The sequence below is a fragment of the Adiantum capillus-veneris genome, chromosome 2, assembly GCF_014529385.1.
Source record: "Adiantum capillus-veneris isolate H3 chromosome 2, ASM1452938v2, whole genome shotgun sequence".
In the NCBI taxonomy this organism is placed as follows: Eukaryota; Viridiplantae; Streptophyta; class Polypodiopsida; order Polypodiales; family Pteridaceae; genus Adiantum; species Adiantum capillus-veneris.
In genome coordinates this window covers 3,741,715-3,813,803 of record NC_140932.1, presented here as the reverse complement: position 1 = coordinate 3,813,803, position 72,089 = coordinate 3,741,715, and the positions used below count along the sequence as shown (strand labels likewise).

Genomic DNA, 72,089 nt, shown 5'->3' with positions numbered 1-72,089 from the left:
GAATTTTCTTTGAGTCACAATCTAAGGTAATTTTCAATTATATGGTCCTTTCAACTCAAGAAGGTCTCTTTCACAGACCCAAAATGTTATTGAAATCTTCTCACACATTCGTTTTCCTCCCTTTTCCACCCCTCTTTATCTCACCATCTCCTTCTCCCTCTTCGTATTGTCCTCTCTTCACCTTCAACTGCTCTGCATCCTATTCTCCTCAACCAATGAAGTCCACCCGATCTAAATTCCCTAGCACATCCATTGAAACCATCACCACTTCTTGAGTATGGAGCCTGATTTACCCCTTGTAATTTTTGGTGTTAAAAACGCACATTTGTAAGTCCCCCATTATGAGGAGAATCCATCGTGCGTGAAGAAAAGAACTCACCGGAAAATAAAATCACTCGTCAGAAACCAAAATTTTCATGCCAAGTCTCGAGTCGGAATATTCCTTTTCGCCGAAATATTATGGCCGGATGGCGGTCGGAAAGTGGTCGGAAAATGATCGATCGGTTGGCCGGTTGGTCGGTGGCTGGTAGTCAATGGTCGGTGGCTGGTGGCCAAATTCAATGGCCGGTGTCGAGTGGCCGAATTCAAAAGTGGACTCGTCTTCTCACGGGTGGCCACACATGGACAGATTGGAGGGTCCGATTTGGACTTATTTACACAAGGGCGGCTACACATGGCTGCCTCTCATGAGAGAGGGTAGCCCTTTTGAACTATAAAAGGAGGCCATTTCTACACACATTTCATAGTGTGAAGTTGATGCAACAAGGTGGGTGTGAGGTGATGAGAGTGAAGCAATGTGGGAGCTCCAAAAGGGTATAATCCCTTTGTAACCTACTTCGTGTTTTTAAGTACTAAAGCCATTGAGTGGCTGCTTTCCCGTGGACGTAGCCCACATTGCGTGAACCACGTATATCGTGTGTACTCTCTCTCTCTCTCTCTCTCTCTCTCTCTCTCTACTCTATAATCTCGTGTGAGAAAATATGTCTCTCTTCATTAAGTAATCTACTCAATTATCTATTTAGCTACGCCTTATTTCCTAACAACTGATATCAGAGCAAGGTTTGCTCGTAGCTAAATTATCTCAAGGAAAGGATTCCTTGAATTGAGTGGGAGTAATGGCGGAGGAAGGGAAGCTCAAGATTGAGAAGTACAATGGCAAAAACTATCAACATTGGAAGATGCAGATTGAAGACTATCTCTACCAAAAGGACCTCTATTTGCCACTAGGCGGTCTTGCAAAGAATCCCGCAACGATGGCAAATGAAGCATGGATTGTCCTTGATTGAAAGGCACTGGGAACAATCCGATTAAGCTTGGTGTCGACGATGGCCTTCAACGTTTTGGAGATGAATACCACGGAGGACTTGATGAAGTCACTTGACGACTTCTATGAGAAACCATCGGCATCCAATAAGATATTTCTCATGAAGCGCTTGCTCAATCTAAAGATGGCAAAAAATGGTTCAATTTGCAGAACACCTAAATGACTTTAACACAAATATAAGTCAACTTTGATCAGTGAAAATCAATTTCGATGATGAAGTGCGAGCTCTTCTTATACTATCATCTCTACTAGATAGTTGGGATAGCCTTGTGATGGCTATAAGTAACTCTATCTCTGGCACAAATACTCTTAAGTTTGATAGTTGTATGTTGTTTTACAAGAGATTGACACCCTCTTATAGCCTCTATTCCCTAGTCGAGTTAGCTTTGTCCTACGGATTGACAATTATGTTCGTGGTTCTCGCTATGTCTGCAATAAGATGAGAGTGAGGTTAGGAAACCCATCCACAGCTTTGTCGCCTTTGGTCACTATCTCTGTATTTTTTGGTGTCACGGCCTCCTCGAGAGACCTCTTGTTAAGAGTCAAGGTGCTCAGGATTTTGGTCAGTTCCTTGTCCACTTGCATCTTACGCGCCTTCAACTCTTCCTTGATTTTTTCGTAAAAGCTAGAGGCATTTTCGCTACTGGTTGCAACCTCAAGACGAGAAGTGCTAGCTCCATATGCTTTATCATTGCTAGCCGACGGGCCCTTAGCCTGCCCGTTATTCTCAATAACAACCTCTCCATAAGAGGGTTTTGGGAAGGGGGGGGGGGGGATCTAGTCAAGCGGGAACAAGCCCCCATGAATTAGGATCGCCCAAAGAAACCCCTATTAAGGTTAACGCAATCTTGGTCGTGCGTGAATAAATCCCCAAGATGGATCGTGAACCTATGATAATACCTCACTGTGGAAGGCAAAAGATGGATTGCAATCCTTGGCTAACTCCTCACTGCAAATTGCATACTTTGTGAGCTCGTACACACTCCCTTGGCAGTGATTTACCATTTCAACCTCCATGCGGGACTAGTGGCTAGCTTGACGATCGATAGCTAAGAGTTGTAGGATCGCGATTGATAGCAGCTGAGAGTTGTAGGACAATTACAAGCCAAACAATTCTTTGTCAACTAAGCATCTTTTGACCTTAAAATTTGACCAAAATTTTGTTCCAGAGCATAGGATGGAGTACCACAACACTTACATTATAAACCTTGGTATTAGGTTGTGAAATTGCTCTTGAGCTACAAAGTTCTCTTTAATAAAACGTAGCATTTCAAAAGAAAAATGGATGTTGGTAATATAGGCAACATATTAAGATGAAAAAGCAACATCCTGGGATTTACCTCATATCATCAGCTCATTTCAAATCTCCCCCCCCCCCCCCCCCCCCCCCCCTTTCTCAAAACACACATATTGTGAGTGAATGATAACTCTTATATAGCAATGTCGCTTGACAATTATATTCATAATTGACTATAAAAGCCTAGACAAGAACGTGAAATATGAAGGCTATAATTATACTATCATGTCATATAACTGCCACATGTATATACATATACATGCGACTTAGTTTTTTGGCCCGCCCAAAGGGCAAAGGTTATAGAGATCACTTCTCTTTTTGCTGACTAAAATAGAAAAAAGGTTGAGTTGTATTTTTAAGCATTTTTGACACGTCAAAAATGTTGATTGGTTGAAATAAGATAGTGGGTACTCATTGAAATGAATTGTGTAAATCTAATGATGGGCATGTCTTCAGTTTTGAAATATGAAATGAACTTTCATATATCAAGAAAAAGATTTTGGGTTGCTCAATGCCTTTGGAAGCATGAAAAATTGACAACCTTACATGTTAAATGATCAAACCTTAGAGCCTCCACAAATCCCAAGAGTCACCTTTTCATTTTGAAATTTGTGTTACCCACCTTTTCATTTTGAGAATTTGGTTCACCCCTTGAAACTTGAGGTAATAGACTAAAGTTGTCATTTTTGTTAGTTAAAACTTTATAGAAGGAATTTATCATTTAGGGCTTTAAATTTTAAAGATTTTTTATTTTTATTTTTAAAGATTTTAAAGCTAAGTTAGAACTTAACGATGTAGAACTTTTAAAGTAAGGTCTCGGTTGATCCAATGAGGACCTAGAGTTTTTTTTTAATTAGAAGGTAAAACTTTGAATTAAAGAAAGTGAAAATGTTACATGGATCCACAAGTAGAGGGAGGATCACCCCGAGACGCTAGAGTTTTAGGACTTAGAACTTTAAAGCTTTTAAAGTGGGATTTACAACTTAGGGATCTACAGTTTTAAATTTGTAAAAAGGGTTCTAAAGCTTAAAAATGTAGAGTTTTTAAAGTGGGGTGTAGAACATAGGGATCTAATGCTTAGGGTGTAGAGCTTAAGGGTGCTTTTTTAATTCAATTCTATGTGCACGCTTATGTTTTATTTTTTAAAAGCTTAGAGATGTAGTGATTTTCAAGTGGGATCTACCCTCAGATAAAGGCCTAAAATTGATGCCTACTTTTTTTGTCAAGGGCTATTTTGCCTATAAAAACAATCTCAAAATTGCCTGTCATTTTTTGTATTTATATCTTTAAGTTAACGTTATATATGGCCAATTATATAATTTGATTGCATTACACAAAGCATATGAAAGGGGGCTTGAAAAATTGGATGTCAAAAAGAAATTTTTATCATGCCTGGCAGGCCTTGTGATTTTATCACTTGTTTTCCTTTGGGCAACACCAACACCAACTAGTACAAGATACCAACTGTATTTTATTGCTTAAATATTAAGAATCAAGAGAAGATGCTTGAGTAGATTTGGAAAAGTGGGAAGGGGGAGGCCCTGGCCCTGCTACTTCTTAAGTTTCCTTAATCTCTCTCCCTCTCCATTTTGTGGTTTTAGGCCAAGAGGCCACATCGATCTCTCCCTATCTCTCTGTCTCTCACAGTGAAGTGAGGGCTTCTTCTAGAAAGAGCGGCACCTCTCTTTCGTGAGACAAGACAAGGCAGGTCCGTTAGGAGTTTCTCTTTGCCGGACGAGAAAGGATACAGAGAGAAAGGTGGAAGGGAGATATGAATCACGATTAAGGGGGGAATTGCTTGCCAAGGCTGCTATAAATGGTGGGGGCAGGAGGATCTAGAGGGCAAAATGAACAGTATAAGAGCAAAAATTGAGGCCGGTCAACAAATGAAAATGAAGAGAGAAAACATTTTTGTGGCAATAAGCACGGCAATGGTTTGTCAACATTAGACGTTGTAATAGTCACGGATATATATCTGTGACTAATACCGCGTCTATGGCCGCGCCTATTACTGCGGATATTATCGCTATGCGGCTCTTTAAAAAATGAATGTGCTCAAATTGGGTGGCCCGGTAGGCATCCCCAATTTTCCAAAAGGGAGAATCTGGTGAGATCCTCTTGAGATGTTTGAGGAGAAAAGACGAAGGGAAGACACGTATGGAGAGAGACAGAGAGAGAGAGGATTATATTTTTGGCATGTCGACAGCGAATGCGAGGGAGCGGGGATTTTTTTGGGTCTTCCTCCGTCGTCTGCGCAGACAGGGGCGCACTGTGCAGGTTCCGCAGGGGACAGAGGTCTATGCATTGCGGGCCAGCGAGGGAAGACAAGCGACAGGATCATTGTGCAAACAATGTCGAGATGATGATGGAACGGAAGTAGTGAGGGCAGAGTGGATTGGAGAGGATGTGCAGAGCTGGAGAAGAAGCAGGCTAGGGTGGGGGGGGGGGGGGGGTCTGTCCACCTAGGGATGGAGCTGCGGAGCACGTGCGGGAAGAGAGAGAGGAGAGAGACGGGGTATTTTAGCTCTGGCGAGGGCAGGGGGGATCTGCCGAGATTTGGCTTAATCACAGTGCGTAGACCCAGTAGGTGTAGGAGAGTTGAAGCAAGCCTAAATGAGCACCTTTATGTTTTACTTGCATAAAACATATGAAACATCAAATGCATTTGGTAAAGTGTACAATGAAAAAATAAACACTAGACTTTAAAATTCCAAGTTACACCTTATCTTGATAATTTGAAGTACAAAAGAGGAATAATTTAAAAAAAATGTTAATAACATCGAAATTTAAATTGAGTTTTATACAAATGTGATCGTATAGTTTATTTTTTGCCACATTTGCACTTGTAAAAGAGACCTACAAAAAACTATCTATCTCTCCAAGTCCTCACTCTCCTCCTCGTCCCACAGGTACATACGCTTGATCACCATGACTCTACATTAACCAAAACCAAATTAAACAAATTAATAAATCAAAGTAATAAATATAATATGATTTTTCCACACTTACCACCTGTAGAGATACGACTGCTGAGTCAAATTGCTCGCGAGGGATGTGATGGTTCTCCAACAATCATCGTCAAGTATTGAATTCTATGTGATTCTCTTGATACTTGACCATCTCTCTGGTTGGGCGACTTAGAGTGATATTTTCCTAAGTTAGCAATAACAAAAGAAATTTATAAACTAAAACATTTTTTGAACCAATTTAGGCTCTAATTTTTAAAAAACTTACATATTTGTCCTTCCTAGTTGCTTTGCCTCTCGAACCATAGTGTGTGAGATTCTGTCTGGCCCGAGCATCACGCTGTTAACTATAGGATGAGCCCGTTGCAGCTTGCTCGTCCTTTTCTTGCAGTGCTCGCTTCCACTCCGCATCTCCCATATTGCTTCCACGATATCTCCTGTGTGGATCTGCGATCTGGTTGGCCGATGCGCGTCGTACACTTGATTACTTGTTTTTCAAAAAAACATTGATATAGCCCTCCAACCGTTGTGCTGAAAAATTCTCATTGGGGGCATTTAGAAATTGAGCATGCAATACTTCCTCCATGTAGCATGTATGATCGGAATGTTGGTCTTTGAATTTTACAAACAATTCTTATATGTCAACTGTATGAGAATCTGAAGACTCTCTCAAAAATTCATACCCTATGATGTATCAAAGTCCACCATGCCGCCATAATTTACTATGTAGTAGCATCCATTCATGTTTAACACGGGTGCATTAGTGTCATCGTTCTCTACGTCTAGAGCGGCACACTTTGAAATAGGAAACTATGTCTCCCCTCCACTACCAAAATAAGCAAAGCCACAGGATCCCCTTACATTACACCTCTCACGGTGCGCGCTGCCTTGAGACGAACGTCGGTGTGTGCTAGCAAAAGAAGCTCTTTGACCACCCATGGATTTTGGATGATGCTCGGGTGAAGCAAGAGTCGAATGGAATGGCGTGGGGCCATGTGATGGAAGGGGAGTGGGTCCATGCAATGAAAGGGGAGTAGATGGGTAAGAAGGGACCGTAGAAGGAGGTGTCATCGGTGAGAGGCTCTAGACGTAGAGAGTCCCTCCCTAGCTCCCCCATGGTGTGGTCTACTGAGAGAGACCGTAGACGGCAAATTGTTGTTGAGTGTAGCGGCCAGAAAATCCCTCCATCAAACGTAGGTACTCGTCTCACAAAGAGAGTGCACATTGGAGGTTTGGATCTACCACTGGTGGAGGAACTTTGGTAGATGGGTCGGCACCATGCTAGGTGTAAGAGGGCCATGCCTGCTAATAACAAAAATAAATCTATACTCATTCTTCTGAAAAATTAACAACAAATATGCTTAAATTCATTGTTGTGACTTACCACCTCAAGACTCGGGTCCACTAGAGTTGACGTCCACCTTGGGGGGGGGCATCTTGGACGTTGTTGGACAAAAGAAAAAGTGGGGGGGAGGGGGCATCTCGGACGTTGTTGGATAAAAGAAAAAGTGGGGCACCTATATAGACTTACAACCCAAGAGCATTAAAACTTCAACCTCAGCACAAAAAAGTTTACCAAAACCACTCTTAGTAAACCCCAACTAGAAGTCCTATGCTGCCTTGGGAATTGACAAGCACACGCCCACCCAAAGGACCATAGCACATAGGAGAAAAACCCTATCAAAGCACGGATTTATAGCACACGCCGACCAACTCATATGATGACAAGGGCCTCCCTTTCACAATTGAACATTACAAACCCACAATTTCAACATCAAGTTCACAAGTCATAGATACAGGCCCTCCCAATCTATTTGCACACAACTTTCCACTAAGCTGTCATAGCAATAACCCTGCAGAGAACTAGTTGTAACATGAAGAGCATAACTTCAATTGGGGAACTTTAAAGCTTGGAATAAATCTTGAAAAATTACTAGCAAGAAAGATTCACGTGATCAAAATTTATTCTACACGCTCCTATGTGAAAATTGACGTGATTAAAGAGTTGTCCCGGTAAAACTACACGTAGAGAAGGTAAGGCAAGGGCAAAAAACTGCATCCAAAAGCATCAAGAAAACACAACGTTCCCAAACCTGAAAATTTTTGAACTTTGGCTAAATTTTTTTACTTTTTTACATGATTTAAGCTATATACAAGTGACACTTCAAAAAACTCACTTACGAGCACCCAAGGAAACCCGACAGCTAGCGCCACACTAGTGACTTGCATTGCATGTACATGTCCAAATAATATAATAAAATTCTATCTCAAGCCCATATGTACAATTTTTATAAATAACAAGGATCTCAAAATGTGTGCAACATAGTTTGCCAAACCCCCAGTCTGCTAGAGCATTCACCCTCAGGAGTAGCATAAACATTTTGTTCACATGGATCAAAAGGCTATATCACATAAGCACAAAATGAAAGACAAAACACCATCCATATCAATGCTCCCAATACAAATATCAAAGCATAAACCATATGTAGACCAGGTTGCATGTTAGTCATTGCGGATTTTTGACAAGACTGCAGAACAATTTAGCTGTATGTGCAACTAAAGACACCGGGAGCTATAAACTCTTGCCAAGAGGAGTGAACTCTTGGGGTTAGGATATTGTAATGAAGAAGGGTTCTATATTGTTTTTCTTTTAGATATTATTTTTTTGTGCTTCTTTGATAATGTTTAAAAGGCTGTTTTAACAAACTTGTGATGGGAATCCTAATTGTGTATGAGCAATCATATGGTAGTAATTAGAAAACAAGGAAGAAAGTGTGAGTGTAGGGTGGAAAGTGGGGACTGGCTCAGGTTGCCAGTCAAGGATGGGTGGTCTCAATTAGTCGAGAAACTCTCTACTCCCTCTTATTTAGAGAAGCAAAATTAGACTCATTGTGCCAAGAGTTGAGAAGTCCCAAATATACGTGCCCCTCAAAGCTATGGGAAGAAAGGTATTTGGATTTTCTCTCTTTTGGAAGGTGAGTATTAGGGACGTATAAAATTCTTGTATTAGTTCATTCTTTCCCTACGAGACAAGGCTAGGAATCCTCTTCAATGGTTTGGACTCAAGTTTCTTTGGTGACAAGAGATCATCCATTGGAGATCAATTCCTTCTTGACTATGTTTTCTCAAGCGATTAGGGCCTAGCGATCTGTCAGGTACCCTCCTAGTTCCAAATGGATATGGTATTGGGGTAGGGACCTCACATGTGATATTAGAGCCTAGGTTAGGAAATTGAAAAAATTATTATTGTTTGAAAATTTGGAAAATGGATGTTTCAAAAAGATGCCGACGCTGAGTATTGCAAGTTTAAGACCTTTGAGATAACGCATTTTGAGGCTTTTCACTCTTCAAATTTTTCTTTTTGATTCAGCATGATGAAGATTTTTATAAATCTTTCTCTCCTCCATCAAACAAGAATCCAAAGCGAATTGGAACTTGCGTGGAGATGCGATGGTGGCATCTTCTGCATGAATGTGAATAAGTTCGAATGTCTCTCTTCTAATCTAAAGAAGCTTTGGTGGGTGGAAGAGCTGCGAGTTATCTAGCTTTAATATTTCCTTGGTACTACTAGAGATGACTATACAATTATCTTTGAACACACTTGTTGGACGGATACGCCGCGATGGACGTCAGCACAGCGAGAACTCACCTAACAAGATTTGTCAGCTAAGGACGAAGCTCGACCCGCAGGCACGTGGAAGCAAGCATAGGGTGTTAGCCTACACTCGACCGACTCCTAACTAATTCCTACAGAGGTCTCTACCCAATGTCTAAGTCACAACCTTCAAGAGTGCATAAGAGGAAACTTCCTACAATGCTTTCTAGAGCTGAACACCCATCAAACAATCTCGAAACACCATAGAACTTGAAGGAGACCCTACTAACACCAATAGGTCGCTCTCCCTAAGGTCTATGAACCAAAACCCCAACCCAAAACACCCGGTGCAAAATCACGTAGGATGTCTGGCCAAAATTTTCAAGTCTTCTTTTGTGAAATCTAAAGTGCCTAATGTGTAGCTCTACTCAATGTGAACACGTGGATATGCTGCAATGCAAAATCGGACAATGTATGCTCACCGAATCACCAGATGAAGCTCGTAGATGGAGCTCGCAAAACCGGACCGTACGCGCGCAATGTAGGTATCGGCACGTAGCTCTCGTCGAGGGCAACATGCTGCACTTCTCCGCACTCGATTCCGACCACCGATGCACACATAGCGTCAAGATGAAGCTCACACTCTCTCTCTCGTACACAGTACGCCCACTCACAAACTTCAAAACTTTTTTAAAAATGACAAAGGTTTTTCATTAAGGTCAAAAAGTGGTATAAATACCTTACAATTCTCAAACCCTAAAGTTCCAAATTAACCATCTACTCAATCTAAATGTCAAAATTGGGATACAATCTGGAAACTTCTGTAAGCCCCAATATTTACAAGGTGAAATGTCGGGTTTTCTCAATAAATGGATAATTACAAAAAATGATAATCTGCCGAGCAGTCAGTTTCCATAGGGTGTGTCCAACTTCTAACACTCCCCCCCTCCTTGCTTATGTCGTCCCCGACATGGCTGTTGAGTTGCTTCTTCATCTTATGTTTTCGCGCATCTTGAGCAGTGACTCGTATCTTGCGTGCAAATCCAATAGTGTTGGGCCGAATATTTCGGTGCTGATGGTGAAGAAGCCGGTGTATAAAGCTTCTTCAAAGGCCTGGAGGTGATAGGATGGCAGAAACATGATCCGTTGATACAATGCATGTATCACCTCCTTGGAAGGCTGACCAGACAAATCAGTAAGTATCTTGAAAGAAGAAGATACTATCTGTCACCTGGCCCGGTTTGAACGTCTCGAAGACTGCCAAAAGGGTTTTGCAGATCTTCCTCATCATTAAGCAAGAAAGGTCAGGCGAGCCAGTGAACAATTTGATGATGCCCGTTAGGGTTTTCACCATGTATTGAACACTTATTCTCTCGCCTGCCTTCAAGCCTGGCAGCTTCGGATAGTTTAGCCAAGTGGGTTGGCTTCTTTGTAGTATCTCATGGGCCTTTCACGCCCGCATCCTTAGTAGAGGGCAAAAGCTTAGGTTATCTCTGATGATTTTAGGTGCCTCTACCAAATGGATTAGGTACTGTGGATACTTCGTCAGCCATGCCTTTCTCCACCTAGGCTGGGAGTCGATTATTCCTTCAAGCTGGGAGATATCTGTTGTGTAGAGTGGCACTGTTGGCTCTTCTCTGATTCTCGGAGTATGTGCCGTGCATAAGTTGAAAAATTTGTGCTAATGCTTGGCCCTGTAATGTGGCCCTATTTTATGCATACTCGGTCAATGCATGGAAAAATTAATGCTGTGCAAGAGAAGGGTATAAGCAAGATGCTTATTGACATTCGCCATCGAGGTTTCTTATTTTCTTTGCAAGTAACAACTGTAACTCTACTGCTCTTTGTTTGATTGTCTTTCTTGCAAAAGTCGCTTGCTTTGCCGCTACTGTTGATATGGCCATAGTTATCTCTTTGGAGAGAATTGGCTTGGCGAAATTGGCTGTTGACCTTATCTCTTTTGCTTTCCATTGGTAACTTGTTTTTGCCGGTTTTTGTAGGTTTCTTGCTAATTCCTTGGTTGCCACTATTTTGTTGCTTATTGGCATCCACATAAGTCGATTTGTCGGTTGCAAATGCAGTTGTCTGCCTGCCGATGTTGCTTGTACTAAAGGGAGTTCCTTTTGCTTCGGTTTTGGGATCCAAATGCGAGTCGCATTTGAGTTATTGCTGAGCATTTTCTTTGGGATCCATATCTGTTTTATGCCCTTGGTGTTTGGTTGAATTATCTGCTTATGTTGACTTCCTCCATTGTCTTGTTTTTTGTCTGCCATGTCATTTCTATCCTTCCATATCGATACTTGTTTCTCTTGTTTTGGTAACCTCAATCTTTTTACTGTGGTTGGTGACTTCGTATGTATGTAGTGAGCATGGTTGGCAGTTTCTTGTTTGTTAGCCTTGGGTGTCATGTTGTTATTTGGTGGCACCCTTGTTGTTGGCTCTTTTTCCAGTGATTGCATTGCTGGCAGACAACTGATTATTGCGGGGTTGTTGAGCAAAGGCTATTACCTGTTGTTCTTGTGCATGCTGAATTTTGACTACATTCACATTCCAATCTATCTGCACATTGTACTCTTTTTGCCAAGGTTGTCCCAACAACATGGGGTGTTGTGTGCTTTCATCATAAAATTTGTGTGGGTAAATATATTGATGTAATTGTACATGCAATATAGTCCAACCCAATGTTTTCAACGAGTGTGATGTACTACTTTCCAGCACTTGTGGAGCAGGATAAAGTTGACTTGTGGGCTTGAGCTGTTTGTATAATTTGTAAGAAATTAAATTTGCTTGAGCTCCAGAATCAAGCAATGTCGTCGATTGAACTTGGTTTCTACCCACTTTGACTACAATTATTGGCTCCATTGTGTCTTCATCAAACTTCCGTAATCGAATGGCATTGATTCGCAATGGTGCCCTACATTGTTGTTGTTGTCGCAAAAGTCTTCTTTTTGCAATGTGTTCTTGTGCTTCTGCTTGAGCTTATTCTCGTATCCTCTGCTTCTCCTTCATTCGTTGTTTTCCTTGATGGATTTGTTGAAGCATAACCTGTGTTAGTGGTAAATGATATTTCTTTAATCGACACCCTCTAATCCAATTTGGTATTTCTTCACCTTCTAATGTAGCAAGCTTAACAGCTCCGCTTTGTGATAGATCACTAATCACAAAGGGTCCCATCCCTTGCTTTTTAAGTTTCTTGGCATGTTGCTTCAAAGTATAAACAAGTACATAATAACCTGTTTTGAACTCTTTCATGCGCACATGCTTGTCAAGAAACTCTTTTTGTCTTCTCTTTTTAGCATAGATCGAAGCTACAGCTCTCAAGCAGAGTTCATCTAGCTTTTCAAGGTCATCTATTCTTGAAGAGAGCTCATGACCTATCCATTCTAAGCGTTTCGCTACACGTAGAGTTGGAATTAAAAACTCTATAGGTAATATAGAATTTAGGCCAAACACCATGTTGTACGATGTTGTTCCTATCGATGTTTTGTAAGCTACCTTGTATGCCCATAGTGTTGAGTGTAGCTGTTGATCCAAATATGTTCTTGACTCTGATAAAATTTTAGTGAGAACCGTGCATAGTGTTTTATTTGTGGCCTCAGCTTGTCCATTTGCTTGTAGATGGTATGGAGCAGATTTCCTATGTATGACCATGAATTCCTCTAGCATATATTCAATGATTTCATTAAGAAAATGTGTTCCACCATCACTGACAATTTCTATTGGTAAACCGTATCGTACAAAAACATTCTCATACAAAAATTGTGTAGTGGTCTGCGCATCTGCTTTTTGTGTTGCTTTGGCTTCCACCCATTTTGTGAGATAGTCCGTAGCCACAATTATATATTGGGTTTGGGTGCGATATGCAGGGGGTGAAATAGGCCCCACAAAATCAATGCCCCATTTTGCAAATGCCCTTGCTCCCATCATCGGCCGTAGTGGCATCTCATCTCTCTTTATCGGCACCTTGGTGCGCTGACAAGCGTCACAACGCTTTACAAGCTCTTCAGCATCCATATGCAATGTAGGCCACCATATTCCTATGGTTAAGACAATTTTTTCCATCTTATCGCCTGAAAAATGACCACCACTTATACCTCCATGTGCGTGTTCTAGAATCAGCAGGTATTCAGTTTCACTTGCATAGATTCTAAGTTGATTGTCCTTTCCTCCCTTATAGAGTTGGTTCCCAATTAACTGAAAGTCACGAGCCTCCAACTCTATAGCCCTTTTCCGTGATCTTGTTATGTTTTCAGGAAACGTCCTTGTGGTTAAGAAATCAATGATATATTGACTCCATGCAGGTGCAATGTTTACCTGAAACAATGTCGCGTGATCCACTGGTCTTTTGGCACTACATATAGTACAACTGGTAACATAAGCATGTGTGTCTGCATATATGGTTGGCCAATAAACCCCTAACTATTTCAGTCTCTGGTGTGTTTTCACTGTTGAACAATGAAATGCACAATCCTGGACATGTGCTTCTTCAAGATAACACTCGAATTCTTCCGGATTTATACATAATCCTAGAATTTGGTCCGATCCTAGATGATACAGTCGTCCTGCAATCAACTGGAAGCTTTTTGTTTGTCGAATTGTTTGTTGTTTGGATCTGTCTTCGGTGTTATCAAGCCTACCTCGAAAGGAAAGAATGCTAACAATTTCCTGAGACCATTTGGGTATCATTTCAATATTGAAAAGATAAGCATCCGGTATGTCATCATCTACTCCTTCAGGAGCTTCCCCGTTGTGTATCCTTGAAAGATGATCCGCTCGTAGATGGGTTTTACCCTTTTTGACCACCACTGTGAAATCAAACTCTAGCAATATAATAAACCAGCGTACAATTTTCCCTGTATTGCATGGGTTATTCACCAAATACAAAAGAGCTTGATGATCTGTGAAGAACACAAATTTGTTTGCGAGCAACTAATGCCAAAATTTCTTTACAGCATAAATCATTCCTAACCCCTCTCTTTCGGTGGTTGTGTAGTTCTTTTCCGCACTGTTTAACTGTTGGTTGGCATAACAAACTAGAAAATCCATTGTTCCGTCTCCAGGTTGAGCCAGAATACTCCCGATTGCATATGCAGAAGCATCAATGTGAACATGGAATATCTTTTCCCAATCCGATGCTTTAAGTACAAATGCTGATACAAGGTTTTCCTTCATCTTTTGGAACGAAAATTCACACTCCTTGGTCTAGTCGAAATTGACCAGCAAACGATACAGAGGTTGTGCGATGACTGCATACATATATATGAGGAGAGGAATAAGCCCGTTTCCCGGCCACTCTCTCAAGTACATGTTCTGTGATTGGCAAGGGATAATTGTCCCTTATGGTGGCTGCATTTACTTTTTGAGTTTTACACACACTCGCAGTTTTCCGTTCTTTTTGGGGACTACCACAATAGGTGACAATCTGTATGTTCGATTTCATAAATGAATTCAGCTTCCATCAGCTTGTCAATCTCCTCTTTGATTCATTTAGCAAATGTGTCATTATATGTATAAGGACATTGTTTGCTAGGTTTTGCATCCGATTTCAAAGAATTTGTATGTTGGCATATCAATGGATCAACTCCTTTGAGGTCTTTATAGGACCACGCAAACACATCTTTATACTTCTTGAGAAGTTTTGTTAGTCGTTCTTCTTCTTCAGGCTCTAAATCAGTTGCTACATAGACCGGCTAAGGCTTCTCCCCTGGTTCCGTGAGGTCTATCCTTTTTGCATTTTCTGGTCCATCGTAAGATTCCTGGTTTGTTCTTTCCCTGACTGGTGGTGTCATTATGATTTTTCTGTCCTGGATGGTAAATTTCTGATAGTGTGATGGTACATTCATGTTTCCCTTTTCTGACTCCCCTTTACCATCACTATCTCCCTCAATAGTCCATACCTCTCGTAAAGACCGTTTCAATTCTTGGTATTTCTGTTTACGCTCCAGTTTGGTCCACTCTTGGTCTTTCGTTGTTTGTTGTTTTTTTAATTTTGAGATTTTTGTGATTTTGTTTCTGTTTTAGCTTTTCGTACTTGTCTTATTTCCTCTTGCGTTCTTTCCCTTCGAACTTTTGAGAATCCTCCTGATATTTGATCTTTTACACAATCCTCTGCTTTTACAAGCATTAGATAGTGAGTTTTACCTTTTATCATGGGCATGAGGTTCTCTCTTGCTTTGTTTTCTGTCGTTTTCTCCTATAGCGTTCTTGGTGTCTAGGGTGCTGATTAGCAAAATCATAAAACTTGATATTCTCTGTTTTCTCCCCACACTCACTTGAGTTGTCTAAACACTCATTATCTGCATCGTTGTTTACTTCTAGATGTTCAGAGGAGTTATAAAACTCTTCTTATTCTGGTGGTTCTATCATTTCATCTCCTCCTAGTATAATGCTTACCATGTAATAGGGTAGCACATCATAGACATCCTTGTCGCGAAATTTTGTTGTTGAACTATCTGTAATGGTACAAACATCCAATGTTTCCAGTATGTGTTCCCATTCTAGAGGTTCCAAGGCATCTTCAGGAAAAGGTTCCGGAATATACTCCTTGTCCTCAATCGCTCTTTCTAAGACGCATTCCTCTCTTTCTAAGCTCCCACAATGTGAAGCTCCGCACATCCATAGCTCTTTTTGTTGCCCTAACCATGCTGGGAGTTCTGATCCTTCGACTGTAGCTGAATCAAACTCTTCCACTGGTGTCTCGTTCACATCCTTGTAACTATGGTCTTTCAGGTGTATTTTGGTTGTTGTCTCGCCATGTCTGAGGTATATGTGGTCGTAACCCCAATCCTGGACCATCTTCAATTGTCACATGAACGGTCTTCCCAAGATGATCTCATAATTGTTCTTTTTGTCGAAATTGAGTATTGCAAATGTATGCTCATACTCGATTCCGCATGAAGTGACAATCACTTTTTCTAAGAGTCCTAGAGGCTTCTCCATGAATCCATCTTCCAATTGCAATTTCATTCTGGTAGCTCTCAAGACTGGTTTTCCCCATTTTTTTCAGATTTCCTTGGTGGCGATAGCAACTCCAGCTCCACTGTCAAGAATAGCTTTGGAAACTACTCCTTGGAATTCTACTGGTAGCGTGGTGTTTCCATCTTCTCCTTCACAATACTCTCCAACTTTGTTTAATGGTACTGGCCTAGTGTTTAGTTGAGGCTTGTCCAATTCTCTGATCCCTTCCTGAAGCTTCGAGGTGGGGTCTTTCACTCCAAATTTTTCTAGGCATTTTCCCACTGTGGTCCACATGTTTGGTCATAACCTTAGGAGTTAGGCTAATGTGATTGTGCATGTCACCGGGGTGGACAATAACTCAATCAACCCTTGTGAATCCATCACTTTGTTAGAAGAAAGTCTTTGAGATGGGATTGCTCTCACTTTAGACTTGGCTTCATACTCTCCTAGGTAAGAGGGTAGAGTTTTCATCGAGTCTGGTTGGCTGTGCCCCGAACTAATTGATCCCTGGTCCCCCCCTTGTGAATGTATATCAAAGCTCATTTGTGATCTTGCCTCAAATTCTTCAATAGGAGGTAAGATCTCATTTTTCTCTTTTCTCGTGTTGTTCATGTGGTTACTCACCCTGTTGGCTTTGTTGGCCTCACGGATTTGCTTCCACTGATCATCTAGACCGTTATAGTCCTTACCCATTTCTGCCAATGTTTTCGTTTTGAACCCGTCACTTGCCTCATCTGTTGTATTTGGCACTATGATAGGTTCTCCCCTAGACTCATAGGCATTTGTGATTCTTTCCTTTGTTTCTACTTGTTCCTTTAAAGCTGGTTGGATAGGGGTTGGAGCTGGTACTTCATGCCAATTTGCAGGTTTACCAAGCAGGTTTTCCATCAAAGATTGAGCTATTTCAATCATCTTTCTACACATTTATAACCTCTGTTTTTCTATTTCAGCATATGGATAAGTCATCCATCTTTGCTCTTGGGTTTGGTTCTTTTTTAGTCTGGCTTCATAAGCTTTTAGAAGTGCATCTAACTACTCATTTACCTCGTCTGCCAATATTGATCCTCCTGATCCTGCACTTTTGGGTTCTGTTATTTCCTTGGGTGCTATGGTTGCCGTGGTGTGTGAGATTAAGCTAGCTAGATCCTCTAATCGCTCTAATCTATCCTTTGTGTGTTTTAACTCTTCGGATAGAGCCATTTTCTCTCGTTCTTTCATGGCTTTCATCCGCGCCTTTCTAGCTTTCCAAGTGCTTCTCTGACTTTTCGTTTCTGAACTTGGGGCATCGGTTTTTGGCTCTTTGATTATGGGTTCGTTCGTCATTCTTTGAGCTTGGGCTCGTGTCACTGCCTGAATAGGTATGATTGTTTCATTTTCTGACCCTCCACTGGAAGGCACTGCTTCCAGCATGTTCAAGGTAGTTTTTGCTCCTTTGTTAGGGTTCTTAGGGCAATCAGGAATCAAATGAGTAACTCCACACTCGGTGCAATATGCGTTGACTCTAATGATTTCATCATGAGGACGGTCTCTTAGCCAATGGTCTCCACCACACTTGTAGCAGGGTCCCTTGGGTTGTTGAGGTGCTCCTTGAGCTCCTCTTTGTTGGTATGCATGTCTCTATCTGCCCATGCCTCCCTTGGCTATGAACAACAATGTTCATTCATCTAAGCTATATCTTCCTTCTTCTGTTGCCTGTGCAACTGTTGGTGGCGTTGCATTTCCTATCATGATCCATGGTTCTGGTGTCGAGGGTTCTTCCGGTGGATAATAGACAGGGTTTGCCGCATATCCATTGGGATCTTCATAATATGCATGCATAGGCACCAAAGACTTCTCTTTTGATTTGGTTACTGTTGGTGTGTATCTTATATCGACTGGTCGTAATCCTGGTAGGGGTGGTTGTTGCCCCAACACTGGTTGTGGTCTTTCTACACCTATAGGTCCTGGTAGGTTTCCTACTTGATACCTAGGCATCGGTGGAACTTGAGGAGAAGCTACCTGAGCTTGGGGAGCGTAAGGTCTGTCTCTCACATATCCCTTGTTATAATAACATTCCTCCGTCCCATGGTTTGTCCATTTTTGCTCAATTGCACACCACTTGGGTTTTTTAGCCTGGGGTTTGGCGTACAAGTTAATCTGCTTTAGCACTTCCTCTACAAGATGCTCCTGGTTTACAACTACTTCTCCTTTCGGTGTTGTCTTAGAAGACTTGCCTCCGCTTTGTTGTGAAGATGAATCGTTGTTAAGGTCCTTGAACTCACCCTCTTTGTAGACCGCACAATTGTCTACAAGCTAAAGAGCCTCCTTGGTTAACTCATTCAACGTCGTGCTCCTCTTCATATGTAAGTCCTTCTGGAGATCTGCATTCCTTAGTCCTTGGATGAATATAAGCATAAGTCTAGACTGAGTTGGCAGTTCTTCCATCGGGTAGAACTTAACATACCTTTTTAGTCGTAGGGCTGCCTTTCGCACAGATTCTCCATCTTTCTATTTGAATTTATGGATTTGTGAGACAATATTATGAGATATCCCTCTTTGTGAGAATTCCTCGATAAACTCGTCGAACACCTCCTCCATAGACTCAAAGTCTCTACACTCCACAGAGTCAAACCAAGTAGCAGCGTCATCCTCTAGGGTTAGTCCAAACCCTGCAAATTGGGTAGGGAAGTCTAACACCTCTTCCACTCTAATTACACGCACAAAGGCTGCTACATGATCTCTTGGATCTCTATTTCTTGTTTATCCATTTTTGCACTTGAGAAGGTCTAATTCTACGATGGTCTACAAACCTCATCATTGGGTCTCCACGTCCTAAGCGATATACCTCCTCTGGTCTTCTGTAGTAAGCTGGTTCCTCTCCCAATGGTGCTCCTAAGCCATAATTTCTAATAGTTATCATCTCTTCAAACTCGTTCTATGGGTGGTCTTCCAGGCTCTGTTGACCCTTGATTCTTTGGCTTACTCTCTCCTTGATACCTTGAATAGAGTGGTGGTTCTTGCAAATCCCTTAGCCCTCATGCGACTTGATAACCATCTCGATTTCGGTCTTACTCTAATGTTGCCACTCTGTCAAAGCCATGCCTGCAATGATGGCTGAGTTGCTGGTTGGTTCTGGTTGTTGAATGTCTGCGATCGGGTAGAATGTGAGGTAGCGTCATACTCTTCTAAAAAGGGATTTGTTGACTTGCTAGGGGTGTAAGTGGCTCTGGGCACTTCGTCGGGGGCATATGTTGATGCTCCTGGAACTGTTGCCTTTTATACCTTCTCTGGGAGAATACGTTGGTATTCCCGCCCGTACCTATCAACAAAAACTATATCCTTCCCCATAGTAGTTTCATAAGAGAACAAGTAAAGAACCTTGTCTTTGCTTAACTCGGTTAAGTATGGTTCTTTGCAGCGAAAGTAAGAGACTATTCCCTCGCTCTCATTCTTGTAGATTCCCACATTCTCATTATAAGTTGAAACCCTGGTTGTTTTCTTATCATACATAAAAATTGCTCCAGGTCGATCAATGTTTGGTGGCGGTTCTTGAGTTTCTGAAACCATTTTTCCTTTTGCCACATTATCTCCATATCTGTTGTAATCTTCAGGGTTACTAGCTATCAGATAGTGGTTCCCCTTTTCTTCGGAATCTATATCCATCATCATAGACTCGAATTAACTCCAATATCTGAGCCGGTCTTTCTTCAATACAAATGCACTTGCGTCCTCAATAGTCAGAATAGACTAGGACTCCCCTCGAGTTTGTTCCTTCTAAGAAGATCACAGTGAACTTGGAATCATTCAAAGGATTTAGGGAGGTGCTTCCTCCTGGCATTGTTCCGTTATAGGTGAAACCTCCTGGCTGTTGACTACCCATCATGAAGAAGGATTTGTCTGATGAAGTGTCACTATCACTACCTTCCTCAATAATCGGTGCTAGTGGATCTAGCCTTGCCTGAGTTACACTCTCCTCGGTGGACACTAAGCTACCTTGGTCACCTTCCACCTTCTGGTCTTTAAAAATGTATCTTCATAATCTTAAATTCATCAAACTTATCAATGCAATTTATCACAAATCCAACCACTCACCTGGCAAAGGATCAGTCTCCGCACAACTTCTTGCTTTGCTGTTGAATATACCTGTACAGAAGCGTTTAATTTCGGCAATCGAATCAAAGCATTTAACCACTAGAGGTTATCTTAGTAATGATTGGTATAACTGGAGAGTTAATCTCAACCACTACTGTATTTTATACACTGTTGATGTTGTGGATTAGGTCTGCTAATCTGGAACTGTACTTCCCTCGGATGTTGGTCAATTTACGTGAAAAAGTCTGAATTCAGTCTTTGCTCCGTCAAATGAACAAACAAGGTCCAAATTCACTTCTGAAAGAAGTTCTGAAACCCTTAAGCCAAATGGAACCTCACTGTCTAAGCCTAGTCAAATTTTCTCTTCACTAAGCCCTAGTAGACATCCTATGCGTAGGATGTCTCTTGCTCTGTTTTGCTTGGATTCTTGCACTATGAATTCCCCTTGATGTGCTAAGTCCACAGCTGTTTTTACTTTTTGATTTGGACACCTTTAAGCTGGTCAATGGATCTAAAATCTATTCAGACAGCCTACTGTTGGTCTTGATTAGCAGCAGTCTAATCAACTCCAATTTGGACCAAAATTGACTAGGAGGCTTGCCTCAGGCTATAAAACACCATGCTATGCCCACAGTCATTATTTGGCTTTAATTTCTTGCTTTAGACATCCTACGCGTAGGATGTCTTTTTGCCCAGAATGGTTCAAATGCAAAGCACAGGCTTCCCCTTGATGTGTTGATCACTTTGGTATGCTCAAAATTAGGTTTGGAGTGCAAAATCACACAGATGACATCCTACGCATCGGATGTCTTTTTGGTCTGTTTGACCCCAGACTTGACCCACAGCTTCCCCTTGATGTCAGCAACCCAGTGGTATGCTTAGATTTTGGTTTGGATTTCAAAAGTCCCCAATTTTAGCTGTTCTTGCCTTTTTTAGTCAAAAGTGCTAAAGTCTGCTTAGAACCCAATTTTCTCACCCAAATGAGATGAAACCTCTCTCAGTCACTCAATATATCATGCAGATCATGCTCATGCAGCCATCCTATGGTTTTGCTCTTAAATAATGCTTTGGCACAACGTGGGTAGGATGTCTGACAATTTCAGTCTATCTGGACTTATCCTGTCAAGATATGGTCAAATTTCCACTTTCCAAGAGAAAATAGGGTAAACCCCACCTTCTAAACTCAAAATTCCAAAATTCCAAAATTCCAAAATTCCCACCAGATTAGCCTGTAGATATCCTACGCGTAGGATGTCTCCTGGCTTAAAATTATTTTTTTTCATGACAGAAATGTTCCTGATGCTCTGCAGCTCTATCAAAAACACTCACAGTAACTTTTGGACTTCACTTCAGCTTTCAAACACACTTTTGCATCTTTTTCACTACAACACTACATGGAGATATCAACGCACGTATATTGACGAAATTCGCAGGCGTCGATATACGCGTCGCAATGTGCGTCGATATACACGTGGAAAAGCTTTATTTCCCACACGAATATCGACGCGTATAGCGACGCAAAAAAATTGGGGAAAAAAAGCAAAACCCGCGAGCAACAGGGGCCATTTTCGCCTGCGCTCTGCTCAAATCTTGGCCTACACATGCTGCGCAGGTATTATGCCCCCTTCAAACCCCTCTCTCTCTCTCTCTACATCATGTGTGTGTGTGTAGGAAAGAGAGAGAGAGAGAGAGAGAGAGAGAGAGAGAGAGAGAGAGAGAGAGAGAGAGAGAGAGAGAGAGAGAGAGAGAGAGAGAGAGAGAGAAGTGCGTGTGTGTGTGTGTAGGAAAGAGAGAGAGAGAGAGAAATGTGTATGTGTAGGTAATCAGAGAGAGAGAGAGAGAGAGAGAGAGATAGAGAATTAATGTATGCTTAGGAAATTAAAATTAAAGAAAAATAATTAAAGAGAGAAATGAAATGAAATGTTATATTAACGTCTTCGAAAGGACAAAGTGACCTATGAGACATGAGACAAGAAAGTTACGATGTGATGGATCTGATACAAAGTCAGAGTAAGAAGATGACAAAATAAAATATTATGGAATCCTAAACTGCTGGGTATGGACTAAACGGCTAAACCAGCTAGCTACGATAGGTAGATCATAGGAGATCCAGCAGCTGTCGCTGGCGGATCTCATCAATCTCCTCCATGGTCAGTAGTCTGACCAGGCGTTATGCGTGCATGTCGAGCCAAAGTGACCTAGCTAGATCCTCTGATGCAGCCTCTGTCGATGTTGTGTAGACCTCCGCAGTCGTGGACGTCTAGATCTCCCTAGCTTAGTCGCTCGTTCGATCAGTAGAGAGTTAGGGAAGTAGAGACCGAGAGCGAGAGAGAGAGAGAGAGAGAGAGAGAGAGAGAGAGAGAGAGAGAGAGAGAGAGAGAGAGAGAGAGAGAGAGAGATAGGAAATAGAGAGATAGAGAAAGAGAGTTATATATATATATATATATATATATATATATATATATATAGAGAGAGAGAGAGAGAGAGAGAGAGAGAGAGAGAGAGAGAGAGAGAGAGAGGTAGGGAAGTGAAGAGCGAGACAGAGAGAGAGATAGGAAAATAAGGAAATAGAGAGAGAAAGAGAGATAGCGAGAGCGAGAGCGAGAGAGAGAGAGAAAGAGAGATAGCGAGAGTGAGATCGAGAGAGAAAGAGAGATCAAGATCGCTTTTTTGAGCAAGAACCATGCAAGGCTTCTGAATCTTTCTCAAGTTGCTCATCCATCTCCACATTATCTTCTCGCTTGGACATGGAGGCCCCGTCCGGTTTACAATCAGGTAGAAAACTTTCATTGGGCTGAGAACTTCCATGGCTTGTGCATGTGGTGAAAAAAACACTAGGATGGGCGTAATATCCTTGGAAAAACCTGTGCAAAAAATTGCAAACAGATGGAACATTACAAAAATGACAAAAATGGTCATGCTTTAATATATGATTCATCAAGTGCGGCATTGGAAAGCTTTCTCTGACAGGCTACCTCGGAATGGAGGCAGGTGGGTTCGTAGACAGAGAAGAAACTATGGAACTAAAAGAGGCAAAGGGGTTTTGCCTGCTACATGCATTGCTATGTACACCTGGGAGTGCCCGTATGTGTCTACCCATATAGGATTTGACCAATAAAGACGAGATTTTGACCCGGTGGTCCTGATCTCCGTACACCTCTGGATTTTTGTATAAACGCAGAATCTTGCGATGCATCGAGCTCCATCACGCGAGGAGGAGTCAGATGGATATCGTAGAGGTATCTATGAAGTACTGAATGATCTTGAAGCTTTGGGAGAGCCTGTAGACTGGGAGGCCTTACAGTCTCGCTGATCGCTTGAGGTGAGATGTTAATATGTGTGAGTTGATTTAATTAAATCAATATATGTGAAGTAATATCAATACTAATTTTGTGAGTTGTCCTATGTGCAGGTTGCGACGCCTAGTCATTAGTGGACCAGATTTCATCTATATGCTTTGTGAGACACAGACATGCTTCTGTGTCTCTTTTTTGTACAAACAGTTAGTGTTCAGACAGTTATTGTTTCCCTTATGGTTATGATTATTGTCATTGTCATTGTATAGACAATTACTGTTTCTCTTTCTAGTTATGCTTATGGTTATTGTTAATTTTGTTTATGGTTATGGTTATCTGCATTATGGTTTTGATCAAAGTGATTATAGCCGGTTATGGTTTTAAGTTATGGTTATGGTTCGTTATGGTTATGCTTTTAAGTTATGGCTATGCTTTTCAGTTGGTACGGTTGTCTTTCATTGGCCTTAAATCTCATGTGAGATCCTACATGGATAGCATGTAGGAGGCGTATACACGATATGGTTTTTTTTGAAAAGTTTATGTAAAAACAAAGGGAACTCTGCCGAAATTTCTGCGCGCGGGAGCATGGTTGATATTTTGGTGTTGCTCGCTTTCTTGGGTAGAGGGCAGGAAGTCTAGCTGTGGCTGTGTCCATCTTTTAACTGGGCACAGGCCAGGCTACCTGCCCTCTCCCCAAGAAAAAAAAAATCTGCTATGGTCATCGCTATATGCGTCGCTATGCACGTCGCTATCCGCGTCGCTATATAGCGACTGGTTTCACAGCGACACGTATAGCGACGCTCATAGCGACGGGCAGCGTCGATATATGCGTCGATAACACCTTCTTTTTTTGTAGTGTTTGCATCTTTTACAACCTTGTGATGAATCTACCAAGCAAGTACATATGCATGAAGTGCTCTAGATCCTGAATCATGATGTTCTACTTACTCTACTCCTACTCATCATGTGAAATGGTGATATGGTGTTTTGGTTGCATCCTGGCCTCTCTGGACTCTCAAGCTCTCTTCTCACCGCTTCTACCACTCCAACTCCTACTCTTCTAATACCTAAAACTATCTCAGTCTACCTGAACGTACCTAAGTCGAAGGATCTAGGCCAGACACATGCTTCTTAGACTCCCTCTAAGACCTCGAGATTTCTCCACCCTCTGATCCTATCTAAATGTAAAACGCGACTCTTGGCAAGCCAAAGAATCCCTATCCTCAAGGACTAGTCTCGGTCACCTACCTAAGGTTTTCGTCCCCGGTAGCGGCGCCAATGTTGGACGGATACACCGCGACGACGTCAACACAACGAGAACTCACCCAAGAAGATTTGTCAGCTAAGGACGAAGCTCAACCCGCAGGCGCGTGGAAGCAAGCATAGGGTGTCAACCTACACTCTCGACCGAATCCTAACCAAGGTTGCATCCGTACATACGTACTAATCCATACTATACGGTACAGCCGTACGGTACGGTTCCGTACGTAGGGATAGGTAGTGTACGTGGTTTTTTTTTTCCTCTTTCACTTTTTTTTTAAAATTTTTATAGGGGCCTCTTGCCATTGGGCAATGGACTAAAGTTTATTGTATCATATAGTGTATTCCCATTTTTTTGTCTTTTTGATGGTAGAGTTAAGTATGGATAACATTTGAAGCAGATAAATCTTTTTGGGGATAACATTTGAAGCAAAAAGACAGATAACATTTTTTTGTCTTTTTCTAAGAGTTAAGTACGGATAACATTTGAAGCAGTATCTAATGGACATTGAAGCAGTATCTAATGGATGTTTGAAGTAGTATCTATGTCTAGACTCTATGTAGTTCCTAGTATGTATGGGCTGAAAAAGGCTAAAGTCACTATTCTTCTTGTTGTTACAAATGTTACGTACTAGTCACGTACCTTAAAGGCCGATCCGTACAGAAGTACGTACCTTACGTACTGATTACGTACTGTACACTCCGTACCTTTCCACCTTGCTCTTAACTAATTCCTACAGAGGTCTCTACCCAATGTCTAAGTCACAACCTTCAGAAGTGCATAAGAGGAAACTTCCTACAACTCTTTCTAGAGTTGAACACCCATCAAACAATCTCAAAACACCATAGAACTTGCAGGAGACCCTACTAACACCAATAGGTCGCTCTCCCTAAGGTCTATGAACCAAAACCTTAACCCGAAACACCTGGTGCAAAATCACGTAGGATGTCTGGCCGAAATTTGCAGGTCTTCGTTTCTGAAATCTAAAGTGCATAATATGTAGCTCTACTCAATGTGAACGCGTGGATATGCTGCAATGCAAAATCGGACAACGTATGCTCATAGAATCACCAGATGAATCTCATAGATGGAGCTCGCAAAACCGGACCGTACGCGTGCAATGTAGGTATTGGCACGTAGCTCTCCTCGAGGGCAACACGTTGCACTTCTCCACACTGGATTCCGACCACCAGTGCACACGTAGCGTCAAGATGAATCTCACACTCTCTCTCGTACACAGTATGCCCACTCACAGACTTCAAAACCTTTTTAAAAATGACAAAGGTTTTTCATTAAGGTCAAAAAGTGGTATAAATACCTTACAATTCTCAAACCCTAAGGTTCCAAATTAACCATCTACTCAATCTAAATGTCAAAACTGGGATACAATCTGGAAACTTCTATAAGCCCCAATATTTACAAGGTGAAATGTCGGGTTTTCTCAATAAATGGATAATTACAAAAAATGATAATCTGCCGAGCAGTCAATTTCCGTAGGGTGTGTCCAGCTTCTAACAACAGCATTGACATGACCTTAAATGAATGGATTTTCAATCAAGTGGTCAAAGTGATCCCTACTTACAATATCAAATCCATTTCTATCTCTGACAGCTTTCCTCAAAATAAGAGTCTTGTATTCTATGTACCTCACAAAGATGTGTATATAAGTTACTACTCAGACGGAATAGTAGATTGTAAAAACTTATCCACAAATACCTATTGATTGTACCACTATGTCCCTGGGAATCCAACTCTAAGAATCATATAGCTTTTTAGCAGAGCTAACCTTTGTATACATCATAATAGAATAAAAAGATGCTCATCTAGCTTCTTGATGAGATCTCAACTTTGTACAGATCTTGATATAAATAAAGTTATGGCATCTTGAATTTAATAAAGATAGCTGCTTTCAAAATTTTGTCTTGAGTTGTGGAATTTTAAAGCACTTGATGTTGTATTAAGCCTGTAAATCAAACCATCGGCAAACGTACTATTGCGTAGGTACCGTCAAATGCCTTACACACTGTCGTACATGAGAAAAAACTTCTCCTCAAACAAGCCCAATCACCCACATTCAAAGGCAATGGAACCCATATCGAGCGTGATGCTGAATCTTGGATTAAGGCAATGGAAGACTATTTCGAAGCTGCAGGGACCCAACCTATAAACCAAACTATCCCTGTAATTTTTTGTCTTCCTAGAGATGCAAAAATAAGGTGGACACAACATTGCAAGGTTTTGGGTGTTTCAGGATCTTCCCAGTCGTGGGAGGATATTAAAGGAGCGATTACATCATGATATCTTCTACCCGCTCATCGAGACGCCAAAATGAATGAGTTCTTTGCTCTAAAATAGTTATCCTTATTAGTGGGATATCACTACTCAAAATTTGTAGCCTTGCAAAGGTATGTCCCAAAAATGTCCATTAAACATCAGGTAGCATGGTTCTGTTAAGGATTGAATCATCCCTTGGATGCCCGTCTTGAAGCAATGAGACCCATCTTGCTTCAGGATGCTCTTTTGAGGGCAACACCTCTGGCTAAAGAATGACCATGAATCACACGAGAGAAGACTTTAGAAATCAAAGGGGGACGCCCAAAAATTGGATCCCCAGACCTGCTAATCAAACTTATCGACCTTATCTTGTAGCAGTCCCAACTACAACAAATCAACCTGAGCATCCTGATGCTCTTTGTTTTTAGTGTAATGAGCTAGGACACTATAGGAACAAGTGTCCCAAAAGAAGTGTACCAACTACTGCAAATGATATTCCTATAGAACCAAATGATAGAGGCCTACCTATTTGTCATGGAGGAAGGAACGCAAGAAGAGGTCGTGGAAGAGGAGCGATGGCTCAAACTCATGCCATTATTATGGAAGATCCAAAATCAGTAGACCTAGCTAATGAGAGAGTAACTTTGCACACTTGAAACTTGAGAAAGAAAGCTTAGGAAAAGAATCATTATTGAACACCTCGTCAAATGGAAAGGTTTCCTTGAAAAAGATGTAACATGGGAAGACAAAATGACTCTCCTTAAAGATCATCCGAACTTACCTTTGAGATGAGAACATCTCAATCCTTCAAGTTGGGGAGAATGTAAGGTCTTTGGCACCCTTGCAGAGGGGATTCTCATGTAAAGGATTAATATCAAGCCATTTTGGTCATCAATAGAAGCAATATCAAACCCATTTTTGTCCCTGACATCTTTCCTCAAAATAAGAGTCTTGTATTCTATGAACCTCGCAAAGATGTGTATAAAAGCCACTACTCAGATGAAATAGTAGATTGTAAAAACTTATCCACAAATACCTATCAATTGTACCAGTATGTCCCTAGGAATCTAGTTCTAAGAATCATATAGCTTTTTAGCAGATTTAACCTTTGTATACATCATGATATAATAAAAAGATGCTTATCTAGCTTCTTGATGAGATCTGAACTTTGTACATATCTTGATATAGATAAAGTTATGCATCTTGAATCTTGAATTTAATAAAGATAGTTGCATTCCAAATTTTGTTTTGAGTTGTGGAATTTTAGAGCACTTGATATTGTGTTATTTCTTTAAATCAAACCATTGAAAAGTGTATTATTGCGTAGGTACCATCAAATGCCTTACATACTGACGTACAAGAGAAAAAAATTCTACCTTAACAAGCCCAGCCACCCACATTCAAAGGCGAGGGATCCCATATTGAACACGGTGTAGATTTCGGGATTGAGGCAATGGAAGACTATTTCAAAGCTGCAGGGACCCAACCTATAAACCAAACTATACTTGGAATGTTTCATCTTACTAGCGATGTAGAAATATGGTGGAAACAACATTGCAAGGACTTGGGTGTTTCAGGATCTTCCTAGTCTTGGGAGAATATTAAAGGAGCACTTACAACATGATATCTTCTACCCACTCATCGAGATGCCAAAATGAATGAGTTCTTTGCTCTAAAATAGTTATCCTTATCAGTGGGAGATTACTACTCTAGATTTGTAACCTTGCGAAGGCATGTCCCAAAATTTTCCATTGAACATCAGGTAGCATGGTTTTGTCAAGGATTGAATCATCCCTTGGATGCTTGTCTTGAAGAAATGAAACCCACCTCACTTCACGATGCTCTTTTGACGGCAACACCTCTCGCTAAAGAAATTATCATGAATCAAGGATGAGAAGACTTTAGAAATCAAAGGGGCATGCCCAAAAATTGGATCCCTAGACCTGCTAATCAGACTTATCAACCTCGTCCTGTACGCAGTCGCAACTACAACAACTCAACTTGAGCACCCTAATGTTCTTTTTTATGAGTGTAATAAGCTAGGACACTATAGGAACAGGTGTCCCAGAAGAAGTGTAGCAACTACTGCAAATGTAATTCCTGTAGCACCGAATGGTAGAGGCCAACCTGTTTGTCGTGGAGGAAGGAATGCAGGAAGAGGTCGTGGAAGAGGAGCGATGGCTCAAAATCATGCTATTATTATGGAAGCTCCAAAATCAGGAGACCTAGCTAATGAGAGAGTAACTTTTCACCCTTGAAACTTGAGAAAGGAAGCTTAGGAATAGAAACATTATTGAATACCTCGTCAGATGGAAAGATTTCCTTGAAAAATATGCAACGTGGGAAGACAAAATGACTCTGTTAGGGCGGTTATGCCGGTAGCGGAAGCTAAATAGCGAGAACTCAACCAACAACAGAATTTGTCAGACGAGGACGGAGCTTGACCCGCAGGCGCATGGAAACAACTAGGTGGGTGTCAAATCACCTACTCGACCTTCTAATGACAATCACTACTAAGGAAATCAAATCTAAGTTCTAAAATACGCAAGTGACTGAAATCCGTACTACGAACGAATGCTATACGAAACAGGATCTAGAATCATTGAATCGATCTCAAACTCAAGGGGAAGTCTATACACTAGGTAAGAACAACACCCTAAAGACTTGAACTGAAAAATCAACCTATAACCACTCCGTGCGGTAAACGCGTATGAAGACAGGCCTAAAAATACAGGTGACCGAAACTTGACCTCGATGGTATCAATGTGTAGCTCTACTCGTTGTGGTTCTATAGATATGCTGCACACTCCATTCCGACACACGAGTTGGAAGAAAACTCACACCGAAGCTCGTAGGAACTTACCACACATAGAAGCCGATAGCGCGCACTCTTGGTATCAGTGCGTAGCACTCGCCGTTGCTAACACAATGGCGGTGTCGCTTCTCCAATGGCGGCTCCGTAGCTCGTGTAGCAAGTAGATAAGACTCTCTCTCTCTCTCTCTCTCTCTCTCTCTCTCTCTCTCTCTCTCTCTCTCTCTCTCAAACACAGTCACGGCGCTCAAAAACTCACTTTCATTAATAATCTGAATATCCCTTTAGGTTACAAAACTTTGGCTTATATACCTCAGCCTTGGAGGTGAGAACATCTCTAACTAATTACATCGGCAAGTGAAATTACTTCGGGATTACAAGCTGGAAACTCAATTGAGTCCCGTTACTTAATGAATGGCTCAATTCAAAATCAATGTCGGAAAGACGTTTATTACAATCAATGGTTACAAAAATGATGAGTGTGAGCAAAAATGTGGGTGTGATCCTCTGCTGGCTCAACACTCCCCCCCCTCCGCGTTCATGTCGTCCCTGACATGACTTTTATGCTTGGTTAATAAAGTCCTGTCGTCTTGAGCATCTGTAAATGTGATTCGTATTGTAGGTTGCCAATGGTCAAGGTTGGGCCGAATATTTTGCTTTCGTGGGTGAAAAAGCCGGTGTAGAAAGCTTCTTCGAATGTTTGCATGTGGAAGCTAGGCAAAAACATAATCCTCTGGTATAGGAGGTGCAACACTTTTGGAGAAGGCTGCAATGAAAGATCATATATCATATCAGTCACTGTGTCGGCCGTCGATAGTAGACTCGAGGTCGTGGCTTTATCTGGCGCGAACACTTCAATGCAAGCTAAGAGAGTCCTGCAGATTTTCTTGAGCATCTGACACGAAAGGTTAGGAGAGCCAGTAAAGAACTTGATGGTGCCCGTTAGGGTTTTCACCATGTAGGCTTTACCTATTCTCTCTCGTGCCTTTGGTCCTGGCATCCTGGGGTAATTAAGCCAATTTGGCTTCTTTTCTGCAATCCTGCCATGCTCTTTCCAGCTTCTGACTCTTGGCACCGGGCAGAAGGTTGCATCCTCCCGAATCTCCTTTGGTGCCTCTACCAAGTAGATGAGGTAGGCTGGGTATTTGTTCAGCCAACCTTTCCTCCATCTAGGCTGCGAATCTACAATCTTCTTTCATTGTTCCTCTTTTGTGATGTCGCCTTCGTAAAGAGCGACATATTGCTCCTCCTCTATTCTCTTTTTCATTTTTATCACTTCAAACTTCATCAAAGGGAAAGGCAGGCTGGGTTGCATCCACTCTTCATGGAGCACTTTTGTGTCTAGTCCCGGAAGTCTAATGGAGATTAGGAGTCTCCTCTCCCATTCCATTTCCGCCTTGGCACTCTCCTCTGTTGACTTTTCTATTTGGTCATGGAGCCTTTGTTCTTCTTCTTCAGAGATTCCTGAAGTTGAGGCCACCTCTTGAACTGGGGCTGGATCTTCAATTGTGGTTTCCTCTCCAGATTCTGGTAGCTCTATGGCTGCTCCACCTGATTCTTCTTGTGGTGTCTCTGTCTCTCTTCTTTGTTGCTCTTGTAGATCTTGGAGCTGTTTGCGGAGGGTCTCATTCTCTGTTCTTAGTGTTTGATTTTCTAAAGTGAGACTCTCCTCTGTTGCCAATGATCCCTTCGCAATGTGCAACCTTTGCACTTGCTCTAACCTTAGCTCTCTTTGTAAGCTTCGGACCTGGTCTTCCAGAGCTGGTACAAGAGATCCCTCTTGTTCGGTTCCTGCTCTGCTAGCTCTAGAGGTAGTCCTGAGTCTAGTGATTGTTCTTTCTTGGAGCGCGACTCTTTCCCTTAGCTCAATGAGCTCATCTTTAGCCGCCTCCAAGTCGTCTTCCATCCGCTCCCTTGCTTCCTGTGCACTTGTTACTTCTCTTGAAGCCTCGGCTAGCTGGAGTATCAAGCCGTCTCTCTCGTTTTCCGCATCGTAGAGTGATGCTTTATGACTTTCAGATTCAGTTATAGCATCCTCTAATTTCCTCTGCAACTCGGCTTCCCTTTGTTTGGCTGTCTCAATCTCCACTTCCTTTGCCTTGGATATTTCTTTGATCTTGTTGAGAAGTTCATGCACCATGTGCATGTCTTTTTCATCTTCATCTGTCAACTCTAAAGCTTTTTCGGCCACCACCTCCACTGGCTTCGGCTCTTCTAGTACGTTCTGCTCGTCCAGTTTCTCTTCACTCTCTTTTGTACTCTTTATTTTTTCCTCTGTCCCTCTCCGATCATCTTGTTTTTGTAGGTGGATTCCATAGACCGCCTCAAGGGCCTCTTCTTCAGTGTACCCTATCGCTACCAGATCCTCATAATCGTTTTCCTTTTGCTGAATTGGATCTATCTCCTTTTCCTTGGTCTCGGCCTCCGGCTTTTCCATACCAACTGTGTCCATCTCTACTGTGGTCTCTTCCACAATGATTTCCGTCTTCTTCGGGCTTGGTACATCAGTAAAGGAGGGTTGATTTTCCTCAGTCATCTTGGCTTTCCCTTTGTTTGCTTGCCCGTATTTCTCTTGAGGTTCACTAGACTCATCTACTTTCTTCTTCCCCTTGTCATCCTTTTTCAGCTCAGCTTTTAAAAGCTGTACTTCCTCTTCAGTGTATGGCTCGACAGGTTGCTGCTCCAGTATAGCCTCTGACTCCTCATAAGCTCTAATATATTGATCATATTGATCAACATGTGGCCTGGCTGAGCTAGTTCCGACTTTAGTGGGGTCTGGAACCCACTTTTCTTCAAAGTCCCCCTTTAGAGCTCTTTCCGCTCTAAACTGCTCCACCAGTCTTTCCATTCTTGCCGCTTTCTGACTTTTGGTTTGCTTGGGAGCAACCTTCTTCTTTGCTTTCTTCATAAGCGGCTCATCCACATCCTCTACAGGTTCTGAAACTATTTCTAGTTTCCTACGTGCTCTTGTGGACGCCCTCTTGGATACTTCGGGCTGTTCTTCCTCCTCATCGGCTTCTCTAAGCCACTCATTCTGGGAGGGAACCTTTGGCCATTGATCTCTGGCTCCAATAGCTTCATAAGCTATTCTTGTCAGAACTTCAGCTCCTCCTATATACTTTGGCTTCTCGTTGTGCATGGCAATTACTTGCTCGTGGATGTGTAATTGAGCGTAATTCACCTCTTTTGGCATATTGCTCTTCAATGCCCATGCGATGGTAGTTGCAATGGCATGGGGTGGTGTCGTATACTTTTGCGGTCTTTTACTGCAAATATGGAGAAACTGGTAGTACAGTCGGCAAAGGGTTGCCGCTCTTTGGTCTGCCATATCTCCATAAGTTGCATTCTGTTTCTTGGACCCATAAACCTCTATAGCATCCCTTCTTTCCCTGACAAAGCTCCCTTTGTTGTGCAACTTCAATGCATCTGCAATGAGCTGTGGAGTGATCTGTACCTCTACTTTCTCTCCATCTATTGCTGTCAATGTGGCTTTCGCATCCTTCTGAATGGAGGTTGCCAACTCATACACTCTTCTTGTATCTACACCTGATGGTCTCGAGGTGAAGAATCTGTGCAATTCTGCCCTTTCCAGGTACCTGCTGATGTTCTCTGACCTGCTATAATCCACCAATTCTTGTGGGATCATTGGTATATCCACTGCTTGCCCTTGAGGATCTCTGAAAGTCCCCTGGTAGATCTTTATTCCCTCTTGTTCCAGTACTGCGTCCTCCACCCAAGTTTTGGTTGGCTTGAGGGTTTCTGCTGGAATGTCAAAGGGTTCTGCTTCTGCAAGAGCATCTTTGATTGTCGGTCTTTTTCTCTTTGTTACTGATGACTTGGCGGAATCCATGGATCCTGTAACTCCAATTTCAGAAGTTAGCGTCTTTTTAGTACGGAAAGCCGAAATGAAGCTTTTAACTATTCAAATGACTTGAAAATTGAAACATGAGCTATTCATGGCCTAAGGATGCAAGGTATGTGGAAAAATATGCAAACTGGGCTCAAAATCATGTTGGAGACATCATACGCGTATGATGTCTTTTGTGTCAAAATGACGTCATATTGGTTGTGCTTGTAGCTGATAGTGTATACATAAGTATCATATGCTTGAATTTGAGTTTGGATCCCATTTGGTCAAGTTTTGGCCAGTTTAGTCCAGTTCAGGCTCTTGGCAAGATTTTGAAAGGGAATTGGATTTTATGATCCAAATTGGATAAAACTTGGTGGTTCACCTTCAAATGGCATGTAGATCACTTCTGTTTGGTGGTTGAAGCCCTGAGGTGCCAAAATCACATAGTGAGACATCATACGCGTATGATGTCTTTTAGTGTATTTTTGGACCTAATTTCTCTATAAGCTTGGATATGGCTTTAGATAGGCTTATTCAATGGATTTATGAAGTTTGGATAGATTTTGGGCTAAAAATGGCTCTGGAGACATCATACGCGTATGATGTCTTTTTCATCAATTTTTCAGGGGATTGGTTCTGTGGACTCCCCATGTACTAGTGAAGGACTATATCTACTCAAATCTTGGTTTGGACTTGAGTAAGTTGGATTTGGGCTAAAATAGGCTTTGGATGAAGGATTTTCCCTCAATTGGGCTAATGGGGTGATCCACTTGACCAAATGGTTCCAAACTTCATATGTAGCATGTATTAGATATATATAATGGATGCATGATGACAAATGAGCAGTTTTGGCTCTGTAAGTGCAAATAGACATCATACACGTATGATGTGTTTTGTGTCAAAATGGTGCTTTTTGGTTCCAGATAGCTTATAGATGTGTTAATCAACAATCCTACAAAGTTTCAATGAGTTTGGAGTTATTTTGACAAAATTAGGACCAAAAATCAATTTTATGGCCTACTTTGCGTCTTTTTGGTTTTCCTTGGGTTTTCTAGCTCCAATTCTCATGATACTTGGTTCATAGGATGTGATTAACATGTGGAATGAGGCTATGCACTCAAATGTTGAAATGGATGTGAAAATCATGCTGTGAGACATCATACGTGTATGATGTCTTTTCTTGAAATGTTGGTCTTTTTGTGCAAAGAATGCTTTGTGCCAGTGCCCTAAGCCCTGCTAACTAGTTTTCAACTTAAAAAGTCATCAGTTTAGCTAAAAAGCCCCCTTATAGGCATTTCAGTCTCCGAAGTCGTCTTTTTGCCTTGGAGTTGAATTTCTTCAACTTTTCTTCTCGAGAGTTGCATTTCCAGCTCATTGGATATGTTGTGAAGCCACCTATTTGGTTGAACTTGACTTTGGCTCACCGTTCTCCATCTTTCTCTATTTGGTTGCTCGAAAGCGTCTTTTTCACCATCGGTAAGTGAATCAGCTTTCTTTTGGGTTTTGCTTGCAAACATAAGTCATCCATGTATATTTGAAGCTGCTTGTGAAGTTTCATTTCATTCGGTCGTCAATTTCAGCCGTTATGCCAAAATGACGCTTTGTGTGTCCGTAGCCAAATCGGTTGTTTTGACCCACTTTTGGTGGTCCAAACCTGGAGATACTCCATGGTTGCATTGCCCTTGATGTTGTTAAGCTTCATGAGAAGTTTTGTGTTGTTTCGACAACTTTTTCCTGTTTGCCTCTTGCAGGCTCTGTTGACCTAGGGTTTTTCAAGTTGTTCTTTCTCGAGCTTTGAGTGTTAGAAACCCATCTTCTATGTTAGGGTAACCCACCTCTAAGTTCTTGCAAGGTTTGGTTAGGCGGTTGTGCCCCTACCTAGCGTTCTTCCCCATTCCCCGTCTGCTCTTGTTTCTTGGTTTTGGTCAGTTTTCGCGACAAAAGTTAACAATAAACATCAAAATCTTATGGCAACGAGTCTACCTCTCATGTCTGGTGTCCTCTGAGCTCTCGTAGCAGTCGTAAAAGGCGGTATAAGGTCGGATGCTCCTGTGTGCTCTTTGCTCTCTCCAAGAAGGTAATAGTGGAAATGAGCTTGATAGTGAAGTGAAAAATACTTAACTTCGGACTTCCCGGATCACTTGTTACCAAATTTGACATGTGCTCCTATCTCGTCATGAAATGCACTTTAGGATTTGAAATTTCTCAATTTGGACTCCGTTTGACCTGTTTCTGAGAAATCTGTCCACTTTGCCAAAATTCTGTCATTTCAGGCTTTCCGCAACTTTTTCAGAATTGTACCCAATTTTTACCATGGGTTGCCCTTGTCATTAGGACCATCACCGTCTATTCTTTTATTTTTTCCGATCTCATTTCACCTGTTTTTTTATTTTTCTTTTACTTTTATTAAGAAAATCATAAAAAATAAAGGAAAATAGCAAATTGAAGCCCAAAAATTCCAAACATACACGATAAATAGCTGGTAACCCTGTGTATATGAATATACACTTATTTGTGATTTCTGGACTTGGATTACCACTTTTTTCCACTTCTTAGCTCCAAAAACACTCTTATTTAGTGATATTTACACGTCTAGAGACCCAAATTCATCATTTGATCTCTTCTTGTTGCAAAACAAGGTATATAAGGGCATAAATATTATCAATATCCGCAATCAAACATAGAAATTGCAAAATCATGTAAGACACTGTCCTTGTAATATAATTTTGTTTCTCTTTGTTTTTGGCGCTTGTAGCTGCTTTGTAACTCCTGTATACCTCCCCCCCTCCTAGTCTGAGTCCTCCCGGACGACTATGAAGTGTCTGTGGGCGAAGCATTGTAGTTGTTTTAACACTCTTATTTAGTGATATTTACACGTCTAGAGACCCAAATTCATCATTTGATCTCTTCTTGTTGCAAAACAAGGTATATAAGGGCATAAATATTATCAATGTCCGCAATCAAACATAAAAATTACAAAATCATGTAAGACACTTCCCTTGTAATATAATTTTTGTTTCTCTTTGTTTTTGGCGCTTGTAGCTGCTTTGTAACTCCTGTATACCTGTATACCTCCCCCCCTCCTAGTCTGAGTCCTCCCGGACGACTATGAAGTGTCTGTGGGCGAAGCATTGTAGTTGTTTTGGTCATAAGTTCCCGATGCAATTGCAGAGAAATAATACAACAGTCTTTCCAGTAAAGCTGCTCTTTGTTTGATTGAAGGATTGTTGGTCGGGTTTTGGGTTGGTGATACTTCGGTAGTAGAATCAGTAGATGGATTCTTCTTTACTTTGTTGTTCTTTTGCACAATCCAAATCTGCTTCCGCTTCGCTTGTGCTTGCCACAAACTCTTTGCGACCCAAACCTGCTTTGTCCTTTGTGTTGATTTCCTCGCCTTGAAATACCTAGGAGTTTCCGTTGATTGTACTGAAGGGAGTTCCTGTTTACAAATCTTTGGGATCCAAATTTTCTTGCTATAGCTTTGTGCCATCATGAACTTCTTTGGAATCCAAATCTGTTTCACTGTCCTTGATTGTTTGGAATCACTCTGTTGTCTGGTATTGAAGACTCTGTTTTTCACCTTTGTGTTCTCTGGCACAACCTTTTTTGGTCTCCATACCAACTTTGACTCCGTTTTTTCCCAAGGTTGAGCTGTTATATTATTGTTTGTCTGCATTATTTACTGTTGAGAATTCCTCGTCGAAGAGTAATCCGGTTGTATAGAAACTTTTGGTTGCCATTGCTTCTTCTTTTTCTCTGGTTGTTATTTACCTTTGTGCTTGGATTCTTCCTTTGGAGTTGGCTCTGTTTCTTTGGTGAACTTAACTGATTGGCTTTCACCTTCGTATTTGATAAGCACTGATTTAGAACTCCAGTCAATCATTGCATTGTATTGTTTCTGCCATGGTTGTCCTAGCAATAATGGTTGTTGTGTAGCTTGGTCTTCAACCACGTAAAACATATGAGGATACACATATTGGTTAATCTGTATATGTAAAACTGTGCATCCGACAGTTTTGATTGAATTCTCAGAGTAACTCTTTAACTCTTGCTTGGCAGTTTGTAGTTTAGTGTCATTTGTCAATTGTCTATACAAACTGAGTGAAAGTAGGTTAGCTTGAGCTCCTGAATCCAATAGTGCTCTGGCTTTGATTTGGTTGGTTCCTACTTTGCATTCAATGATGGGTTCTTCTTTGTCATTATCCATTTCTGTTATACTGACTGCGTTTATTCGTATTGCTCCTTCATTGCGCTGTTTCTGACGCAGTAGTCTTCTTTTCTCCATTTTTTCCTTCGCCTCGGCTTGCGCTTCCTCCACAATCATTTTCTTTTTCTGTACACGCAACTTTTCTTGATGTATTTTGAGAAGCATGTCTTGGGTTAGCGGCAAAAGATACTTTTTCACTCTGCATCCACTAATCCAATTGGGCATTTCTTCTCCGTGTAATGTAGCAAGCTTGACGGCTCCACTTGGTGATAGATCTTTAATCACCAGAGGTCCCATCCCTCGCTTTTTAAGCTTCTTAGCATGCTGTTTTAGAGTGTAAACTAGGACATAGTCCCCAACCTTAAACTCTTTAGTCCGCACATGCTTATCAAAAAATTCCTTTTGTCGCCTTTTTTGAGCGTAGATAGAAGCTACTGCTTTTAGGCGAAGCTCATCTAGCTTTTCCAGGTCATCTATTCTATCAGAAAGCTCGTGCCCTGTCCACTCTAGATCCTTAGCCACCCTTAAGGTTGAAATCAAGAATTCTATTGGTAAGATAGCATTTAGCCCAAAAACCATGTTACATGGGGTCGTTCCTATTGATGTTTTATATGCTACCCTATATGCCCATAATGTTGAATGCAACTTCTGGTCCTAGTCAGTTCTCGACTCAGATACAATCTTCGTAAGGACCATGCATATGGTTTTGTTTGTTGCCTCAGCTTGTTCGTTTGCTTGTGGATGATACGGGGCTGATTTCCTATGGATTACCATGAATTCATCTAGAAGGATCTCTATCACTTCATTTATAAAATGTGTGCCTCGATCACTCACAATTTCTATTGGCAATCCATATCATACAAAGACATATTCATATAGAAATTGTGCCGTGGTCCTGGCATCTGCTTTTTGAGTTGCCTTTGCTTCGACCCGCTTTGTTAGATAGTCTGTAGCCACAATGATGTATTGTGCATGAGTCTTATATGCAGGAGGTGAAATGGGTCCGACATAATCAATCCCCCATTTTGCAAAAGCTCTTGCCCCCATCATTGGTCTAAGCGGCATATCATCTCTTTTAAGTGGTACTTTGGTCCGCTGACAGTCATCGCACCGTCTAACGTATTCCTCAGCGTCCATATGTAATGTTGGCCACCATATTCCTGCGGCTAAGACAAGTTTTGTTGTCTTATCACCTGAGAAATGGCCTCCACCTACTCCTCCATGAGCTTGCTCTAGGATTATCACATACTCAGACTCTGATGCGCAAATCCTAAGCTGGTTGTCTTTACATCTCTTATAGAGTTGATCTCCTATTAAAGCGTAATCTCTAGCTTCTGTCTCTACAGATTTCTGACGAGCTTTTGACGTTCCTTCTGGGAAATTTCCATTTGTGAGATATTCAACAATATACTGACTCCATTCTGGAGCGATCGTTATCTGATATAATGTCGAATACTCTGCTGGCGGTTTTGATGAACATACAATACATACAGTGACATATTCATGTATGCTTTCTTTCATTCCTGGCCAATAGACTCCCAATTGTAACAAATTCCTATATGTGTTCCTTCTTGAACAATGAAATGCACATTCCTGAACATGTGCTTCGCGTAGATATATATTATATTCCTCAGGATTGATGCATAGTCGTAAAACATGATCATTTCCCAATTGATACAACCTTCCTGCAACCAATTGAAGATTCTTGGATTGCTGAATAGCAATATGTTTCTGGTTGTATTCTCTTCTATCGAACTCTCCTCCATAGGTTAATAGGTTAACGACATTTTGAGACCACTTCGGTATCATTTCTATGTTGAACAAGTACGCGTCTGGCATGTCGTCATCTACTCCTATAGGGTCTTCTCCATTCATCAATCGCGAAAGATGATCAGCTCTAAGATGTGTTTTTCCTTTCTTTACTACTACCGTGAAGTCGAATTCCAGTAAGATAATGAACCATCTCACTATTCTCCCGATATTGCATGGTTTATTCACTAGGTAGAGCAAGGCTTGGTGATCCGTAAAAAACACAAACTTGTTGGCTAGAAGATAATGCCGAAATTTCTTCACAGCATATATCATTCCTAATCCCTCTCGCTCGGTTGTGGCGTAATTCTTCTCTGCATTGTTGAGCTGTCGACTGGCGTAACAGATAGCAAAATCCATGCTTCCTTCTTCTGGCTGAGCTAGAATGCATCCTATTGCATATGCCGAAGCATCTATGTGCACATGGAATATCTTCTCCCAATCTGGTGATTTCAAGACTGGAGCAGTAATGAGTGCCTCTTTCAATTTCTTGAACGATTCCTCACACTCCTCTGTCCATTCAAAGTTCACTATTAGCCTGTAAAGTGGTTGGCCTATTATAGCGTACATGTAAATGAATCGTCTATAATATCCGCAATGTCCCATAAAGCTCTGTACTTGTTTCGCATTGCTTGGTCTAAGCATATCCACTATAACTTTTATCTTCTCTAAATCCGTGGATATTCCGTTTTGTGAGACAATATGTCCCAGAATTCTGCCCTGTCGGACCATAAACACACATTTCTCAGGATTGAGACAAATGCGATATGTCCTACATTTCTCAAATACTTTTCTTAGGTGTTCTAGATGCTCATCCCTCAGTAGAGAATGTACACATAAGTCATCCATGTATATTTCTAGAAACAACCTTAAGTATTCTTTGAAAGCATGCGTCATCAGCCTCTGGAAGGTTGCGGGAGCATTGGTTAGACCAAAAGGCATAACCCGATAAGCATAAATTCCCCACTCCGTTGCAAAAGCTGTTTTATGTTGATCTTCCAGTGCTATGGCTAGCTGGTTATATCCTGAAAAACCATCAAGAAAAGAGTATGTTGTTTTCCCTGATACACGCTCTAGAGCATGATCAGTTATCGACAGGGGATAATTATCCCTGATTGTTGCAGCATTCACTTTCTTTAAGTTGACACACACTCAGAGTTTTCCGTTCTTCTTGGGTACTACCACAATCGGAGATACCCAATCGGTGTGTTCAATCTCGTATATGAATTCAACTTCCATTAGATTATCTATCTCTTCTTTGATTCGCTTAGCAAACGTATCATTATATGTGTATGGTCTCTGTCTGCTAGGCTTTGCGTCTTGTTTCGGTGGGATTGTGTGTTGGCATATCGATGGGTCTACTCCCTTTAAGTCCTTATAAGACCATGCAAACACATCCCTATACTCTCTGAGAAGACTCAAAAGTCTCTCTTCCTCGCCTGGAGACAAACCTGTGGCTATGTACACCGGTCTAGGTGGCTCACCTGGAGCTGCTAAATCAACTTTTTTTGCATCCTCCGGTCCGTCATAAGATTCGTTCTCCTTTCTCTCTCGAATAGGTGGGGTTAATACCACCTTCCTATCCTCTATTGTGAATTTCCTATAGTGAGAGGGAACATCCATGTTTTCCTTGGTTTTGGCGTTTTCTTCCTCTCCACTCTCAAATTCTGTTGTCCAAACTTCTTTCAGAGTTTTCTTGAGCTCTCTGTACTTGTTTCTACGTTCTAACTTGGACTCAGTGTGTTCTCTGTTGCGTTTGTTCTTTTCTGTTTTTTCTGTTTCTGTTTTCGTTCCATTCCATTGAACTTGATTTCTTGAGCCTCTTTTGTCTTTTCGTAAGCTCTTTTGATCATTACCTCTCATTCTTCCATAAATCTTGTCCTTAACACAATCTTCCGCCTTTACTAGCATTAGGAATTGATTTTTTCCTCTGATTCTAGGCATCGGATTGGTTCTAACCCCCTTTGTTTTTTTCTTTGCTCTATAGCGTTTCTGGCGTTGTTTAGTTTGGTTCGGAAAATCATAAAATCGGACATCCGTTATAGTTTCTTCGTTTCCGCTTGAATTGTCCGTTGACTCGTTGTCTGCTTCATTTCTCCACTCTGGATGATCGGGAATGTCGTGAAACACCTCTTCTTCATCTTCCTTTTCCAGTGTATCGTTCTTTTTAGTTTCTTTTTCGAGTACAGTTCTCAACATGAAGTACGGAACCACATCGTACCCGTCCTTGTCGCAAAATTTTGTTGTGCGACCATCCAGAATTGCACAAACATCTAGGGTTGCTAGAATGTGTGTCCATTCTAATGGTTCAAGCGTGTCCTCTGGAAAGGGTTCTCCTATATAAGTTTCGTCTTCGATAGCCCTTTCTAAACACATTCTTCTCGTTTCAGACTTCCACATTTCGAAGCTCCACATATCCATAACTCCTTGGGTTTACCTAACCAAGCTGAAAATTCGGATCCAGCCAAAGTAGCAGAATCAAACTCCTCCACCGGTGCTCGGTTCACATCTTTGTAGCTATGGTCTCTCAGGTTCACACGTGTAGTGGTTTCTATATTTCTCAGGTATATGTGATCGTAGCCCCAATCCTGGACCATTTTCAATTGTCTCATGAATGGTCTTCCCAGTATGATATCATAGTTATTCTCCTTGCCAAAATCGACAATAGCAAAAGTATGTTCATATTCAATGCCGCAAGAAGTCACTACGACTTTCTCTAATAACCCCATAGGTTTCTCCATGTGTCCATCTACTAATTGGAGTTTCAACCTAGTCTTCCTTATTCCTGGTTTCCCCCATTTTTTCCAGATTTCTTTTGTAGCAATGGCTACCCCAGCTCCGCTGTCTAGTATTGCCATCGTCTTCACTCCTTGGAATTCAACTGGTAAGGTTGTATTCCCCTCTTCACCTTCGCAATACTCTCCGACCTTGTTTAAGGGTACAGGCTTAGCGTTCTTTTGTGGTTTACTCAGCTCTTGTATACCCTCTTGTAGTCTCGATGTTGGGTCTTTTATCCCAAATTTCTCCAAGCATTTTCCTACAGTGGTCCACATATGTGGTCTTAGCCTCAAAAGCTCAGCTAGAGTGATAGTGCATGTTACTGGTGTTGACAAGATCTCTATCAATCCTTGCGAGTCCATGACTTTTTCTGATGAGATTCTTCGTGAGGGAAGTGCTCTAATCTCGGATTTTGCTTCACACTCTCCTAAGTATGAAGGTAAGGTATTCAGTGAATGAGGTTTGCTCTCCATTGTTCTAACAGAGCTCCCATCTCCCCAGTAAGATTGCAGATCCAAGTCCACTTGAGATCCGGCCTCAAATTCCACTATGGGAGGGGTCGTGATGTCCTTTTCCCAATTTGTCTGATTAGCTTGGCAACTTAGCTCGTTTGCAAAGTTTGCCTCTCTCACTTGTTTCCAAAATTCATTGTAATCCTCATCTCTTCCGTAAGACCTCTGTATGACTGGATGAAAACTCTCTATCTTCTGATCGATTGTGTTCAATACTATGCGGTCATCCTTGTGTGTATTTTCAGGCTTTTGTGCACTGGGAGTCTTTTCTGCTACCCGTGAAACGACAGTCTCTTGCTGAATTGGGTTTTCCGTTCCACAATTCATTGTTTCTTTTGATGGTTCTAATAAGGCTTATGCAGTCTCGATCATTCTCTGGCACATTTCAAGTCTCTGCTTTTCCAATTCCGCGTTTGGGTATGTCATCCACCTCTGTTCTTGTGTTTGGTTGTTCTTTAACCTAGCTTCGTAAGCTCTCATCAATGCGTCCAATGGTTCATGTACTTTGTCGACTAGCACTGATCCCCCTGAGCTTAAGCTAGTTGTTTGTTTGATACTCTTTTGTTTCATTCTTTCAGGGCTCATCTCTCGTTTCCCATTTTGACTCTCAAGTTTTTCTAATCTATCTTTCGTTTGCTTTAGTTCCTCAGCTAGAATAGCATCTTCCATGTGTTTCTCTGACTCCACGGTCCTTGACTAACCACTTCAGTCGCTAACTTTCCATTCTCAGGTTCTCTAGTGGTTTTCTTAGCTTGAGCTCTAGTAACAACTTGCGTTGGTATCAGAGTTTCATTTTCAGACCCACTGCTGGTAGGAATAGTTTCTAGCATATTCAATGTCGTCTTTTGCACTTTGTTTGGATTTTTTGAACAATCCTCAATGAAGTGAGTAACCCCACACTCAGTGCAATAAGCGTTAATTCTAATGATTTCCGTATGTGAACAAACATTCATTAGATGGTCACCTCCACACTTGTAACAGGGTCCTAGTGCTGGTCTTGGTCCCATTTGATTCGTCCTTTGTGGATAGGATGTTCTTTGTCCTGTTAACCCTCCATGAGCTATGAACATCAATGTTCTTGCGTCCAAATTGTATCTCTCTTCATCAGAAGCACTTATAACTGTTGGTATTCCAACATTCCCAATCATGCCCCATGGTTCTGGTTGTTTGGGTTCTTCTGGTGGGTAATACACAGTTGGAGACATGTGTGCACCAGATTCTTCATAATAGGCTTGAACAGGGACTAAGGCTTGTTCTTCCTGATTCTCTAAGGTTGGTGCATATCTAATGCCCACTGGTCTTGCTCCTGGTAAAGGTGGTTGTTGTCCCAATACTGGTTGCGGTCTTTCTATCCCCATAGGTCCTGGTACATTTCCCGTTGGGTATCGAGGTACTGGATGTACTTGAGGTGGTGCTAATTGAGCAGGAGGTGCATACTGAGGCTCCCTTACATACCCTTTGTTGTAATAGCACTCCTCTGTTGGATGGTTTGTCCATTTTTGTTCAATAGCACACCATTTCAGTGTTTTTGGCAATGGTTTTTGGTATGGTGCCATCCTTTTTAGAGCATCTTCTATCATTTGCTCTACATTTGGCATGGTTGTTGTTTGAACATTATTTTTAGTGGTAGTCTCGCTCGCTACGGAGGAAGAGCTACTGGATGCAAAATCTGTATCCGCTGACACCTCTCCATAAACCGTACAGTTATCCACTAAGTACAATGCTTCTCTCGCTACTTGCTCGAAACTTGTACAAGCTTTCAAGTGCAAGTCCTTCTTGAGAGTGTCGTTTCTCAATCCCTCAATAAAGAGAACAGATAGTCTGTCATCTTGTGGTCGTTCACGTACTGGACATCTCTCAATGTATTGTTTGAAGCGAAGTGAAGCTTCCTTCACTTTTTCGTGTTCTCTCTGTTTAAAAGCATATATTTGTGAGACCGTATTGTGCTTAATCCCTCGTTTTGAGAATTCCTCAGCAAACTCTCTTAGCAAATGGTCAATGTCATGGAATCCCCCTATGTTCAGTGGTTAAAACCATGTCAATGCCGTACCTTCTAGAGTAAGACCAAATCCCTCGTATTGTGTATGGAAATCTGTTATCTGCTCAGCTCTTAAGACTTGCTTAAAGAGTGACACATGTGCATACGGATCTCCTGAACCACCATACTTCTTTGGCATACACTTCGCGACTTGAGATGGTCTCATACGTCTATGGTCTGCTACCAATCTCATTGCTCCTGTGTCCCGGCTAAAGATTTCTCTAGCATCATGGACTTCATGGGTTACCCTTGTCGGTTCCCCTGCCCTGAATCTACTACTAGGAGGTAAATGTGATGGTTCCGCTTCGAACCTTGGACCTGGAGTGGTATACGTGGGGATTGGAACTGCACTACCTCGATTCGTATCCATTGACTCTCTGGAATGTAATGATCCCATTGGTCCGGGCTTCGAGTACTGAGGTTGACTGAAAGAGTCAGCAGCCTGAGTTCTTTGTCCTCCTGTCGTCATTGGGTTTTGCCCTCCATTTGTTGGTGCTGGTCTTTGTGAGCTAGAAGTAACATAATACTGATGTAGTGGTCCCCGTCCCCCAAAGTATGTATATCCTTCTAATTCTTTCTTGCCCATTGTTGAGTATTGCATGCCATACTTGTCGTAAGCGGCAATTTTCACTTCCGATCCCTCTGTGTAGGTAAAGACATAAAGTCTTTTTTGGTCTGTCAACTCTCCGGTGTAGGGTTCTTCACATCTATAATAGAGATCCTGCTCCCCATTATTATATTTGTATAGCCCCACATAGATGTTATCAGTGTTGATCCTTGTAGTTTCATTCTCTCTTCTTAACCTCGCATCAGGGAATTTCATTATTGGTGCCTTCTCCTCAAGTTCTTCATCTACTTTGGCTTTGGTGCCCATCAATCCCCACTTGTCCACAATGTTAGGGTTTAGGACTACCAAGTACATGGTACCCTCGTCATCTAGATATCTATCTCCGCTATAGCTCACAGGCACTAAGTCCTTGAACTCACTAGGTCTCTCCTCTATCTTTACACAATAGCGGTCCATTCCATCTTTGTAGATCTTGGCACCTTGGTCATTGTCGTACTGGTATTTTATGAACAATAGCTTCATTGTGGCGGAAGGGTTTGATGATCCTGCTGCCATATTTTCTCTGTTGTTCAGGTTCAAGTGTTCCAAGTGTTCAGTGAAAATCTCGTAAGATCTCTCCAAAGAAGTATCAGAGACACTTCCTTCAAAGATCGGCTCTAATGGTTGCACCCAACTTTGGTTTACACTTCCCTCGGTTGATATGACACTTGCTGGTTCCCCTTGTTTTGGTTGGTTATTCTGGAGGTTCCTGCCCGATCTCAAATTCATCAATTCCCCTAAAGGACTAACTTTTCCGTCTCAGCAATTTGTTTTCCCCAAGTTTTTGTGGTCAGAATTGATCCAAACTGATTGATACTTGGTCAATTGTTTAATCTTGTCAGTTGGACAACTTCTGTTTCATCAAGTGAGAATTTTGTTGCAGTTATGCTGAAAAAGACATTATACGCGTATGATGTCTTTTTTTCACAGATTTAGACTATTTTGGTTATGCTCACTCTCAGTAGCCCCCTTATGCTCTGTCCACTCACAAAATGCAGTTTGAACTCTGTTTGAGCAAGTTATGGCTAATTTAGGCTTTTCTTGGCAATTTTCCGCTTTTAACTTGTTTTTTGGGTCAATTGTGATGCAAATGGGATGAAACTTGAAATATAACCTCTAGACAGCTATTACAATGGATCTGTGTTGGCAAAGTATCAAAATATGTCCAAAATTAGGTAAAAGACATCATACGCGTATGATGTCTTTTTCATCAATTTGGGTCAAAACTTGATATTTATGCTTCCTACAGTGCTTGTAACAATCTTGTCAGGTCAGATATAAAAAATAAGCAGTGGATGTGTCAAAAGACATTATACGCGTATGATGTCTTTTGTCCCAGATTTTGACTATTTTTGGTTTTAAGCCTTCTCCAATGTTTATAATTGAGTTTCAAGTGTTTTTGTCAGGTTTGAATGTAAAAACAAGATCTGAATCCAAAATTTCCTATTCTTTGCGTTTCTTGGACTCCGACTTGTCTTTTTGGGTTTCTTTGAGTGTTAATGCTCTTGTTTTAAGTTGAAATTAGGATATAACACCCCTTTTCAACACTCTGGTAAAGTCAAAATTTTTGTTTTGGTCTCTGTTTGGTCATTTAGACATCATACGCGTATAATGTCTAAAGTTGCAGATTTCCAGTTTTTTGGCACAGAATCCTTCCTAAAGCTTTCTCAAGTGCTCAGCAACTCCCAGATACACAGAAAATTTCTCTGACTTTTGTTTATTGCAAGTTTCACTACTAACTCGACGGTTTAGTGATCTAACATGCAATCAACCATATCAAGCAAATACTCCAATGATTACTAGCTCTAGATCAGGATCAAATGAAGTCCTACCTAAGCTATTCCTAATCATAAAATGGGTTTGGTAATTGTGATTTTAAAGAGATCCACTGCCACTCACGGACTAGCAAATTCTTCTTCTATCAACAACTACTCAACACCAACAAAACAACAAACAAATCTAAGCTAAACAAAAAATACTGTCAACACGGAAGACCCAGGAATACCCCACTTCCTAGTATCTCTCGAGATCTTTGGAGTCCACCACTCCTAGATCTTTTCTAACTAACGTATACAAAGTAGTTTATACGACTCACCTCGTAGGATTAGTCTAAGGTCACCTACTTAGGGCTCTCGTCCCCGGCAGCGGTGCCAATTGTTAGGGCGGTTACGCCGCTAGCGGAAGCTAAATAGCAAGAACTCAACCAACAACAGAGTTTATCAGACGAGGACGGAGCTTGACCCGCAGGCGCATGGAAACAACTAGGTGGGTGTCAAATCACCTACTCGACCTTCTAATGACAATCACTACTAAGGAAATCAAATCTAAGTTCTAAAATACGCAAGTGACTGAAATCCGTACTACGAACGAATGCTATACGAAACAGGATCTAGAATCATTGAATCGATCTCAAACTCAAGGGGAAGTCTATACACTAGGTAAGAACAACACCCTAAAGACTTGAACTGCAAAATCAACCTATAACCACTCCGTGCGGTAAACGCGTATGAAGACAGGCCTAAAAATACAGGTGACCGAAACTTGACCCCGATGGTATCAATGTGTAGCTCTACTCGTTGTGGTTCTATAGATATGCTGCACACTCCATTCCGACACACGAGTTGGAAGAAAACTCACACCGAAGCTCGTAGGAACTTACCACACATAGAAGCCGATAGCGCGCACTCTTGGTATCAGTGCGTAGCTCTCGCCGTTGCTAACACAATGGCGGTGTCGCTTCTCCAATGGCGGCTCCGTAGCTCGCGTAGCAAGTAGATAAGACTCTCTCTCTCTCTCTCTCTCTCTCTCTCTCTCTCTCTCTCTCTCTCTCTCTCTCTCTCTCTCTCTCTCTCTCTCTCTCTCTCTCTCTCTCTCTCTCTCCTCTCTTTGGCTTATATACCTCAGCCTTGGAGGTGAGAACATCTCTAACTAATTACATCGGCAAGTGAAATTACTTCGGGATTACAAGCTGGAAACTCAATTGAGTCCCGTTACTTAATGAATGGCTCAATTCAAAATCAATGTCGGAAAGACATTTATTACAATCAATGGTTACAAAAATGATGAGTGTGAGCAAAAATGTGGGTGTGATCCTCTGCTGGCTCAACAGACTCTCCTTAAAGATCATCTGGACTTACCTTTGAGATGAGGACATCTCAATTCTTCAAGTTGGGGAAAATGTAAGGTCTCTGGCACCCTTCCAGAGGGGATTCTCAGGTAAAGGATTAATATTAGGCCATTTTGGTCATAAATAAAAACTTTCTATTTTTGGTGGTTTTTCCGCATTTGATGTACGAATGATAAACATACTGATGTAAGCTTTTCAAAAATGAATTTTTTTCTTTTTTGTCACCTTTATTCAATTATAGTAAGTTTTGAGATGCTTGCACCCAACTAGACGAGACCGTCTCATCTAAATCTACCATGTCCTGAATTTCCATATAAATAGTTGTATGCTCCAAAAATTGCTAATTATAGCTATTGTTTTCATCTGGAACCTTAGCTTGTCATTCTCAAGCCTGTCCCTCAATAGAATCTTTCAAAATGAAATTTTGATACGCTAAGCTCACTCTAGATAATTAATTACATCCTAGTGGTGCTAATCAATTAATTCCCAAAGTCTTAGGTATGTATGTGCATGTGAATGTATGGGCCTGTGTAAGCATGGGTAGGTACATGAGGTGTATCAACCAAAAGGGTAAGGAATCACACCTCTAATGACTAAGTGGCAGCTTGTGACACCTCTACACATGCTTTTAGCAAGAGGGGGCGAGTAGGGGAGGTATGGGGCTGATTTGGGCAACAGGGAACCTCCAAACTCTATATAAAGGGTATTCCCACTCGGGTTTACACACACTTGCGAGAAGGGAGAGCTCTGATGTTGTGGCAAAGAAATTGGTGACTACCGCATCGAATCTTTGAGGGATCAATAACTCCGAAGCACATTTGGGTAATGTAAATCTATTATTTTATCAAGTTATTATCAATCTCTTCTCTCAATTGGAATCATTTCCAACTTCTACTCTTTGATCAAATGCTATACTCCTATTTACCTATCCTCAATTGGAAATCATCAAAATCATTCTCGGGGGGGTCCACATCTATGTATGTAAGTATACCACGAGAGTTCAACGGGAGGGGTTTTTAATTCAAAAAATTTGGGTAAATTTACATAAATATATTTAAATAAGGGTTTTTTATTGCACTTTGGAAAAAAACCCGTAAGTTCATAAAGAAAGAGGGGTTGTTTTATTAGTTTAAGATTCACAAATAAGGGGTTTTATAAATACCCTTTGAACGCATGTTGTATAGATGGTTTACATATAGTGAACCCCCCAAGCAATCATTATACCTATTTTCTGGTAATTTCTCTACATTACAAAGTAATGAAGGTCTAATTTCTTGATTACATAATCAATTGTGTTGACTTCATGCACAATTCTTTATCAATGAATCCTAGATGCTTGCATCAACTAGCTAATTATATTCAAGAATTTTGTCTTGCTAAAATGATGGATTGTTCTTGCAAATAGATATAAGTGATTAATCATGTGATTAGTGTATCAACTTTTCAAGTTAAGTTAAGTATCTAATAGAGGGAATGACACCCAAGAGAACTCTCTATGGTGAATCACACAATCACAAAGCCGGAACCAGTGATGGTAGGAAACTTCTTTTTTGTTTAATGCATCATGAGTAATTAGGAAGTAGAAAACTACATAAACATTGAGTTAGTCCCATTTAGAAACCACATCAATTGAGCTTGGTAAATTCGTTTAAGTTGTATTAGTATGGAAGGATTATTTGAGGATATAATGTCTGAAGTAGGAAAGAAATATCTGCCTAGTAGGAAAACTCTCGAACCTTCTTCATTCCAAATCCTATACCAATATAGTCAAAACTCTCTTTGATATTGAAGGAGGAGGGCTAAGTGGAGTGAACGCTAAAGTAGTGCATTTGGGTGCACACAACTTGCGGGTTTGTGACCAAGTTGCAAGCTAGTCACTGCGGATTTGTGCCCAGATTGTAGAACAATTTAGTTGTATGGGCAACTAAAGACACCGGGAGATATAAAATCTCGCCAAGAGGAGTGAATTATTGGGGTTGGGATATTTTAATAAATAAGGGTTGTATGTTGTTTTTCTTCTAGATAATATTGTTTTGGTGCCACTTTGATCATGTTTAAAGGGCTGTTTTAACAAACTTGTGATGGGAATCTTAAAAAGGAATTTTTTGTAAGAACAATCATATGGAAGTAATTAGAAAACAAGCAAGAAAGTGTGAGTGTGAGGGGGTGGAAAGTGGGGTTTGGCTCAGGTTTCAAGTCAAGGATGGGTGGTCTCAATTAGTCAAGAGACACTCAACTCCTTCTTATTAAGAGAAGCAAAATTAGAGACTCATTGTACCAAGACTCGAGAAGTCCCAAATATATGTGCCCCTGAAAGCTATGGGGAAAAAGGTATTTGGATTTTCTCACTTTTGGAAGGTGATAATTAGAGACATATAAAATTCTTGTATTAGTTAATTCTTTCCTTGCAAGAAGGGCTAGAAACCCTCTTCAATGGTTTGGACTCAAGTTACTTGGTGACAAGAGACCGTCCACTAGAGATCAATTCCTTCTTGACTATGTTTTCTTAAGTGATTAGGGCCTAGTGACCTGTCAGGTACCCTCCTATTGCCAAATGGATATGGTAACAGGGTGGGGACCTCACACTCTTGTTCTTGCACCAAGTGCAAATGGGAAATCCTTTGCATGAGGCACATTAACTTAGAGCATGTGGAGAATGAAGATATTTTTTGCTCTCAAAAAAGTTCTAGAGTTGATGGAAGTGTAGCCCCCCATTGCTTCAGGATGCCCCCCATTGGTCTCTGTTCACTGGTGGTAGAGAGATTTGCAAGGTTGAAAGACCTGCAGGAGGCTTGGGTTGTGGCACTAGCTCCACTTTGACAACGCCTCCACACAAGTCTCAGGGACACTTTGAATTTGAGGATGATCACATGTTCAAGATGGTGGATGAGTTTTTGGCACATGAAGCCAACATGTGCAAGGAGGATTGTAGAACTTGCACTAAATGGGCATAGGCAATGGAGGATAGGTTTCTGTTAAGTACTTGAACGCCTCTTTACAATGGTGCACAGTACTCGATGCTTTAAGTATCATTGGAGGTCCTCAAATTGCAAGAAAAAAATCAGTTGGAGCAATGCAAGTGGAGATGCACTTCTTGGGTAATTCCTATTTACCCATTTTTACAAATTAGAAATTCCCCCCATTGCATTTCTACGTACAAATGCTTCCTAAAGAGCACCACATACCTCTGGATCATTGATGAGCGAGGTCATATGTCACCGCACTTGGCATGGAGTGTGAGCTCATCTACACGTACATCAACAATTGCATATTATACTGCAATAAGCACGCACATGCTAGCTCAAGTCCCGTGTGCAAGGAAGCATGCTACAAGATCAAAGTGAGCGGGATGCACCTACCCCACAAGGTATTGAGACACTTTCCACTTATCCCTCGAATTCAACACATGTTTAAAAGTAGGTCTACAATGGAGCTTCTCACATGGCACGCCAACCACCACTCAAATGATGGGATGATGTGGGTCCCTGCCAATTCACCACCATGAAGGCACAGCAAGACTCATTGGCTGGAATTTGGGCTAGAGCCTCATCACTTGAAGCTTGGGTTGGCACGTAACGGTGTCAATCCCTATGGCACCTAGTTGATGATCATCATGGAGCACTTGTTGGCCCATGGTGATCATCAACTATAATACTCCAACCTGGGAGACTACCAAGAATGTCAATATACTCAAAAATACACTTCTCTCTTTGCTTGTGCCAAGGAAGTACAAAGTGGAAAATATGAATGTCTACCTCGATCCCCTCATTGAGGAGTTGGAGGAGTTGCGGAAGGACATCCCCATTGTGGATGTTTCCCTTCCAAAGGACACGAGATAGGCCACTGCGAGGGGTATCCTTATGTGGTTACAGGAAAAAAGGACTCTTTGTGTGCTAGAGAGGATTTGAGGACCTTGAAACGTCTCCCCACCTTTGTCGCTCCAGTCGAGCCCCAAATGGGAAGATTGTTCTTCCTAAGGCCCTATAGATTCTAAAAAAATTTGAGCTAGATCGAGTGAAGGGTTCCATTGCATCTTTTTGAACACCCACGGGGTGCATGAGTTCAGTTAAGGAAGCTTTCACAAAAGCAAAGAAAGGTGGAAGCGTTCAATTGTGTGGGTTGAAGACCCATAATTGGCACAAGATGTTATAGGTGATTATAACTTTCTTATCTATCTTCTCCCTCGTTGTGTATAGATATTGAATGGCATGCAAGACTAAAATCATATGGTACTTCAATATTTTGATATTGTAGCTCATTTTATCAATGAGTATGTGCATGTGCCGAGACAAGAAAGTGAGGGAAGCTATTTTCAAACTCGGGAAGTTAGTAAGTCACCTCATATTTATATTCAACTAAACTTTTCAATATACACTATATCTTCTAGTGTGTCATCTTAGTGTACTTTTGTGTGTTATCTTGTAGGTTTGTGAGATCCAAAGAATTTGAAATAGATGCTCTCCATGCTGCTCAGTTGCTTACTGTGAAAACTGTGTGTGCCATTGAGGGAGCATTTCCTTGATCCATTATTCTTATCCAAACCCACCTCTTGGTACATGTGGTTGAGGAGATTGCTATATATGGAGTAGTGCATGCACAATAATGTTCTTTCTAGAGAGGTTTTTAAAGACTCTCAAATATTTTGTGTGACTACGGGCCCAGCTAGAGGCATGCATGGCCGAAGGATGGATCGTGCAAGGGGCATTTGTTTACATTTTAGAGTATTTGGCACAAGCTGATCCCTCAATGCCTCGCATGTGGTCAGATCAAGAGGATGACTTCACACCTACCAAGTGGAAAGGGGAAATTATTTAGCATGGACATGGATCTATGCCGAGTCGTCAACAACTTTTGAATCCTCAATGCAAAGGTTATGACCAAGTGGGTAAATAGAAGCACAATGGCAAAGGCAAGGCGTTTACAAGCGATGGAAGCATGGAAGCAAGCTCTTGGAGGCAGGAGGGCACCCCTAGTTCCTGGACACATTGTATGTTTCCTAGATCTCATTAGTGCTGGGTGGATCCATGAGATAATGACTAAAGAAAAGGCATGCGGAGAGGACATCACCAACAAAGAGTGGGAGTATGCACGAGGTTGTGTGCCAAAGGTATATACAATACTCATATATATATATATATATATAATATAAGTAGTATATAGTATTCGTTTTTCTTTATTCTAACTTTGTAATTGAGTGTATATTTCTTTTTTTGTATAGTTCATTTTGTTTAACTCTATGTGGTCAAAGGGATGACACTTTCGCACACGCCACATTAATGATGTCAAACCACTATGGATTTTGGTGTCATGGGAAACTTTGACACAAATGGTGATGAAGCCAAGTATTGTGGGACTATTGAAAGGATACTAAAGCTCAATTTTAGAACCTTTCATACCATCTTCGAGTGGAAGTGGTTTGCAAACATGTCTAGACGACATGAGGATGGGCTCTACATGGTGGACTCTAGTGTGTATCACACAGAGAGGTATGACAACTTAGTTTTTCCATGCAATTGTGAGCAGGTGAGTGTAAACCTTCTTTACCCTTATTTGCTTGTAGCATAATACCAATGTCACTCATTACTCTTTTCTTTTCTATAGGTCATCTATATTGAGTCCATATCCCATCAATCCATCAACCAAAACTTTGGTTCGTAGTTCCCATAACACCTCGAGGAAAAAACATTTCTGTCACTCATGAAGTAGAGACCGTCTTCAATCCTCTTGCACCTACTACTTTGGATGAGGGTGAGACAGGGGACAAAGAGATTGATGATGCAAGTCCCAGCATCGGCAATGTCAATGAGGATAATTTCCATGATGGTGATGATGAGATGGAAGATGACGAAGCCAGCGGATCCACAAACAACAATTCAATTGCTCAGGCTTTATTGATTTAGGATCCATGGGCTTAGATTTAGATCCAGCAACTTGTAGAGATCTTTTTGAATATGATTTAAAAACATTTTGTGTATGTTATTCTATGAATTTGTTTTTTTGTCATGTTGCCCATTCATGGCTTTCTCCTCTCTCTCTCTCTCTCTCTCTCTCTCTCTCTCTCTCTCTCTCTCTCTCTCTCTCTCTCTCTCTCTCTCTCTCTCTCTCTCTCTCTCTCTCTCTCTCTCTCTCTCTCTCTCTCTCTCTCTCTCTAATTTTGTCAACCATGATAATTTGACATCGCATTTGCATTTCCACATTGCCCCTAGAGCTCTACTTAGTCAATCATCAGACAACAAGTCAATGTATTTTAAGAGTCAATTCCAACTAACCTAGCCCTTGATCACTTGTCATCACAATGGCTAGTCCATGATAGCAAGGTGTGGAGGCACACATCGAGGCTTTACATGTTGAGGTGCACCCATAATTCTAGGATGGAGCTTCCTCTTTGTATTTTCATCTTTATCCATCTACATAGCTATTGTTTAATGTTTTAATCTCATTTTTCTTTCATTTGTAGAAAAATAAATAATGTTCTCTAAAAAATTTTCATAAACAGAGTAGGGGAAAACACAAAAATTTGAATGGCAAATCACTAAAGCGGGGTCGGTAATGAGCGCGACAATGTGTGTAGCAATATCTACGGTAATGTTCCCGGTAATATCCGTGGCAATACTTGAAATGAAAAGAAATGTGCTCCTGCCTCCCTCTCTCTTCTTTGGTCAGCCCATTTTGGACTGTCTCTTTATGACACACAGTAAAAGGTCACGGTAAACATGTGGAGATTTTCATAGTGGAAGAAGGGGGGTGAGATAAGTGGGATAGGGCTCACAACTAGGGGAGAGAATCTCCTTAGGTTATAGGGGTTTTTATTTTACAGCGAGCGAGTAGGAGTGATAGATAAGTAAGAAATATGTATTGACAAAGAAAATTACAAAATAACCCACAAAACAGTGATGTTTTGTGTCTCCAATATCATGAACAACACCACTACCTATAAGATATCAACTAAACCCCAGATAGGGTGTCAACAAGCCTGATCCGGTTGCCACCCACAATAGACTTGTCCTTAAAGAGGATATAGAAGCAAATCATAGTTTCAACACAACAACATACCACTAATTACAAATTACATAAGTGGGAATCCTACTTACTCCATCTCCTTGCAAGATACCTCCACCATCCCTCTCAAAATGACCGGAGCATGAGGCCATTGTGGCAGATTGTGCATGGTCCTCACAATTCAATGTTGAAGAAGAGTAACACCAAAGAACTAGGCTATAAATGATAAAAATGTTTATGTTGATGTAATCAAGATTATGGCTTATTGTCCATCTGTGCCTGAAGCCCAAATGGCTTCCCCCATTTCCTGTAGGTAAAGGACAAGGTTCCCATCATCTTGTACGACGAGGTAGGTTCTAGACCAACAACCAGGTCCACTAGTGCATTGAGTAGGGGTCCACCAAAGTGGTTTACCATTACTATTATACACAGCAAAAGTCCCATCCAGGTTTATGCGAGCATAACAATGTGATCCATGCCTAAAGCATTTAGAATCCGGACATGCCCATATTGGTTTGTTTGTACCACCTGACATGGCATGGTACAACACCAAATTGCAATCATCTTGCATAACCAAGTAGTATTGCTCATTGGGTGAGTATATGAGGTCCGGGTAATCAGTGTTAGCATCTGTACTCACAAGCACATTGATATCATAATTGGATGTAAAGAGACCATTATACCATGGGGGGCAATCAATTAAACCATCTTCTCGTGAAATGATTCTTGTTGTATTGCTAGCATTGAACGATGCTCGTGAAATGTTATTGGTGCTGTTGCTATGAAGAATATGTCGATGTTGAGAAGGACGTCTCTGATATGTGGTGTTGGTTGAAAGTGAATTAGTAGTTTGGTTCACTAAAGAGCTTCTTTTTCTTTGAGGAACACCTGAACATATATGAAAGTGTATTATTAGGTAGCCAAAATGTTTTTTAACTAATACATACCTCATTTAAAGGACATCTCTTTAATCAGATAAATGCATGTCAAATGATCACTCCAATCAGCATTCTCTCTCTCTCTCTCTCTCTCTCTCTCTCTCTCTCTCTCTCTCTCTCTCTCTCTCTCTCTCTCTCTCTCTCTCTCTCTCTCTCTCTCTCTCTCTCTCTCTCTCTCTCTCTCTCTCTCTCTATGAGTATATGTGTGTATGTGCACGTCCGAGCATGCTAATATGGGTTTCTCCGCTTGTCGCACACGTTTACTCTTCTAAGGAATGTTTGATCTCTTCCCTGAACCTCATCTTTGGAAATTTGAATACAAAAACCACAATGTTGATACGGCTAGGGTCATCTCTCTCTCTCTCTCTCTCTCTCTCTCTCTCTCTCTCTCTCTCTCTCTCTCTCTCTCTCTCTCTCTCTCTCTCTCTCTCTCTGTGACACACACACACACACACAAACCTTTGTCTCTCACACACTTGTTTGTGCATGAACCCCACACAAGGGGTGGAAATTCATGCACAATTAGTACCTGTAACCACAGAAAGTTCATCATGACGATCAGAATTATTATCTGAGTCACCCTCTGCCTCTCCTGTGTTAGGGGTGGCTGCTCCATCATCAGATGCACCTATCCTCTCCACCCAATAATAGAATTGTGCAGAGAGACCTTCTTCAAATAAGTTTTGATCACTTTCACCCTCCACCACAACTCCAAATCCAAATCCATTTCTAATTTGATTTTGTATGGTGTCGAGCATATTGTTGACAAATACATGTACATAAGAAGGAAAATATTGCGGATGAGTCTAATGTGAAAAAGCTTAAAGCCTATCAAAGGTATGTACGTTGAAATAATGGATTTTTTTCCCCTTTCTACCTCCATCAAGGACTGTGTTTAAAAGTTGGATATTATGTAAATGAAAGATTACTCTAAGATAAAATTTTCATAAGGTCATTTTAAGGTTCTATTATGCTAGACTAGTATTATTCATGATGGTAATGAGATTTGTGTACAATATACATGTTTGACTGTCATAATTGTGAAGAGAAGAACATAGTGCCCATGCCTGAACAAGGTCATATCCAATAATCGCTCCAAGACCTTCTCCAAAGCATTCACTAGTATTGTGAAGCATTAAACTGGTATGAAGATGTAGTGTATCCGAGATGTCGGTGTCTATGGCAGATATAAATCCTGGTGCATAGTATTGATCACTATCAATAGGAGCTGTCACATGGTCCTCAATGTCACTAATTGCCTCTTCTTGTGCCTGGACATTAAAAGTGAGTAACTTTAGTAATGACTACTATCATTGTTCTAAGCACACACATTTACTTTATTACGAAGGTTTGAACCTTGAATGGTCATATAATTCATTCTTTATTTACAAGAAAGGGTCTTTTTTTTCCTTTTGCAGAACTCACAATGGTGAGTGTATTATATTAGCTTCATCAAAAATTTACAAACTCAAGTCATGCTTGAGCCGAGCCATGATGTGTGCCAAGCCATAGGTACAGCGACTGACATAGGAGCAATCCCTCGACTCTTTAAAAAGGACCTCTACTTTAGCAAGGACCCAATAATCTATCCGGTCAATAGGACATCAATAGCCTTATTCCACTCATCAGAATTCATATGTTTTCCTATGGTGACAATTGCTTCCTGTATCGGAAGGAATGTCTCTTATTACAAGTATTATCTTAGGAAGTTTGGGTGCAAATAATTGGCATATAAAGCGGTTTTGAGCTAAGGAGTGGGTTCCTTTAACGCAAGCCCTTGTTTTCTTGGGAAAAACTCGTTCACATGTTGACCCTAGTTTATTAACCTTGCCTTGTTCTTTGTTTATAAAAATTGGGCCTTGTTTACAAAAGGACTCCTATTGAAAACCTTGCATTAGCGTATCAAATGCTCTCTTGGTTATAATCACCACTATGCTAAGGTGTTTAGGGTCCGTTGGAGTTCATGCAGTGATGAGATGAGAAGTTGGTCATGATTCAACTTTGCATAAAAGACTGACTCTCTCTCTCTCTCTCTCTCTCTCTCTCTCTCTCTCTCTCTCTCTCTCTCTCTCTCTCTCTCTCTCTCTCTCTCTCTCTCTCTTAAAATGCATGGTAAGTGACGGTGTCAATCCCTATGGCACCAAGTCTACATCATGGAGCACTTGGCCCCGTGGTGATCATCAACTATTATATTCCACCCTGGAAGACTACCAAGAATGTCAATATACTCAAAAATATCCTTCTTTCTTTGCTTGTGCCAAGGAAGTACAAAGTGGAAAATATGAATGTCTACCTCGATCCCCTCATCGAGGAGTTGGAGGAGTTGCGGAAGGACATTCCCATTGTGGATGTTTCCCTTCCAAAGGACACGAGACAAGCCACTGCGAGGGGTATCCTTATGTGGTTACAGGAAAAAAGGACTCTTTGGGTGCTAGAGAGGATTTGAGGGCCTTGAAACGTCTCCCCACCTTTGTCGCTCCAGTCGAGCCCCAAATGGGAAGATTGTTCTTCCTAAGGCCCTATAGATTCTAAAAAAAATTGAGCTAGATCGAGTGAAGGGTTCCATTGCATCTTTTTGAATACCCACGGGGTATATGAGGTCACAAAAGCAAAGAAAGGTGGAAGTGTTCAATTGTGTGGGTTGAAGACCCATGATTGGCACAAGATGTTACAGGTAATTATAACTTTCTTCTCTATCTTCTTCCTCATTGTGTATAGATATTGAATGGCATGCAAGACTAAACCATATGGTACTTCAATATTTTGATATTGTAGCTCATTTTATCAGTGAGCATGTGCGTGTACCGAGACAAGAAAGTGAGGGAAGCTATTTTCAAACTCGAGAAGTTAGTAAGGCACCTCATATTTCTATTCAACTAAACTTTTCAATATACACTATATCTTCTAGTGTGTCATCTTAGTGTACTTTTGTGTGTTATCTTGTAGGTTTGTGAGATCCAAAGAAATTGAAATAGATGCTCTCCATGCTGCTCAGTTGCTTACCGTGGAAACTGCGTGTGCCATTGAGGGAGCATTTCCTTGATCCATTCTTCTTATCCAAACACACCTCTTGGTTCATGTGGTTGAGGAGATTGCTATATGTGGAGTAGTGCATGCATGATAATGTTCTTTCTAGAGAGGTTTTTAAAGACTATTAAATATTTTGTGTGACTACGGCCCCAGCTAGAGGCATGCATCGCCGAAGGATGGATCGCGCAAGGGGCATTTGTTTACATTCTAGAGTATTTGGCACAAGCTGATCCCTCAATGCCTCGCATGTGGTCAGATCAAGAGGATGACTTCACACCTACCAAGTGGAAAGGAGAAATTCTTTAGCATGGACATGGATCTACGCCGAGTCGTCAACAACTTTTGAATCCTCAATGCAAAGGTTATGACCAAGTGGGTAAATAGAAGCACAATGGCGAAGTCAAGGCGTTTACAAGCGTCGGAAGCATGGAAGCAATCTCCTCGAGACAGGAGGGCACCCCTAGTTCCTGGACACCTTGTATGTTTCATAGATCTCATTAGTGCTGGGTGGATCCATGAGATAATGACTAAAGTAAAGGCATGCGGAGAGGACATCACCAACAAAGAGTGGGAGTATGCACGAGGTTATGTGCCAAGGGTATATACAATACTCATATATATCAGTATTCATTTTTCTTGATTCTAACTTTGTAGTTGAGTGTATAATTCTTTCATTGTTTAGTGCCTTTTGTTTAACTCTATGTGGTCAAAGGCGTGACACTTTCGCACACGCCACATTGATGAGTGTCGAACCACCATGGATTGTGGTGTCATGGGAAACTTTGAAACAAATGGTGATGAATCCAGGTATTGTGGGACTATTGAAAGGATACTCAAGGTCAATTTTAGAACCTTCCATACCATCTTTGCATGGAAGTGGTTTTCAAACATGTCTAGACGACATGAGAATGGGCTCTACATGGTGGACTCTAGTGTGTATCACACGAAGAGGTATGACAACTTAGTTTTTACATGCAATTGTGAGCAGGTGATTGTAAACCTTCTTTACCCTTATTTGCTTGTAGCATAATACCAATGTCACTCATTACTCTTTTCTTTTCTATAGGTCATCTATATCGAGTCCATGTCCCGTCAATCCATCAACCAAAACTTTGGTGCGTAGTTCCCGTAACACCTCGAGGAAGAACCATTTCTGTCACTAATGAAATAGAGACCATCTTCAATCCTCTCGCACCTACTACTTTGGATGAGGGTGAGACAGGGGACAAAAATATTGATGATGCAAGTCCCAGCATCGCCAATGTCAATGAGGATGATTTCCATGATGCTGATAATGAAATGGAAGATGACGAAGCCAGCAGATCCACAAACAACAATTCAATTGCTCTCTAGTTTAGGAAACATGGGCTTAGATTTAGATCCAGCTACTTGTAGAGATCGTTATTCTATGAAATTTTTTGTCATGTTTCCCATTCATGGCTCTCTCTCTCTCTCTCTCTCTCTCTCTCTCTCTCTCTCTCTCTCTCTCTCTCTCTCTCTCTCTCTCTCTCTCTCTCTCTCTCTCTCTCTCTCTCTCTCTCTCTCTCTCTAATTTTGTGAACCATGATAATTTCACAACGCATTTGCATTTCCACATTTCCCCTAGAGATCTACTTAGTCAATCATCAGACAACAACCCAATGTATTTTGAGAGTCAATTCCAACTAATCTAGCCCTTGATCACGTGTCATCACAATGCCTAGTCCATGATAGCAAGGTGTGGAGGCACACATCGAGGCTTTACATGTCGAGGTGCATGCATAATTCTAGGATGGAGCTTCCTCTTCGTATTTTCATCTTTATCCATCTACATAGCTATTGTTTAATGTTTTAATCTCATTTTTCTTTCATTTGTAGAAAAATAAATAATGTTCTCTAAATTTTTTTCATAAACAGAGTAGGGGAAAACACAAAAATTTGAATGGCAAACCGCTAAAGCGGGGTCGGTAATCAGCGTGAGAATGTGTGTAGCAATATCTACGGTAATGTTTCGGGTAATATCTGTGGCAATACTTGAAATGAAAAAAAAATGTGCTCTTGCCTCCCTCTCTCTTCATGGTCAACCCATTTTGGACTCTCTCTTTATGACATGCAGTAAAAGGTTGCGGTAAACATGTGGAGATTTTCATAGTGGAAGAAGGGGGTGAGATAAGTGGGATAGGGCTCGCAACTAGGGGAGAGAATCTGCTTAGGTTATAGGGGTTTTTATTTTACAGCGAGCGAGTAGGAGTGATAGATAAGTAAGAAATATGTATTGACAAAGAAAATTACAAAATAACCCACACAACAGTGATGTTTTGTGTCTCTAATATCATGAACAACACCACTACCTATAAGATATCAACTAAACCCCATATAGGGTGTCACCAAGCCTGATCCGGCTGCCACCCACAATAGACTTGTTCTCAAAGAGGATATAGAAGGAAATCAAAGTTTCAACACAACAACATACCACTAATTACAAATTACATAAGTGGGAATCCTACTTACTCCATCTCCTTGCAAGATACCTCCACCATCCCTCTCAAAATGACCGGAGCATGAGGCCATTGTGGCAGATTGTGCATGGTCCTCACAATTCAATGTTGAAGAAGAGTAACACCAAAGAACTAGGCTATAAATGATAAAAATGTTTATGTTGATGTAATCAAGATTATGGCTTATTGTCCATCTGTGCCTGAAGCCCAAATGGCTTCCCCCGTTTCCTGTAGGTAAAGGACAAGGTTCCCATCATCTTGTACGACGAGGTAGGTTCTAGACCAACAACCAGGTCCACTAGTGCATTGAGTAGGGGTCCACCAAAGTGGTTTACCATTACTATTATACACAGCAAAAGTCCCATCCAGGTTGATGCGAGCATAACAATGTGATCCATGCCTAAAGCATTTAGAATCCGGACATGCCCATATTGGTTTGTTTGTACCACCTGACATGGCATGGTACAACACCAAATTGCAATCATCTTGCATAACCAAGTAGTATTGCTCATTGGGTGAGTATATGAGGTCCGGGTAATCAGTGTTAGCATCTGTACTCACAAGCACATTGATATCATAATTGGATGTAAAGAGACCATTATACCATGGGGGGCAATCAATTAAACCATCTTCTCGTGAAATGATTCTTGTTGTATTGCTAGCATTGAACGATGCTCGTGAAATGTTATTGGTGCTGTTGCTATGAAGAATATGTCGATGTTGAGAAGGACGTCTCTGATATGTGGTGTTGGTTGAAAGTGAATTAGTAGTTTGGTTCACTAAAGAGCTTCTTTTTCTTTGAGGAACACCTGAACATATATGAAAGTGTATTATTAGGTAGCCAAAATGTTTTTTAACTAATACATACCTCATTTTAAGGACATCTCTTTAATCAGATAAATGCATGTCAAATGATCACTCCAATCAGCATTCTCTCTCTCTCTCTCTCTCTCTCTCTCTCTCTCTCTCTCTCTCTCTCTCTCTCTCTCTCTCTCTCTCTCTCTCTCTCTCTCTCTCTCTCTCTCTCTCTCTCTCTCGCTCTCTCTCTCTCTCTCTCTCTCTCTCTCTCTCTATGAGTATATGTGTGTATGTGCACATGCGAGCATGCTAATATGGGTTTCTCCACTTGTCGCACACGTTTACTCTTCTAAGGAATGTTTGATCTCTTCCTTGAACCTCATCTTTGGAAATTTGAATGCAAAAACCACTGTGGGTCCACCACAATGTTGATACGGCTAGGGCATATCTCTCTTATCTTCTCTCTCTCTCTCTCTCTCTCTCTCTGACACACACACAAACCTTTGTCTCTCAGACACGTGTTTGTGCATGAACCCCACACAAGGGGTGGAAATTCATGCACAATTAGTACCTGTAACCACAGAAAGTTCATCATGACGATCAGAATTATTATCTGAGTCACCCTCTGCCTCTCCTGTGTTAGGGGTGGCTGCTCCATCATCAGATGCACCTATCCTCTCCACCCAATAATAGAATTGTGCAGAGAGACCTTCTTCAACTAAGTTTTGATCACCTGCACCCTCCACCACAACTCCAAATCCAAATCCATTTCTAATTTGATTTCGTATGGTGTCCAGCATATTGTTGACAAATACCTGTATATAAGAAGGAAAATATTGTGGATCAGTCTAATGTGTCAAAGCTTAAAGCCTATCAAAGGTATGTACGTTGAAATAATGGATTTTTTCCCCCTTTCTACCTCCATCAAGGACTCTATTTAAAAGTTGGATATTATGTAAATTAAAGATTACTCTAAGCTACAATTTTCATAAGGTCATTTTAAGGTTCTATTATGCTAGACTAGTATAATTCATGATGGTAATGAGATTTGTGTACAATATACATGTTTGATTGTGTGTCATAATTGTGAAGAGAACATAGTGCCCATGCCTGAACAAGGTCGTATCCAATAATCGCTCCAAGACCTTCTCCAAAGCATTCACCAGTATTGTGAAGCATTAAACTGGTATGAAGACGTAGGGTATCTGAGATGTCGGTGTCCAGAGCAGATATAAATCCTGGTCCATAGTATTGATCACTATCAATAGGAGCTGTCACATGGTCCTCAATGTCGTGAATTGCCTCTTCCTGTGCCTGGACATTAAAAGTGAGTAACTTTAGTAATGACTACTATCATCGTTCTAAACACACACATTTACTTTATTTCGAAGGTTGGAACCTTGCATGGTCTTATAATTCATTCTTTATTTACAGGTAAGGGTCTTTTTTTTTCTTTTGCAAAACTCACAATGGTGAAAGTGTATTTTATTAGCTTCACCAAAAAATTTCAAACTCGAGTCATGCTTGAGCCGAGCCATGACGTCTCCCAGCCATAGGTACAGCGACTGACATAGGAGCAATCCCTCGACTCTTTAAAAAAGACCTCTACTTTAGCAAGGACCCAATAATCTATCCGGTCAATACGACATCAATAGCCTTATTCCACTCATCAGAATTCATATGTTTTCCTATGGTGACAATCGCTTCTCTGCTTGTTTTGTGTCGCAAAAAATGGCTCTTATTACAAGTATTATCAATAGGAAGTTTGAGCGCAAATATAAAGCGGTTTTGAGCTAAGCAGTGGGTTCTTTTAACGGAGGCCCTTGTTTTCTTGGGAAAAACTCGTTCAGATGTCGACCCTAGTTTATTAACCTTCCCTTGTTCTTTGTTTACAAAAATGATAAAAATTGGGCCTTGTTTACAAAAGGACTCCTATTGCAATAGCGTATCGAATGTTTACGTCCGCTGGAGTTTGTCATGCAGTCATGATATGAGCAGTTGGTCACGATTCAACTTTGCATAAAAGACTGACTCACTCTCACACACACTCTCTCTCTCTCTCTCTCTCTCTCTCTCTCTCTCGCTCTCGGCTTACATCGGTGTCGGAGAGGTCGCCCTGCCTGCCCTGCTCGTTAGTGAGTGCATGAGCGTGCAATATTATGAAAGGGAGCGTAATCATGAGCAAACAGAGGCGTGATGGAGCTGCCATGCCGGGGATCATCACAAAGCTACAGGAGGCAGGCAAGCGCGGAGGAGCGTCCAGACTCCCTGTATGTTAGCTAGGTGTTATATAAGTATCCGGCATCGACCCCTTAGATGTCCACGTCCACGTCCTCTCCGCCATTCCTCACCCTTAGATATATCTGCTTAGTTTCCTTCACCGAGTGACCCACCACACCTCCTTCTCCTTTTTTCTTTGGTTAAGCTGCCGTCTCTCATCATTCATGAGCTAATCAAGCCTTTGTCGTGTATCACTTTATCGCTATATATCAATAGAGTCAAATGGAGTTTTTGTGCAATAATTTATTTCGCTTCCTAACGCCTTGGAATCTGGATAGAGTTAGTCAAAGTATGAAACAGAGTCAAGTATGAATCTTTAACAATAACAAACGATCCAGGTTCGATACCCGGAGGCATCTTCTAAATTTCAGTTGTTGTACCTCTATTTGGCTTTGGCTATGTAACCAAGATATATAGTACCCAAGATGGTACTCTTATTCTGTTTGATCTTGGATCCACTCACAAATTCATATTCTTTGCCTTGGCAGTAAACTAAGGGATCCAAGTAGGTGAGATGAAAGTTCCAGATAGAGCCTTGGAAGTACAAGAGGTTCCAATCAAGTAACCTTCGAGTGTATCTGAAACTTCCAAGGCTCTATTTCTTAGTTTAGTGCCAAGGCATAGAATATGAGTTTGTGAATGGATCCAAAGATCAAACAGAACAAGACTATCTTGGGTATACACCCCATGCATAGCATTCTAAAAAAAAAAGTAAAAGAGGAGGGGGGGTTTAGGGTTTTCACTCTATGAAAACTTCTTGTTCTGCAACTATTTCAAAATATAAAATATCCTTTTCTAATCAGATCTTTGTTTTTTCAAAATATATTCAAAAAATCAATCTTTCAATATATTTCTATAACAATCACTTACTTTTGTGAGTTTGGGAAAAAGGTTTTAAATATTTAAAATGTCCATCTATTGCACCCACATGATAGACATATGTTTTGCAAGTGAACCACCAAAACAAACACACACACACACACACACACACACACACACACACACACACACACAAATCCACACAAAAAAAAGGCACATAGGTGACCCTTTCTTACTTGTCTTTGCTTGATTATTACTTTTAGATTCTTCTTCTTGGTGTGCTTGTTGGGGCATCAATGGTTGACGTGGCCTTGCTCTCCACACTTAAAGCAACAATTTCTCTTTCCTTAGCCTCTCCATCTCCTTAGGAGAGAGTTGGTTTTGGCCTTTGTAGATCGCTCTTTCTCTTTCCTAGCTCCTTTTAGCATTAGCATCATTCACACATCCTCATCCACCTTGTGCTTCTTTGGTTTCTCTTGTGGATGGAGGAGGAGGAAAATTACTAGAACCAACGGTTATGTGTCTTGGGGTGAACTCCATTACCTTATTGTGTGAATCTACTCTATGTAAGAGAAAACATAAGAATCTTATGTGCCATTATGAGCATTCATACTAGTAGTAAACAATTTTCTTAAGGTCAACAATTCACACTTTACACAAGCATGGGTGCAAAGTGCTCTTTACATTACAAGCTCCTAATCGAATCCTCGTTTGTACTAATTGGGTATCACAGATGTATGCTCTTAAGATTTTTTTTGGGATTAATTCAATTGATTTTTAGAGTCCTTATCAATTTTTTAGTTTTTGCAGGAGCCTGATTTTTGTTTTTTGGGGGGGGGGGGGGGGGGGAGACATTAAAGATACCTTCTCTATTTTAACATAGTGTACTTTTCTTTGCAATATATGTGGCATGTAGCCATCTAGCTTAAGGTTAAAAATCAAACGACCTTTGGCAAGTCAGAGTGCGCAAGCTTATCTCGTAATTAAATTAAACTAGCTCACGTGACCCACCTCTCGCGGGTCTCACTCGCTCTTACCATGACACACGTGGTATTCATAAGGTGTGAAAAAGACTTTCTAAATTAAGTTGTGCTTGTATGACCTTAATTAGTTGTTTTCATAGTTGGCACAAATGATGGAGGGATTATTGAAGTAGTTGCTCACCTCTCTCTCTCTCTCTCTCTCTCTCTCTCTCTCTCTCTCTCCAATGCCAAGGTGACACAAAGCATGGTAGTATGACAAAGGCATGGTACAAAATCTAATGTAGGAGTGTTGAGCAGTGATGGCATAGAATTAGACATCCACATTGAAGAGGAAATGAGAGAATCAGAGGGTTCTCATCTCACAACACATGTCGGGCAAGAGAGGCACTGCGGTAAAAAAAAAAGTATGTCGGGAGCCAACGCCTCATAGATGACACGCTTGTTCAAAAAGTTTGTGTGTGTGTGTGTGTGTGTGTGTGTGTGTGTGTGTGTGTGTGTGTGTGTGTGTGTGAGAGAGAGAGAGTTGAAATAGGGGAATGTCAACCAAGAGAAAGGAGAGCGCACTTGCTAGCACATGGAAATAGTCTCATTTTTCCATTATACTTTAGTATAGATACTTGCAAAAATATCATGAATACCCTATGGACATATCCTGCAATCAATGCACTCCTTGAGACAACATTGCATCTGGAGACACAACCTCACTTTGCATCCGTCCAAAACAGCCCAAAGCTTTAAGATGCAAGCATATTTGATTGCATCTGGAGAGAAATCATCACCTCGCATCTGCTACAAATAGCCCAAAGCTTCTTGACCCTAACCATGCTGAGCATATCCTAGAATCAGTGCACTCCACGAGAAAACATGCATCTGGAGAGACACGCTCGCTTCGCATCAGCTCAAAACAACCCATATTGTATGTGATTGCATCTAGAGAGACACCCTCACTTTGCATCCCTTTGAAAAATGACCATAGCTCCTTGGCCCTAACCAAGTTGGGCATATCCTACAATCAGTGTATTCCAAGAGAGGATACATTGTGTTTGGAGAGATGCCCTCTCTCTGCATATTCTAAAAACAACTCTCTCTCTTACTGACTTGTCCCTATTGGACATATCCTGCAACTAATGCACTCCTTGAGACAACATTGCATCTGGAGAGACACCCACACCCTCAATTTGCATACGTGGAAAACAACCTAGAGAAGATGTGATTGCATGTGGAGAGACATCCTCTCTTTGCATCTGCCAAAAACAACCCAAAGCTTCTTGGGTAAGCATATGGAGAGACACCCTCGCTTTGCATCCGTCGAACACATCCCAACACTTCAAGATGCAAACATATGTGATTGCATCTAGAGAGACACCCTCGCTTTGCATCTACCCAAAACAGCCCAGAGCTTCAAGATGCAAGCGTATGTGACTGCACTAGAGAGACACCCTTGCTTTTTGCATCCGCCAAAAACATTCCTTCAAGGTGCAAGTGTACATCATTGCATTTGGAGAGATGCCCTCTCTCTGCATCTGCTAAAAACAGTTCTTTCTCTTCCTGAGCTGTCCCTATTGGACATATCCTGCAACTAATGCACTCCTTGAGACAACATTGCATCTGGAGAGACACCCCCAATTCGCATACACCGAAAATTGTTGGGTATTGAAGCCCACGTTCAGCTCGTGTGTCATGCCCATGGGAATATGGCTTTGTGGCATGCAGATAACATTAGTGCAAAGTGGAGTTTGCATGGTAAGTCTCTACATATATATGTAAGGTTTTATGGTAATATAACATAGCGTGTTGTTTTGTTCTTTTTTCTATGTCTCTCTCTCTCTCTCTCTCTCTCTCTCTCTCTCTCTCTCTCTCTCTCTCTCTCTCTCTCTCTCTCTCTCTCTCTCTCTCTCTCTCTCTCTCGTTCTGCTGCATCTCCTCCATGCCATGGCTCCCCACCGCCTGCATCCTGCATAGCCACAGTTCTCAACACATGGTATCAGAGCCTGGCATTGGTCTTGGCTTAACCTGGCTCGTGGGAGCAACCCCTTACAGCGGGACGAAGCAGCACGCTGACCTCCACAAACTCGCGCAATCTTTGCATGAGCGTGGTCGCCCTAGATTTCTGAGCACTTTTCGACTCTTGAGCGCCTTTGATTGGTGCCTCCTCGGCCCGCTACGAGTGCATCCAGCTTGCCTACCATCTACTGTCTGCGCTCTACACAGAGAGCTCGTTTTCTCTTTTATGTTCACACACTTGTTTAAAGTGGCCAACCTCTTTTAAGTCTTGATCTCTTTGACCAATCACAAGATTGACCAATCACCCCTCGCACCCAAGCCCCGGTGTCGAGCTCGATGCTCCTTGAAGACGGCCACAATACTGCTGTGTATATGCAACATAACGGCAGCCCTAGCTACTTCTTCTCGGCGTCCTCTAGCTCAACCCTTACTCTCTTCCGAAGCTCCTTTCATGCCGTTGGAGAGGGGGAATAGGGAACACACCCAGCACACAAAATACTTGCCTCTCTATAGCCCAGGGATTCCACAGCACCCCTAACCTCTCAAAAAACACCTTCAATTTGGCTGATTTGCACTAACAACTCCGCTTTAGCATACAAAACAACTACCTCACACCTTGCAAAAAACACCCACAACACAAAGGCACCCACATTGCTCAACTCACCCTTTCCGAATCACAAAACACTCCTAATATGCCCTCTTGGTAGCACCTTTCAAGCTGCAGGCAAACCCTCTGCAAGCAATGGCCAATACACGAAGAGAGAGAGAAGAGGAGGGGGATGGGGAGAAGCAACACACGAGATTGGGGCAAGTGAGTGGTATTATTGCATAGAGAGTAGTACAACCAATGTGTGCAGCTTCAATGGCAAGCTTAGCAACACACAAACTTCAAACTTTCACTTACGCACACAGGCAAAAAAGCCCTCAAATTTTTGCATTTACAACCTTTTATAGGGATACCTCTAGGAAGCCCAACAAAGGAAAATGGGGTGATCTTCTATGTCGTGCACTTCATTTGGAGCTTCTTTTAGCATTTGATTGCATTACCAACACTTGGCATATGTTATTTTTGGACATGTACTTGCATGGTGTACACCTTGGCCCTTTCCCTTTGGCCGGCTGGACTTCCTCCTCTCTTGGCCTTAGAGTACCCTTAGCCTTCCACTTGTCAAGCTTCTCGTCCTGTAGAGCGGGACCCCTCCCCTTCAAGGCAATAGCGATGTCGCTATTTGGGGGTGGGGGGGGGGGGGGGGGGGGGGGGGGGTACAATCCTTTCCTTCAAAAAATTCGGCCTTCAGCGGGCGCGGGCATCACCACTTACCGCTTGCCACATCATTAGCAAAGTCTACTACCGCTTGCCACTGCCGCCCCTCCTCGCCGGCTCGCGTCAAAACCGCCGCCAACAGCCGCCACAGCGCTCCCAACGCTCGCGCCATAGCCATGGGGAGGGGAGCTCCCGTCTCTCCTCTTGTGTGCTAATGAGAGAGCCACGCCTTGCATTATATATGGCGGCATCCCGCCTACTCACTACGCATATGGGATTTAGTGAGCGCCACGTGGCTGCCCATTAGGCCCCAAGCCTTTTGGTGTCAAAAACAAAAACCCATTACTCTTTTCCTTTTTAAAACCAAAATCCTTTTTAGCTTGCCTTTGCCTGGCTCTTTTCCACTGCTCCAATGCTGAGCCGCAACAACCTTCTGAAGCCACACTTTCCCGGCTCCAACCACACACACTGTATCCGCACTTCAACCCCTTGGCATCCTCGAACCAAGGTTTTCAAAAAGTGAAAAAATCATCTGCAACCTGCTTTGGACAAAGACACCCAAACTTCCGACTGCCATATCTTTCCACTCCGGACTCCGTTTGGCATGCCGTCACGTCCTGCTAGCTCCGTATGATGTACAACTTGCTGTAGAACTTCGTCGAGGCTCAAAAGATGTCAGATAGCACATTCTCCAATGCGACCAAGTGGGCTCAGACCCGATCCCCGAAAAAAATTCAACTGACCATATCTTGCAAACCAGGGCTCCGATAAGATGGGTAGGCTCCATGAATTCAGAGCTCTACACATCTATACCCCAAGTTCCACTTGGACCACCTGTCTCCAATTTCCCTGTCCGGCAAAAATCTTCAAACCACTAAAGTTTTAACCTTCAATAACTTGGGCTCCGTAGCTCGGTTTGATGAGCTGTCTGGACCTGTTCCTTCAGCACTTCAAGCTCTTCATTCCTAGACCCAAAGGCTGCACTTTGCATCTCCTTCACCTGCTACTCCAATTAGCACCTTATGGAGCCTTCCCTGGCCTATAAGCCGCATCATGCATACACTTCCGCTGCTACCTGCCATCCCCAGATCTTCCTAGCTGCTTCAGTCCTTTGCCATGCTTCTGCTTGCTTGTACAAATTTCTCCATGTCACTTCTAGAGTTGACACACTTTGGTTACACCATCATTGCCCACCCCCCTGTTGAGCATTTATGCTCAACCACATAAAATCTTTATTCCACTATAAACTGCAAAACCTGGTACACACTATGAGAAAACTAAAAGCCATATATACACTGTTTTATTGCACTCTGTTGCCAAACCTTCAAGTGGGTTGCCCCACCCCCTGCATAAGAATCTGATGCACCGCTGGCACTGACTCCCTTTCAAAGTAGAGCTTGAGACGAAGACCATTTATCCTGTGTTTAAGAAACCGACCATCCAATTTGACTAGTACATATGTACCATTGGGAAAAACCTGACCTTGTAAGATCCCGTCCACTTTTTCTTGAACTTCTTCTGAAAGGTGAAGTCAAGATAACTTTCGTACTTCATCACTAGATCACCCTTCTCAATCTGCTTAGCTGGCAAATGTTCCTTGCCATATACCAACTCGTATGGAGTGAAGTTGGTTGCCACCTTATATGAAGTCCTGTGAGCCCACAAACATTTATCAAGGTTAGATTCCCACTCTTCAACCTGTTGGTATATATACTT

General features: G+C 41.5%; 2 protein-coding genes across 2 annotated transcripts; both read right to left on the bottom strand.

Moving 5' to 3' along the window:
• Positions 1-55,863: 55,863 nt before the first annotated feature.
• On the bottom strand, positions 55,864-58,087 carry LOC147462289 (uncharacterized). The gene is made up of 4 exons (XM_086483298.1): positions 58,055-58,087; positions 57,786-57,989; positions 57,248-57,491; positions 55,864-56,668 (listed from the first exon to the last, which is right to left on the bottom strand). Exons 1-4 carry the CDS (start codon positions 58,085-58,087, stop codon positions 56,043-56,045), a joined length of 1,107 nt encoding a protein of 368 aa, XP_086339424.1. The 3' UTR covers positions 55,864-56,042.
• Positions 58,088-62,108: 4,021 nt separating this feature from the next.
• Positions 62,109-65,340, bottom strand: LOC147462288 (uncharacterized). Its single transcript, XM_086525871.1, has 4 exons — positions 65,119-65,340; positions 64,080-64,337; positions 63,595-63,838; positions 62,109-63,034 (listed from the first exon to the last, which is right to left on the bottom strand). Exons 1-4 carry the CDS (start codon positions 65,242-65,244, stop codon positions 62,409-62,411), a joined length of 1,254 nt encoding a protein of 417 aa, XP_086381997.1. The 5' UTR covers positions 65,245-65,340; the 3' UTR covers positions 62,109-62,408.
• Positions 65,341-72,089: the final 6,749 nt, after the last annotated feature.

What these genes read in the sequence shown, in the direction of transcription:
- LOC147462289 (XM_086483298.1), bottom strand. Translation starts at nt 58,087, where the DNA reads ATGACCATTCAAGGTTCAAACCTTCGTAATAAA. An exon ending in GTTCAAACCTTCGTAATAAA is followed by an intron (nt 57,990 to 58,054) that starts GTAAATGTGTGT and finishes TTTAATGTCCAG; the next exon opens with GCACAAGAAGAGGCAATTAG. An exon ending in TGAACTTTCTGTGGTTACAG is followed by an intron (nt 56,669 to 57,247) that starts GTACTAATTGTG and finishes ATATATGTTCAG; the next exon opens with GTGTTCCTCAAAGAAAAAGA.
- LOC147462288 (XM_086525871.1), bottom strand. Translation starts at nt 65,244, where the DNA reads ATGATCCCCGGCATGGCAGCTCCATCACGCCTCTGTTTGCTCATGATT. An exon ending in GCGACCTCTCCGACACCGAT is followed by an intron (nt 64,338 to 65,118) that starts GTAAGCCGAGAG and finishes TTTAATGTCCAG; the next exon opens with GCACAGGAAGAGGCAATTCA. An exon ending in CACAATCAAACATGTATATT is followed by an intron (nt 63,839 to 64,079) that starts GTACACAAATCT and finishes TCTTATATACAG; the next exon opens with GTATTTGTCAACAATATGCT.